General features: G+C 37.8%; 3 protein-coding genes across 5 annotated transcripts; all 3 read left to right on the top strand.

Moving 5' to 3' along the window:
- The first annotated feature begins 5,189 nt into the window (after positions 1–5,189).
- LOC108362040 (uncharacterized) lies at positions 5,190–7,016 on the top strand. The gene is made up of 2 exons (XM_017614871.1): positions 5,190–6,656; positions 6,699–7,016. The coding sequence occupies exons 1-2, from the start codon at positions 5,340–5,342 to the stop codon at positions 6,786–6,788; spliced, it is 1,407 nt and encodes a 468-aa protein (XP_017470360.1). The 5' UTR covers positions 5,190–5,339; the 3' UTR covers positions 6,789–7,016.
- Positions 7,017–11,180: 4,164 nt separating this feature from the next.
- On the top strand, positions 11,181–13,108 carry LOC108362042 (uncharacterized). Its single transcript, XM_017614873.1, has 2 exons — positions 11,181–11,402; positions 12,536–13,108. The coding sequence occupies exons 1-2, from the start codon at positions 11,223–11,225 to the stop codon at positions 13,037–13,039; spliced, it is 684 nt and encodes a 227-aa protein (XP_017470362.1). The 5' UTR covers positions 11,181–11,222; the 3' UTR covers positions 13,040–13,108.
- A 20,311-nt stretch (positions 13,109–33,419) lies between these two features.
- On the top strand, positions 33,420–53,680 carry LOC108362039 (uncharacterized). Of its 3 annotated transcripts, XM_017614870.1 has the most exons (3): positions 33,420–33,732; positions 33,792–33,812; positions 53,194–53,680. In XM_017614870.1, exons 1-3 carry the CDS (start codon positions 33,564–33,566, stop codon positions 53,205–53,207), a joined length of 204 nt encoding a protein of 67 aa, XP_017470359.1. In that variant the 5' UTR covers positions 33,420–33,563; the 3' UTR covers positions 53,208–53,680. The 3 variants fall into 3 exon arrangements, 2 of the variants coding, with proteins under 2 accessions (XP_017470359.1, XP_017470358.1); XM_017614869.1 differs by having other exon boundaries at positions 33,420–33,812; XR_001847407.1 differs by lacking the exons at positions 33,420–33,732; positions 33,792–33,812 and adding an exon at positions 52,348–52,664.
- Positions 53,681–63,935: the final 10,255 nt, after the last annotated feature.

Here is a 63,935-nt window from a genome sequence, read left to right as displayed (position 1 = left end):
GTAACCGTTCTACCAATTTGTACCAAACTCGGTATGGTTATTGTACTTGCCACGTGTAAGCAAAACGTTGAAAATTATTGAAATCGGACTAAAATAACGGCCGATTCTCATATAACGGTAAATTTAAGAAATGCTTGAAACTTCAATATTTCGAAATTGAAGGACGCTAATTTACTCAAAATTGATACACCTCGGCTTACCATCTAGCGGAAGGTTTCGGAAGGGTGAAAAAACATATATTTAATACTTGTGCCGGGTATTTAATGTTCGGCTCCGTCCGAACTTAGACTTTCTTACTTGTTTAACTTTAACTTTGGTATTTTGGCAAGATCATGCACTACTCAGTACATATACATAGCTGGCCATGCGTAAAGCAATCCCCTTTTTAGGGTCTGACCTTAAATATGTATTGTTATTGCGAACGCTACAATAGTTTTGAATTGGCGGCGTTTAAATACATAGGGAAATGCTGATTCGCTGGGCTGTAAATTTATATGGGGTAGTAAAATTCATTTCCCTTGTGAATCACATGTCCATTAACTAACCCTTTATATGTACATATTTGTATTGCGGCATCCAAAGAATTATATTGTAGTTCTTTAACTATTAGGCGAGACCATTAACTAACCCTTCATATGTATATATTTAGGTTACGGACTAACATCACAACTGTTCCGACTTTTAGTATCAAGTCATGAGGTGCAACTCTCCTACTCCTACATTCTCCTGTGGATATTCACAAACGACAGTAGATATCGACGCCATAGTAAACATTTTCTTTTACGTACAACATATTAACCATATCTTTATTAACTATCGTACAGTGCTTATTTTTTAAACCCGGAATTAATTCATCCTTCAAGTGGTTTTGATTAATTACTCAGAATCGGTAGTTAACTACAAAATTTCAGTGCAAAAATCTATCTTAATTTTTTAGTCCGGCGAGAGTTCCCTAACCTGCAAGAGAAAACTGAAATAATCAGATTCTCTGAAACGCATATATGTTTATGGAGAGTTTAAAATACTTTACCGTTCTCTCAGTCCGTCTGCCAGGACTTCTTTTTTAAGTTTTCCAGCTTTTTAAAAATATACAAAATTGAAAATAAATTTACACTATACAGATACAAAAGCAACATTTTAGTTTGCAGATCTACCGCTGTATCGCTACCTAATTCGCACGAAAGTAGCAATGCATTGCTCGATATGAAACAAGAATAGGGACGAAAGCGAATAAATGGAACTATTTTTCATTCTCTTATGCTCCGCTGAGACGCTGCCTATCGAAATGAACGTAGCAATGCTTTGCTCAATGTAAAAATTGTAAAAGCTTTCGACGCAAATATTTAGAAAGTGGTTCAATGAATCTTAAATGTGAATAATAGAATAATATTTATGTAGATAAATAAAAATGAGCGAAAAAAATCTTTATTTCATTACATGTGGTCATTGTTATTTAGCCACAAAATCCTTGTTATAAAATACAATAGAAGTTTTATTTACTCTGTACTTACAGTATTGCAGTCAATTAAAATCACGACAACTATTTTTCATTATTTGTGCTGCTTGAAAAAGTACCTACTTGACCGTTACTTACTAAACGAGCATACATTTCTTGAGAGGTAATTTAAGAAATTTTGATAGAAGAAAATTTCTTTTTAATTTCTTGAACGTCATTTTATTTGAATTTTGCGTTTTTGTTAATGGCCTTATTCTTAAAAAATAAAGTATGTGTTTAGGCCTTAAGCCTAAATATTTCCAAAAGATAATGCACCACCCTAATGTGTCATTCGCATATGTAAATGTACATGCATACTTGTACACATGTATATATATATTATATATTCGCGCCGTTAGTTTAAGTTTCCCCCCGGATAAAGTATCTTTCGTTGAATTTCCCCTCAATGTCTTTTCTTTGTCCGCCGGTTCGAACGAAAATCACGGCTTTAGATGTGTCACTTTTTCATCGGGAGACCAAGGAGAAAGAACTGCAGCTACCAGGCCACATTAGTTTCTGGTAAAACCATTGTAAACCAACATATATACACCAATTCAAAATACTTGGACAATTAATAAAACCATTAAACTAAAATGAGTTTTATTTGTCTTTTTTTCCTCATTTTTCAAACCTCATTGTGACCACTTTGCGCACCAAACTTGAGCCGTACTGCGTCACATTGACGTTTTTATTGGTCCTTAGGAGCCGTTAGCCAACATACAGTCCACATTAGAAGAAAAAGCGAACCCAAAAAGTAATTGAGCCACTTCTACGAAAAATTTGGTCACATCAAGCTGCACATAACAGCGATCCTGCTACAGCCACAGCCACACTTATTCGTGCTACGAACCAGCAAAACACTGATAGCATCACCGTCCAACAAGCAGTTTCACCAGCTACTAGGAAACTAAGGTACGTGGTTACAAATTCAAGTGCACTAAAAAAATTACCAGATATAACCTCTAAGTGAATGCAAGCGAGTTGAAGTGATTTGTGAAAAAAAAAACAGTTGAACTTGTGCAAATAACCGCAGTGAATAGTGTCCATCGACATTAACAGTTCGTAATTGCTGTACCGTGCATCACAGTGAGCGGTGGCATATATGTAACTTAAATATCAAAGTGCAGCACACATTGCTTTCCGGCTCACTACATATTGCAAAAATTTTTTGGTATTTTGCCACTTGCCACATTCGATTTGCTACTCGAGTTAACAAAGCGCCGGTAAATTTCAATATCAATTTCGTTGTGCTTAAGCAATTTAATTCGTGCAGCACATTTCTTAAATTTGCATTACACTGATTCACTGTATTTGAGGTCACATAACCTCAAATTTTAATTTCCTTCACACTTTTTTTCACAAAAATCACTTCACCACGATGAATTTAGTCCATTTGCGAAATATTTGCTGGTAAACATTGAAATCAAGTCCATTTGGATAAGTTTTGCCGACGTTGCGTTGTGTGTATACTCGAATTTGTGCATACAGATATGTTTATACATATATACATACATATATATATATACCTTCGTCGGCAGTGTTGGGTGGCGAGTAGCACATACACATATATATACATACATATGCTTATCACTTTTCTGAAAAAATAAAAAAGATTATCGATTTTCTGAAAGAGATATCAATTTTAAATCGTAGTGTTTTCTTGACTGCTTCTGGGTTCTGGCTCGTAGAGTTTAAACAATCTACGTTGGTACTCTTATACTCTTTTCGACAATTTGGCAAAAGTTTCGCTTGTGCATTTATACATATACGACAGTTTGGAATATACACGGTCTATTCCTACTTATAGTGAACATACTTGTTTCGAAAACTACAACAAATTTTAATTCGTAAAGAGTAATCAGAAGATCAATTACCGAAATGGAAACCTTTATTCGTTTGGCAGAATCTGTAATCGAATTTGAATCAGATTACAGTGGCACACCAGCCGCAGAGCAAAACAAACACGGCCTTGCAATAAGCAAGACGAACTAAAGGCTTTGTGGGAAAAGACCAAAGTAGCTTATGACGCGATCATAAATAAAGAAGGAATTTCTAAAGATGACATTAAAATAATTAGACGGAAACATAAGGGCTCGTTTTCCAGCTATGTCAAATGCATGTCGGCAATGGCTAGTCAGTCTGAGACGCTTGTAAATGCAGAGAAGGATGTACAAGATCAGTCGGTTCGTGAACACAATATTCACCTCCCTCCGTGTGATACAGATGTGTTCAAGGGCGACTATCTGTCATGGCCATCGTTCCGTGACATGTTTACAGCCATATACATCCTAAACAAGCCTGAATCAGAAGACTCAAGGGGAAGCCAAAGACATAGTAAGAAAATGTCCACTCACCAATGAAGGTTTTCAAACGGCCTGGAATAACCTGTGTGAGAGATATGAAAATAAGCGTATCCTCATAAATACGCAACTAAAAATTCTTTTCAACATAATTTCCATAGATAATGAGTGTGGTAGCTGACAGAAGAAGTTACAGCGCGATATAATTAATTGTTTATCAGCGCTCAAGAGCCATAACATTGACATCTCGAATTGGGATGCAATTATTGTATATCTATGCTCAACTAAACTTCCCGACTGTACGCTGGCTCTATGAGAACAAACCATAGATCACAAGAAAGATTTACCAAAGTGGGAAGACATGGACAAGTTCCTATCGAATAGGTTTCAAACCTTGGAAACCATGTCAGGCATAAAGGGCACAAAGTCTGTAAAAGCGTCAAAGCCGCAAAACACCAGACATCCCTCAGAAGCCCCCACAAAAAGACTTGGCGCGTTCCAAACCAGCGTAACCAAGTACACATCTAAAATGTGCCAAACAAATGAGCACAAATTACGCCGCTGTTCCCGTTTCCTAAAGCTAACGCCAACTGAAAGGATCGAGTTTTTAAAGAGCAACAATGCTTGCCTGAATTGTCTGAGTTCTGGACATACTGTGTCAAGATGCACAAGCCCTTTCAATTGCGGCACGTGTCACTCGCGACATCATACGCTCCTGCACACCCAGACAATTCCGCCAAAGGCAACACCGCCTCAAACGCCACCGAGCTCTGCCAAAGATGTTGCCTCAACCTCGCAACAAGCTGCAGCAAGGCGTAACTTCAATAAAACTAACTCCGGTAAAAGCAAAAACGTTAAGTCTAATTATGCAAATATGAACTCAGGTGTACTTTTAGGAACGGCTCGTGTAAATATACGTCTCAATGGTACAGATTTTTCAGCACGAGCACTCATTGATTCTGGTTCTGAGTGTTCCTTTATAACAGAACGACTCAAACGCAGAATCAACCTGCCATCTAAGAAGATGTATGCCAAAGTTTCAGGCATCACAAATTCAACTTCTGCTCAGGTCAAGGAGACATGCAACATAGAACTACGGTCCCCTGTTGACTCACTGTTTAGTCTACATGCAACAGTGCTCGTGCTGACAAAATTAACTGGAAATCTTCCATCCTGCCGTATCAGCGCTATGACTATGCAGGCATTTCCAGATCTGATTTTAGCAAATAAAAGGTTCTTCGTTAACGAAGAAGTAGACCTAGTACTTGGTGGAGACATTTATCCCCAAATTATTTTGTGCGGCTTGAAGAAAAATGTTCTCAGTACACTTCTTGCCCAAGAAACCGTGTTCGATTCGATTCTAACCGGTTGCACAGAAGCACCAAATCCAACAAACAACATAGTTTCTTATCATAGCGAAGTTGCCTTGGATAAACAACTAACAGCTTTCTGGGAACTAGAAGATATACCGAAAAACAAAAATTTAAACGAAGACGACAAGTATTGTGAAGAGCTTTATCGGAAAACGACTGAGAGAAACCCAGATGGAAAATATGCAGGAATTTCCAGCAAACATTTGCCTAGACCCCTCTCTTAAAAAAGCATGCTCTCAGTTCTTCCGGAATGAGACACGGCTTAGAAAGGATCCCGTCCTGCAAAAAGAGTATAATAGGATACTAACAGAATATGAATCACTGGGACACATGTCCAGAATAAATGCTAGCATTTCAGCAGACTCTTCCGATAACTACTTTCTACCCCATCACGCTGTGATAAAGGCGGAAAGCACCTCTACAAAAGTTCGGGTCGTCTTTAATGCCTCAAGCCAGACGGCTAATGGTACAAGTTTAAATGACGTACTTTACCCAGGTCCAGTACTCCAAGCAGATCTTCCAATATTAATACTCCGCTGGAGATTATATAGGTACGTTTTTAATAGCGACATCGAGAAGATGTACCGCCAAATTTGGGTGAATAACAACCATACCAAATACCAGCGAATAGTTTATCGTACAAACCCGAACGAACCTGTAAGTCTATATGAATTAAAGACTGTCACTTTCGGGATTAATAGCGCACCTTACCTCGCGATAAGGACACTTCTGCAATTAGCTGACGATGTAGAGAGTTCTTTCCCAATAGCATCTAACACTCTACGAAAGTGCATGTATGTGGATGACGTGTTAGCTGGAGGACATAGCGTCGACTCTACCATTAAAGCAAGAGATGAAATCTCAGAAGTGTTACGATCAGCTGGTTTTCCACTACGGAAATGCACCTCAAATTGTCAGGAAATTCTAAAGGACATCCCAAAAACGGACCTTCTTAGCGAAGACTTCTTAGCATTCGAAGACACCAGCACGGTTAAGGCTCTGGGCATAAGATGGAATGCCCATACGGATTTATTTTATTTTATGGCCAGACCATTGGAGGAGCACAACACTATTACGAAAAGGGCGATACTGTCAGCTATCGCCAAGCTTTTCGATCCGCTGGGATGGCTCGCGCCAATAGTCATCGTAGCCAAAATACTCATGCAAAGTATTTGGCTAGAAGGCACAGACTGGGATGACACTGTGTCTGCTACTATTTTAGAACGTTGGCAGCATTTTACAAGACATTACCACGAAATAGATAATATCAGAATATCTCGATGGGTATACTTCTCACCTGGAGACACCATAGAGATACATGGTTTCTGCGACGCATCAGAAAAAGCATATGCGGCTACGGCATATATGCGTGTCAAAAGAGATGACAAAATTTTGGTCAATCTACTTTTGGCAAAAACCAGAGTAGCCCCCGTCAAAACTATATCGCTACCACGACTGGAGCTTTGCGGAGCAGTACTGCTCGCAGAAATCATAGAATCTATNTTTTGCGGAGCAGTGCTCCTCGCAGAAATCATAGAATCTATAATCAACAACCTCAACCTAGGACCAGTGAAGACACATCTATGGACGGACTCGACCATCGTACTCGCATGGATATGAAAGCCGTCTTGTTCTTGGTCAACCTTCGTCGCCCACCGAACTACGAAAATCGTAGAAAAAGTAGGGGAGAAGGACTGGCTACACGTAGACTCGGCCTCAAATCCAGCCGATTTGGCTAGCAGAGGACTACCTGCGTCAGAATTGGTCAACAATTCTTTGTGGTGGCAGGGACCTTCTTGGCTGCAAGAAGACAACTCCAAGTGGCCCGCTCAAGGAACAGACTATCATACAGAAGTCGAAGAAAAAAGAGCACACACTTATGCGCCAACAAGAGCGGATGATATCGATATTCTTGCCGTTTTTCCGATCTACCGAGTGCTTTGAGAGTTTTATCATATGTTATGAGATTTTATCGAAGAACTCATTCTAAAACAAAAGCTTCAATTCAGGAAAGTTCTTGTTTAATTTCATCTAATGAAATTAAAACAACGGCACAGATCCTGATAAAAATCTACCAGAAGCATTATTATGGTGAAGAATACGCAAACTTGAAGTCTAAAAAACCAATCGATGCAAAGAGTGAAATCCTTCCGCTTAATCCGTTCATCGATAAACATGACATCATCAGAGNCCGGAGGTCGCCTTGGAGCATCTCAGGACTTAGCATACAACGAACGCCACCCAAGCATTATTCCGTATAACAGCAGGTTGTCCCGCCTTATTGTATCGTTTATTCACAAGGTCTCCTTGCATGGAGAGAATCAACTGATGCTACGCCTCATCCGTACCCAATACTGGATTCCCAAAGTCAAGAACTTGATCAGGTCCACTATCCATAATTGTAAGACATGTATTATCTTTAAAAAACGGTCACAAACTCAACTTATGGGAACTCTTCCTCCGGAACGCACTACATTTACTCGCGCTTTCACCAATACGGGGGTAGACTTTACTGGACCTTTTGATGTTAAAAGTTACCGCGGCAGAGGTTGTCGAGTTTCTAAAGGGTATGTCTGTTTATTTGTTTGTTTCACGACAAAAGCGATTCACTTAGAAGCTACTAGTGATCTTAGTACCCCATCTTTTCTAGCGGCGTTCGCACGGTTCGTGGCTAGAAGAGGATGTCCGAGAAATATCTACTCCGACAACGGCACTAACTTTGTCGGAGCCTCACGATCCTTACGATCTGAGTTTATAGCTTTTCTGTCTGAAACTCGAGATAAAACTATCTCGAAATACGATCATCAAATGCTGACGTGGCATTTTATACCCGCTGCAGCGCCTCACATGGGAGGACTGTGGGAAGCGGGCGTAAAGAGCTTCAAAAGCCACTTTAGAAAAATTGCGTCCGCCCACAAATACACCTTTGAAGAGCTTAGTACTCTTTTATGCCGTATTGAGGCATGCCTCAATTCACGGCCACTGAGTCCCTCTTCAAATAACCCTACTGACCTGGAGCCGCTTACTCCAGGCCATTTTCTCATNTAAAACAAAAGCTTCAATTCAGGAAAGTTCTTGTTTAATTTCATCTAATGAAATTAAAACAACGGCACAGATCCTGATAAAAATCTACCAGAAGCATTATTATGGTGAAGAATACGCAAACTTGAAGTCTAAAAAACCAATCGATGCGAAGAGTGAAATCCTTCCGCTTAATCCGTTCATCGATAAACATGACATCATCAGAGCCGGAGGTCGCCTTGGAGCATCCCAGGACTTAGCATACAATGAACGCCACCCGAGCATTATCCCGTATAACAGCAGGTTGTCCCGCCTTATTGTATCGTTTATTCACAAGGTCTCCTTGCATGGAGAGAATCAACTGATGCTACGCCTCATCCGTACCCAATACTGGATTCCCAAAGTCAAGAACTTGATCAGGTCCACTATCCATAATTGTAAGACATGCATTATCTTTAAAAAACGGTCACAAACTCAACTTATGGGAACTCTTCCTCCGGAACGCACTACATTTACTCGCGCTTTCACCAATACGGGGGTAGACTTTACTGGACCTTTTGATGTTAAAAGTTACCGCGGCAGAGGTTGTCGAGTTTCTAAAGGGTATGTCTGTTTATTTGTTTGTTTCACGACAAAAGCGATTCACTTAGAAGCTACTAGTGATCTTAGTACCCCATCTTTTCTAGCGGCGTTCGCACGGTTCGTGGCTAGAAGAGGATGTCCGAGAAATATCTACTCCGACAACGGCACTAACTTTGTCGGAGCCTCACGATCCTTACGATCTGAATTTAAAGCTTTTCTGTCTGAAACCCGAGAAAAAACTATCTCGAAATACAATCATCAAATGCTGACGTGGCATTTTATACCCGCTGCAGCGCCTCACATGGGAGGACTGTGGGAAGCGGGCGTAAAGAGCTTCAAAAGCCACTTTAGAAAAATTGAGTCCGCCCACAAATACACCTTTAAAGAGCTTAGTACTATTTTATGCCGTATTGAGGCGTGCCTCAATTCACGGCCTCTGAGTCCCTCTTCAAATAACCCTACTGACCTGGAGCCGCTTACTCCAGGCCATTTTCTCATCGGTGGACATCTTCTAGCCCCACCAGAATTAGACGTTAATGAAACTCCTGCCTCCATAGTGAATCGGTGGCAAAAACTCAAAGCACTGAATCAAACTTTCTGTAGGCGATGGAAAACAGAGTACCTAACCGAACTTCAAAAACGCATTAAGTGGAAGCATCCCAAAGAAAATATCAAACCTGGTGATCTGGTNACTTCAAAAATGCATTAAGTGGAAACATCCCAAGGAAAATATCAAACCTGGTGATCTGGTCGTCATCAAGGAAGACAACTTAACCCCCACTGAATGGAGGTTAGGACGAGTTGTCAACGTACACCCTGGTGCCGACAGCAGAGTACGAGTACTGGACATCTTGACGGAGAAAGGTCAAGTCACAAGACCACTGGTGAAGTTGGTTTTACTCCCGCCATACAACGATGGAAACTCGGAGCCCGCAACCACCTCGTAAACCAATTTTCATCATTATATCCCACTTCCTTTTTCCACGCGATTCCACTTCCTTATATTAGGAGGGATCCCACGACTAAGAGAGTTCTTGTTTTTCGTTTATTTTCTTCTAATAATTAAGAAAAAAATTCGGTGATGGTTCTGACCCGGATTTCCCCGAGTTGATCTGGTTACAAATAAACGACCGTCAACAGATCTTAACCCAAAATACCCATAAATTGCAGAGCAGTTAACTGCTTCATATAAAAAATGAATCACAAACAGTGAAAACCTAGCAAGTTCCGTGAAAATATATTCAAAATGCAAACTTTTCTTTAACTTGCTGGAATGATAATTATAATTTTAAAACTCACAGATTTCTGGTTCCGTTCTAATTTTTGTTGCCAGAGTCGTCAGGCTGCTTCTCATTGTAGTCGTTTCAGCCGCATGGTTTCTTTATTCGCGCCCCCCTTAATAAAATACAAATGAATTAGTTTCAAACTGTTGGATATAAAAATAAAAAATAAAAAAAATGGGAGAATTAGTATATTGTTACCAAAGCAAAGGAGCTTCTATCAAACCGATCCCACGAACCACTATGATGGCCTTGCTGCTAGAAAGTATCAGGATTGAAAGGTGCTTATAATAGCGACACAAATCCAATCATTGTTTCCTTTCCCCATTAATTCCACACTACAGGAGGTGCTGGGCTTGTTCAATTGGCAATCACCAACGCAGTACTGCGTGCATAACCACAGCATCACGCTCGATGTGAATTTCTACCAGCGTTGTACCAGTTAAGCTGTCGCAGCGTTCGTGCAAATTTTCGGCAGCGTTACCGTGGTACCGCTTTACTATGTTCTTCGAACGGCCACACAAACTTATGCATATATATATACCTTTGTATATAAACAAAACCAAAAGAAACTAGAGCTCTAGATACCCGGGTATCGAGCAATGCGAGTAGCTCGATACTCGCTCGAAACTCGTTCATTGCTCAACTGCTCAAATGTTTGTTCAAAATTTTCGAGTTTTTGAACGATTTCATAAACAAAAGAAAATTTGTAAATTGTATTTGTCAGCAGCTGCTTTCTAAAGCAGAATATACACAAGCAGACTTGTCTGTACTACATGTCAAGTATGACATACCGTCGCATCGTGTATAGGCGGGTGTGCACACCAAATTCTAGGTCTGCATACATGTATGAAGAAAATTGAAATTTTCCAATTTTTCTGCTCGTTGGTGCGACAGGTATGAACGTTTATAGTAAACAATGCAGACAGAACCTCATACTTGAATAGATTTTTATGCGGAAGTTTGTGTGAGCACCGTGGCTATAATTGATAACGAGTTTTGGCGTGATTTTATTGAAGCCTTTAGGGGGGAAAAAGTGTTATGGGAGATAAAACACGACAATTACAAAAATAAATTAAAGGTTGTCCAAAGTTGGGAAATACTTTTACAAAAATATAAGGAATTAGATCCACATGCCACGATTGACATCGTAAAAAAACGCATTAATGGCATGCGGAACTGCTATAGACGGGAACTTTCAAAAATAAAAAAATCGACGAGGTGTGGTGCCGGCGGAGATGACATCTACAAACTAACGCTTTGGTATTTTTACCAATTAGACTTTTTACGTGACCAGGAAACGCAAACACCGGTTATTAGTACATTGGAGGAGAATGATTTTGATAATGAGGTGTGTAATATTTAATCGAGTAAACAAACACATAGATTATGGTAATAATAAGTATAGAAGGTTAACAATGGAGATATAGACAAAGACAACGACGCAGTTAAGGGCAACGTAAAACAGAAGATTTAAGATTTCAGATGAGGATGTAAAGGAAGAGGAAGAAGAAAATGGACGCACATTTAGGTTTTTATTTAGAACTGGCCAATACCAATAAGCTATTTACGTGACATATTTTAAGCAAATCGGATTTTTTAAATAGGTCAGTCCACGGCCCAGCTACTGGAAAACCGTACCCTAAATGTTAATCCAAACCGTTCAGCCATTTCTGCGTAATTCAGTAACAACTAACCAAAGACAAATTTTTCCGATTGATTAAATAACTACTATATATTTATTATTATAGTTATTAGATATTATAAAATTTTACTCTGCCATGGGACTGATCCAACTGTGTTAAAATAATGTTTGTATTTATTGCGAACGCTTTTCGCTACATTTGTTGCATTTCCCCCTTGAAGAGGTCTTAGGTTTGTAAGTTCACAAGCACTTTGCCGAGGAGCGTATTGTATTTCACTTGGGGTAACATTTTCAACATCGACGCCGTCATTCATATGTTGCAGCCTATTTTTCCGTGTTAAAAAATTATGGATATAACAACAGGCCAAAACTATTTTCGATACTTTATGAGGGCTTAAGTTCATTCTGTTTGCCAGAATACGAAAGCGGCTGCATAAAATGCCAAACGCATTTTCCACTACCCGTCTAGCTCTCGATAATCTGTAATTGAAAATAGTTTCCTCGGCGCTTAGTTGGGTACGACTAAATGGCTTTATTAGATTCTCCATAAGTGGGAATGCATCATCTCCTATAGAACAAATGGAAATTCCTCTCACTCATAGGGAAACTTGCTGGGTGGGGAATAAACCGTTCATTGTCGTCATATTTTTGCTTAAATTTGCTTTGGCCGAATATTCCTGCATCAGACGCTCTTCCGTTTGCACCAACTTCAACGGATATGAACTCATAATTTGCATTAACAATTGCCATCAAAACAATGGAGTAAAATTTTTTGTAGTTGTAATAATATGAGCCCGTTCCTGGAATTAAACTAATTTTAGTCTTCTCTTTATTTTTAGGTTGAATCTCAAAGAACTCGAAAGCGTAAAAAGTCTGACAATAACTCAGAGTTTCTCGAAAAGGCCATACAGCATCTGGATCAAGCCAAGAACTCAAATAGGGAACGCGATGATGCTGACGTGTTTGCTGAATCTTGGGCAATTTTATTTAGAAAATTGTCAGCGGAGCAGCAAATATACGCAAAACGAGGTATTGAAGAGATCCTAGTACATGGACAGTTGGGAAACCTTCATATGAATTCTGTACAAATAACCGTCTCTCAAAGAAATCCAAGGACCTATACAATATCCCGCGCCTCGACTCCATGTTCATCGTCGTCTATTCCCGACCCTTTTCCTACAGTTTACACACAAGCACCGCAATTACTTATTTCAAGGCGCACTATGCCACGAAATGAATACTCGCAGTCCGGGTTTGCAGAATCACCAGAATTTATTCACTCAAATAATTCTGGGTCAGCGCAATCTTTTGATGAACTATTTTCGGACGCTCAATACCAGTGACTTTTCATTATTTTAATTTTAATTGTTATTAATTTTATAATTAAATAAACGTTTATTAATAAACTAGCTTAATGCCGCAGGGTTTCACCCCACGTTAAACAAACAGTTCTTTTGTGTTCTTCACAGTACATTTTGTATGTGCCGAAGCTGGTTCATTGGCCTTATAAAACCATAATGAAGCAAATTTTTCAATATGAAGGGTCATCGTCTGGGGGAACGTACTAGACAACAAGGCCCTCAGGGTTAAGCAGCTGGAATCTGCATGGCCGGTTAGCTGGCAAGACAGGGAACCCTTGAGGAAGTGGTGGGTGCTCCCCTGACTTCTTGTGGTCTATTTGTGGATAGATTACCTGAATGTATTCGTCCAATGTTTTTATTATGGCTTCACAAGTTTCTAATACAATACGACTTAAACTGTGTGGAGATATTGCTGTTAAAAATTTNTATGGCTTCACAAGTTTCTAATACAATACGACTTAAACTGTGTGAAGATATTGCTGTTAAAAATTTGAAATCTTCGAAGCTTTCGTCGGATGACAAAAATCTAAGAGTAGCCGAAAGCCGTTCATGGGGCGTAATTGCATCTCTCATGAAAGTATCTCTTTTTTTATTAAAGGCTCCACCATCAACAGGAGTTCTTGATAGTTTGCATTGTTCATGCGAACAAAATTTTTAAATTTTTTGATAGATTTTGTTTCCAATTCCTTAAGGAGTGGTACGTGTGAATATTTTGCGCGTTTTTTTATAAAAGTTTTCGCACCAAAAGCGTTGTTTTCGCCTTTTTTCCTTCTTTTTCTTATCATTTTCAGCGCACACAGAAATTACAAGCAGGGCTATAATTTGATTTTTTGATGTCATGAGGTTCACTCACTTCAACGATTTCAACGAAATGATGTTTGAACAACATAGGTGTATACTGAACTGGCATGCGACCAAGTATGCATACAAGTCTGATTGTGTATATTCTGCTTAATCCAGGTTAAATAAATTATATTATTAAATACCAATGTAACAATCTTTGCATTATATATCAATAATTTGAAAAATTTAAAAAGTTGCTACCAAAAATGTCAATATAATAAAAAAACATTGCTCAAATTACTCGAGCTCATGCTCGAAAATTTTCGAGTAATGAGCATTGAACAAGTGTGCGAGTCCTCGCTGCTCATATACCCGGGCTGTTTGAAAATGTGCGAACAAAATCGAGAGCTCTAAAAGAAACCACAAACATGTCTATCAGGTTGTATATCTACCTATTAACGCAAACAGAAATGGGTATATGAGATACTACAATAAATGCTGTAAATACTTAGTTTAGTTTGTCCAATCACACAGTTCAGTTTCGCAATAGCACTTCACCCTTTCATGACGGCGTTGACGCTGTAGTTCCACGGGTTTGCGTGTCATCGTTTTACTAGATTTGCGTTCATGCAGCGTTGACTGGGTAGCACTGTGCCAAGTCAATAGTAAAAAAAGCGAATCGGCCAATAAAGACCAGATGTAACTGAACGCAGCAAGTGCATCGATATGTGGGCATGTAGAAGCCTTTACTTTCAGTGGAGGCCTTGACACAATTCGCCTGCTAATTGTCATAATAATCGTACTACTACGCTTCGCTTTAATACGAATATATTTGCAATCGTATCAAAAGTTAGCTTATGATAAAATCATGGACATACGCAATGAAGCCGGTCGCATTATGAATGCGGAATATCAGAAAGATTTCCACGTGGTCATCTTGCAATTCACCGCACCACTCTTGCTTTGCTTGTAGGTTAAGTTGATGTATAAAAGTTTAGGCGAATATACTTGCTCTGAGATATTGCGCATATTGAATTAGTGAGTTCTAATTGCATTTCCGTCTGTCATACATGCAGAGTAGCTATTAATATAGCATAATACTGCATAATAGCGAGGTTAGGGGCGTTACGCCAAGTGTAGCTCAAAGGTGCATATATGTAGGCAATAGTGCTTTGGCCACTTTCGGGTTTCTTTGGGGTTCTGGTACTCCAGCCGAGTCCCGATATGGTCACCAAATGCCAGCGCCCGAGGACAGATGTAGGCTTATGTATTTTTATCTGAAAAGGAAAATTTATATTAATTAGAATTCATATTAACTTAAATTTTTTACACTTTCTTACCTGGTTGCGTGCGTAGAACCTCATGCATTAAGAAAATTCCAATGGTGTGAATGAATTCTTTTCATTGATATGTATCCATACCAGGGTTCGGACTACTCAAACAACGGGAGTAAAAAACAAACTTTCGTAGTAGTAGATTTTCATGCTTCATCTTTTTTACGCAGTCATGATGACGCAAAAATTGGAGTATTTCATAAGAGGATCTAGTAGCAATCTTTTACGTAAACCGAAAATAGTTAATTGAAATTTTGGTTCAGTTTGTACATGAAGTCGGAATAGTTAAACAAGTTCATTTACGTTATATTGTCTAACTTCATTAAAATCCTCCTCATCCGAACTTAGTTTTTTGACTCAAATTAGAATTTTATTTCTGGAGTAAAAAGCTAACAAAACGGACTAAAGTAGTAGATCGCCAACCTTTTTCAACTCTTACCAAACCCATTTCGGAACTGAGTTGAGTCTGAATACTGGCTTAAACGTTCACTTATTCATACGTTCCATATTGAAAAAAAGGAAAAAAACCAGCTGGTGGATATACCATCGCACCATGTGGTCATTCATTGTTAAAGCGCCAGCTAGTATAAAATAATACTCACCCATAAAGCAAAATGCATTGTCATGTTGAGACATTAGTGCATTATATATTTCACATATTTTAAGGAAAAAGTCAAAGGAAAATGTGATAGTTTATTGTCACATGCCAGCTTAAATTAATCAATTCTGCTGCATCCGTGCTACCCTGCATGTGTGGCCGGAAATCACATCCAGTGACGCTAAAACTGTCTCTCTTCTTGCTGGCAGGGAAGTTGTAGGGTGTCGAGAAGAACAAATCTTCAACAATCGTCGATTAATAATCTACACGGGTTCAATAAATTAATTGAATTACTATTCGATTAATATCAGTAAAGTGAGTAGATTTTTCATTTTTTTTAAATTGGCAATTTTTTAATCTAATAAATGCAAACTTGCTGTTTTTAAGTATAAATAAAACTTACCTATGTCCATGCATTCCTTCTCAATGGAATGCATGGCATTTGTGCGATCCACTTTTCATTATTTTGTGGGTCGCTTGGCGTAACGCCCCTTATACATAATTTACACGAGCCAGTTTGCGCCGTACGAATCATAAACCCCATTTAGACAAACCAAACTGTTGATATGCATTAGCGAAATAGTTATGCCCCTAATTTAATTAGCCAAGGTCGATACACTCGCCACCCAACAACCCATATCAAGCGTAAAAATCGAACCAACGAACAGTATCGACACAATTTCAGATGAAACGATGTCTCAATTTGCCGCAATGAGGAAAAGGGCCGAACAGCGCACCCTTCGCTATCCGCAACCATGCCGCCTATGCGACGCAAATCATCCGATAAGGCTTTGCCCTTTATATCGTGCGAAATCGCCAGAGGAAAGATTGCGTGAGGCCTTACTAGGACGCTACTGCGCTAATTGCCTCGCGATGAATCACGAATTAAAAGACTGCGTGAGCGAAGGCAGATGTAAACGATGTAGCGAAAAGCACCACTCGACACTACATTTCTAGGATGAACCCAGCACATCGAAAAAGTCATGGGCCCAACAGGAGGAGGAGGAAGAAAAAAATTCCGATGGTGTGATCTCGCTACTTGCGTCCGATTCTGGAACGGAAACGCGGCCTTTCCGTCCAGATACCGAAAAAGGTGCACTTTCAGGCGATGCAGCGGAGACTCGGCCTCTCCGCGCATTCGCAGAATGGGGATCGGAAACTAGGCCTTTCCGACCCCTGTCGCAGCACGGGTGGAACCGGTTACGTGGAGCGGAAACCAGGCCTTTCCGCCTGCGTAATCTCAAACGCAAGGATAAAGTATCTTTCGTTGAATTTCCCCTCAACGTCTTTTCTTTGTCCGGCGGTTCGAACGAAAATCACGGCTTTAGATTTGGCACTTTTTCATCCGGAGACCAAGGAGAAAGAACTGCAGCTACCAGGCCACATTAGTTTCAGGTAAAACCATTGTAAACCAACATATATACATCAATTCAAAATACTTGGACAATTAATAAAACGAGTTTAATTGGTCTTTTTTTCCTCATTTTTCAAACCTCATTGTGACCACTTTGCGCACCAAACTTGAGCCGCACTGCGTCACATTGACTTTTTTAGTATGTTTAAAGCACGGTAGAAAAAAGAAGGTAGTTTCACTTAATGACATTGGCAGCCATGTTAGCCATTTGACTTTTGCTGGGATTTTGTCGTTTTCATCAAAATCTAGCTACCAGATTGAAAATTATAATATAATTTTTTTCTGAAATAAACTATACATAGCAAAAAACAAAATAATTTTATAAAATAATAAAAAGAAAAATGAGTTACTCATTTGGAAGCTGCAAAAATACAAAATACCACTTCCAGGAAGACGGTACAAATGTTTTTAAATTTCCAGCGCTTCCTTTTGTGAATTCGATATTTAAATCTAAAGTTAAAGGACAACGAAACTAATACGAAAATAATAAGATCAGAAAAATTACATCTTGATGGCTTTGTTGAATTTATTAAATAAAATCGTTTAATAATGTTAACGCAACATATATACACATAGATTAATTTCCAGTTTGGGGTTGGGGTGAGAAATACCATCCTACTTACGTATACCATTGTCCATTGTATTTCGAAGTTAAATTGCATTATATTTATGTACATATTTTCAATAAATATGTATATCATGTACTAGACTTGTTTGGTTTCGTCTAAGAAGACTAAAATATTTACACTTAATAACTATGAAAAAATCCCCATCCCGAAACTTGCTATTTATTTTTAAATATTAATAAATTTGCAACATGAACAAATTATGCAGCTTCAAAACACCCAGTATTCATCAAAAAGTTGTTTACTGAAACTACCTTAATTTTTAACATGGTTTAAACAGCTTTATAGATTGATGTTTTCAATTTATAAACCTTTTTAAAGCTACTTTGTATGAATATTTTGTACGAATATGGCTGTAAGTTTTAGGTAAAAATATTTATTCATAGAATAGTAAATATATTACGATTACTTTTATTCCGATGCTCAATTTGTCACTCCCGCCACAATTTAAGTTGAAACTTAAAAACTATAATTACAAAATAAGAAAGTAAAACCGTGCTAAATATATGCATACATACATAATTAGCAGAAAAACTACGATACGAACAAGTAGTACCTGCTTTTTCGTTCGTGCTCTCCACTTATGTCAAAGGCGCATATTCATAGTCATATTTAGTACTCAACTAAGTCGAAACTATTCTAAGTCACAACTAAAGCTATTCATAGTCGCCTTAGTCAACTTTTCTGCCTAAGTACCAACTTAAAATTTTGTTTCGGCTGCAGCTGCAACTAAGTCGTAACTAGGACGAAGTATTTTATCAAATTAAGGGAAAACAGACGAAATATGTAAAAATTAAGTTGGTAGAGGGTGATTTTGGTAATATTGAATAATCTCCAATTAAAATTTACAAAGATCGATCCATTTTATTCGGAAGATGAAATTAAATGCGTATTACAATTCGAATAAAGCTAAATCACAAATTTATAATTGGAATAACTTAGACAAATTCTCAAATAATAAGTCAGTTTCACGCTAGTTCTTTTAAAGTAAATTTGTGCATAACATTTAGATATCTACTATTTGTACGTTTCACAGCATGCTTTCGATAAACATCGACTTCACATCACTGCGGTAGTTCTGGCTATTTCACACAATTAACAAGAAAATGATACCTTATTCTTTTGCATAATCATGCAATGAAAATAAAAATTACATAAACGGATGATCAAACTTCACATTATTTAACAAAAATGTAATTTTTCCAAAATATCGTAAAGAAAAATCGATACATTTTCACACTCATTTTGCTATATCGTAAACTAAGTCGAAACTACTTAGTAGAAGTCTGAAATGCGACTATGAATAGAAGTAAATTTAAGTTGCAACTTTGTTAGTTTCGATTTAGTTGCTGGACTATGAATACGCGCCAAAGAGTTTAAATTTGAAAAACATAATTCATTTGTATTAAAAATGTTTCAGATTTATACCTAGGGCTTTATAATCAAGCAATTTTTAAACTCTTATTTGCTAAAAAAAAGTTCCTTGCACTTAATTTCCATACAACTTTTTTTCTACGTTTGCTTCACAGCGCAACTGCTCAAATGGCGTAAGTGGCTTGCAAGCAAATGAGCTCTTGCGTTTGTTCACAAGCCTTTTAGATTCATAATTGTAAGCGAAACGAATCCAGTGAGCAATATGAATTGGAGCTCATAAGCCGGCAAGGGCAGCAGCGTTGCCAGGTTGACGTTTTTAACGTCATTTGAACGTTTTTTGTATCCTGTTGACGTTTGGACTTTTTGTGTAAAATTGTAATTTTCTCTATGTACAATATATTCAATGTATAGCGTACTATTTGCTTGTAGAGTACATAAGTACTTACGCTCACACTTTCGGCAAATTTGTTACTAAGGGCCGGTTACTCAATGTCTGGTTAACACTAATCTCCGGTAAAATATCGTTATCGACGTTACCGACTCCATGTTATATGCATGGAGCCGAACACGTCGATAATGATGTTTAAACGGAGTGTGATGTGGAATTTTCCACATCATGATTTTTACACGGGCGTACCTGTACTGCCGCATTCCACGCACTCACACTGCGAACTGAGGAGCCCTAGCGCTCCGCCGGTTCTATTGCCGGCCAACGCCCGGCCTGTGGCTTATGATGTTGACTCCAACACAATTTCAGCGCTGCAGCTCTGCTGCAGTGTATCCCGCGGAGCCCTGGTGCTCCGCCGACTCTGTCGTCGGCCAACGCTGGTAGTCAGCAAACCTCCGTCCAAAATATATTAAAATTAAACTCGACTGCTCGATTTAAGTAACGCGCAAATAATGCCGCTCAATTTATTTTCATTTTATCTCCTGAACATAGCTGCTATCAAATACAACAGGGTTCCTTTTTAATATCGTAAATTCTTAGATGTAACATAATACATTGGGCGTATTCATATAAGGTGATTTGTAGGGTTGCAACAACGTATGCTTGATCGCATTACATCACCCTCCTTTGGAAAAAGAAGAATTTGGCAACGTGATCAATTTTGCCACATTCTTCTTGCCCAAAATTTATAATCAGAATTAAATTGTTTTGAAGGAACGAATTTAAGAAATGCTTAAGGGATATTCCTCCCTCTTTCATTCGTTCGTTCAAATCAATTTAAGTTTTGGTAAATATTAGATATTTAAATAAAAGCTATTGTATTTACTTAATTATTACTTATTTTATTTATTAAAAGTTATTTAATTGGCAAAGTATCGTATTTGTAAAATAAAATTGAGTAATTATTTTCGTAAATAACTTATGAGGCTATTTGATTGAATTTTACATAAATACATATTAATTGCTTAAGAAAAATGGAATTAAATTTTTTTTGTTTTAATATTTGTATTTAGATTTTCTGAGTTATATTTTTAACAATGTATGAAAAATGCTTTCGGTTTAATAAATTCATTTAGTATTTTGAAAAAAAAATCTTATATTATAATTTTGTGGAAAAATATATTGTAAACACTTATAATAGTTAGTTTTGTTTGTTTGTTTTTTCTTTTGAGCTAGATTTCATATTGAAAATTTGTACATTTCAGATTATTATTTTTTTGTTTTGTACATTTTTGTTTTTGTTTATAAGGTAATAAAGTGAAAGTAATTATACATACGTATATACATATAGAAGAAAAATTTTTATTTTTTTTTTTATTTTATTTTATGAATTCTATTTTTGTGTACTGTTTTTTCTTTGTTTTTCGCTTCATCAAAAATTGTGACGTTTACACCGTCAATTTTTGTTATAACGTATGGCCCTTGGTATATGTTTTCATGCTTATTGCGTGGTTCTTTTTGAACAAGAACCCTGTCGTTAACGCTAATTGATAACGGACGCGCCGTTTTATCATATATTAGTTTGTTTCGAATTTTGTGTTTATTAATTAATTCTTTAACGATTTTGTGCGACTTTTGCATGCGATATTTAACTTCTTTCGCGTAATTTTCTACATTATAAATCGGGTCAATTTTATCTTTTTTCAAATCTTGAGGCACTGTTGCCTTTTTCCCAAATATTAATTCAAATGGGGAAAATTTATTATCGAAAACTGTGTTAGTTGTTGTGTTGTGTAAAAATGTAAAATATTTTAAATAAACATCCCAATCGGAAAATGTTTCATTTAAATATGCTCGTAAATATTCATTAAAAACTCTGTGGTTACGTTCGATAGTACCCACAGTTTCATGATGGTGTGCGGTTGAAAAATCGTGTTTAACCTTTAAAAGTTTGGTTAATTCAGTGAAAATTTCATTTTTAAATTCGGTGCCTAAGTCTGATTTAATGGAATTCATTACACCGTAAGTTAAGACAAAACTTTCGAAAATGGCAGATGCAATCGTTTTAGCGCTTTTATCTGGTACAGCTACTGTTACTAAATACTTTGTTAAATCGCATATAATGGTAATTGCGAACCTATTACCACTACTCGACTCTGGTAGGGGTCCTAATGTGTCGATTACAATAATATCAAATGGTTTGCAAGGTGTTGGCGTTAAAACAAGATTTTCCTTGTTTTTAGGTTTAACCTTGTTTAATAAACATTTTGAACAATTTTTAACAAACTTGGATACATCACGGGTCATATTTTTCCAGTGATATTTTGTACGTAATTTTGCATAAAGTTTTTTAATTCCACAGTGTCCGCCTGTTATAGGGTCATTATGGTAAATGGTCATTAATTTTAACTTTTTATCGTCGTCAGTTACTGTTTCTACCGGTTCTGTTAAGATAATTTGTAAAAATTTTAAAATATTGTTACCGCTGGTTTTTAAATTTGAAATAGAGAAATTATTGAAAAATATATCATCTTTTGGCCATTCTACTTGCTTAATATTGCGATTGCCGGCTTCAGCATCAAGCCTCAAAAGTAACTCGTCTAAACAAGTTGTTTCGTTAACATTCGCAAAATTAAGTAATTCTTGTTTTTTGTGTTTTAAATGTGCACATATTTGAATATTTGAAATTTTGTTATCTTTATCGTAGCGAAAATGCGTTACTATTCGCGGTATATTTTTAGAAAAATTATATGAAAATTTATCGTAAACTTGTACTGTAGGGTTGTCCGTGTAGTTGTTTTCGTTTTGTAAATCTATTGTTTTTGTCATTGATCGCGTTTTCATAGCTAAAACATGTTTTCTAGAGTCTTTTAGTTCAATGGTAATGCGTGAAAGTGCGTCTGCTCCAACGTTTGCTTTGCCTTTTATGTACTCAATAGTGAAGTCGTATTCTGACAGTTCTAGGCGTATTCTAGCAAGTTTTGAAGATGGGTCCTTCATGTTAAAAAGATAAACTAAGGGTCGATGGTCAGACTTCACCTTAAAGTGAGTGCCGTAAACATAGGGTCGAAACTGCTTAATCGCGAAATATATAGCTAAAAGTTCAAGTTCTATGATTGGTTTATTTTGTTCTGCTTTGTTAAAAGATTTAGAAGCGAAACATATTGGTAAGTCGTTGCCATTATGATTTTGGCTTAATATAGCACCGCACCCGTTTTTAGAAGCATCCACAGTTATTAAAAATTCTTTAGTAAAATCAGGATATTGCAAAAGTTTAGGAGACATTAGGGCTGATTTTAAGTGTTGAAATGCAGTTTCACAAGCGCTGTCCCATAAGAATTTGACATTTTTTCGACTCAGTCTATTTAAAGGTGCTGCCAGCAACGCAAAGTTAGGTATGAAGCGTCTATAATAATTTTCAAACGCAACGAATCGACGAACAGCGTCTTTATCTGAAGGTTTTGTATACTTTTTTATTGCGTTAATTTTTGAATCGTCTGGCAGCAGTCCCTTTTCTGAGCACTTGTGCCCTAAAAATGTTACCTCAGAACGAAGAAAATTGCATTTTGTGGGGTTTAGCTTGAGATTAAACTTTCTGCAAGTTTCGAACACTTTAGCTAGATTTTTTAAATGGTGAGTCTCACTACAACCTATAACTATGACGTCATCAACGTATAAAAAAGCTTGATTTGGAGAAATGCCTGAAAAGGCTATTGACATCATTCGAGAAAAAGAATTCGGTGCTACATTTAAACCGAATGGTAAAACTTTCCAGCGAAAGGCTCCCTTGTCAGTGCTGAAGGATGTTATATCTCGCGAGTTTTTATGCAATGGAATTTGATGGAAACCAGAAAACAGATCTAAAGTCGAAAAGTATTTTGCTCGACCAAGGTTGTCTAATATGTCGTCCACACGTGCTAGTGGAAATTTGTCAGCGATAAGCTTTTTATTAACCGCCCTAAAGTCAACGCACATGCGGTACGATTTTTGGCCGGATGGATCTTTTTTTGGTACTAAAATTAATGGACTGTTATAATTAGAGGAGCTTGGTTCGATTAAGTCATTTCGCAGTAAAGTATCGACTTGTCTATTTATTTCTTCGCGTTGTGAGTACGGCAATCGATAGTTTTTGATATAAACGGGAGTCTTGTCATTCAGTCGAAGTTTCTGTTCGTAAAAGTTGTTGAGTGTCATACGGTCTGTTTTTAAGGCAAATACATCGGCGTATTGTAAACATAATTCAAGCAATTTGTTTTTAGCATATTTTGGCATTTGTTTTTGTAAAATTGACTTTAGTTCCTCTAAACGTTTTGTCTCTTGGGAAGTTTCGTTTATTTTGTAGACATTATAGTTACTTATATCCTCAGCTTTGATGTTATAGTTACGAACGTATTTTACCTCGTCCGTAGTATTTATTACTTTTAAAATTGGATTTGTTGTGTCAACGACACATTTTGATGTAAAAACACCAGAGCAAAGCTCGTGAGAGTCTACGAAAACAGGGTTTTTGGAATTAGTCAATTTAAATAAACGAAAAACTTCACATCTTGGAGGAATGACTAAAGTGTCGGTATTTGAACCGTGTACAATTGCTATTTTAGTGCTTTCTGTCCCGATGCCGATAGTTATACTGTCATTTGCGTAGTTAATAATACATCTGTTCGTCTTTAAAAAGTCCTTGCCTAGTATGCCGTCAGAAGGTATATTAAAACTGTCATCTACAACGTGAAGAGTATGCGGAATAAAAAAACCTGATACAACCAAGTTTGTACTTACAGTTCCCAATGTTGTAACCGTTTCAGTTGTTACACCAGTGATGTTTATGGTATTGCTACTGTTAATTGCTGAATTTCTTGCTAAACTGGAAATCTTGATTAAAGAGATGTCTGCTTGTGAATCTACGAGAAACGAGCATAATTTGTAAGAATCGGTACAATTTAATTCAATAAAATCTGAATAATTAAGGTTCAAGCAGTAAATTGATTTTTCAGGGGTAACTACGTTTAATTGCTTAGCTCCTGCTCCCCCAGTGTTCGCTCCTGAGGGGCATCGGCGTTTAAAAATCGAACATTAGAAGTGTTTCTAGAATTTGAACGAGAAGAGTTGTTTCTGTTGCTTGCCGAACGATTGCTTGTGCTATTTCTGTAATTATTTTGTCTATTGTTAAAATTGTTACTTCTATTGTAATTATTTTGATTATTATTGTGCCTTGTGTTATTGCCATTATTGTGCCTATTTGTATTGCCGTTATTAAATCTGAAACTATTGTTGTGATAGCCATAGTTGTTATGCCCTCTAAAACCTCCTCGAAAACTATTTGGTCTATTTGCCCGTGACCTAAAAGATAACACCTGCCGCTCTTTGACTTCATTATTGTGTTCTACAATCATTTTTGCGACTACATCTTTCGAATCCGTAAAAGTGGTTGATGCTAAAATAGATTTTACTAGTTCTGAACGACTGTTCAGTCTGCAAACATTTACTGTCTGCTCTACCGCTAACTCATGGGCTTTTGCTTGAGTCATACCCTCAATAATTAAAGATCGCTCTAATGCGTCAGATAATTCCTCTACTCGCTTCGCAAAATCGGCATAGTTGTTATTAGTAATATGTAATGACGCGATTTTGCCAGAGACAACTTTGGAATTATCTGGTTTGATTCTGCTGCGTAGCGCAACCTTTATTTGATCCACTGAAATTATTTGACTGGGTAAAACCTCACGCGCTTTGCCTTCGAGTTTAGACTTTAAAAATGCTATAAATGTTGTAGTTAAACTTTCATCCGATAATTCTTCAATTAAGTTTATTTTGTCAATGAATGAGTCGAGCGATAGGGGGTCACCACTATAGTTTTCTCGGATTATAGACGCACATAGGCTAATAAATGATTTCTTTTGCTCAGGTGTTGCCATCTTTATTTCGTTTGTATATTCAGTAAAATTTATATTCGGTGAACTAATCGTTACGCAAGGCGTTTCTTCAATTTGTAAAAAATCTTTAAATGAAGGCAAAGAACAACTTTTTTTAACGGTGAAAACTTCTGGTGTGCCAGCTGAACAAGCGTCAGCAAAGTCGTCGTCGGAATCTACTTCAGGATTTAAAATATCTTCTTTTATAAGAGCTGAAAAATCTTCGGGTACTAAAACTTTACACCCAATTTTTTGAAAACACTGAAGTAGTTTTTCTCTGCACCGCGGTAAACTTTTAATTATAGAAGCTGGCTTGTTTCCTTGTTGTTCCGAATTTTTTACTTGAATTAAAATATCGTTGTAAGTTTCGATTAAAGATTTCTTATATTCGTCAACTTTTTCCCGATTTGTTGAAAGTGGACGGCTTTGAAGAACACGCTTGGTAACTTTTGAAAATTTTGCTTGTAAATCTTTGAATACAAGTTCGACATCTGACATCTGGCACACACGCAAAGCAAAAGATCTATAAAAACTATCGAACTATTGTATTTTTGAAAAAAAAAGTTATTTGAATAAAGTTGTAATATTCGAAGTTTGGCTACCACGGCATAGAAAACTGAGGAAAACGTTTATTGATAATTATAATCGTTGAAATATTTTACCATATTTCAAACGAAATTCTAAAAGTTGTAGTATAAAAGCACGGCAATGCACAGGCGAAAATTCGTATGAAATTTTTATCGAATATTTGAAAAAAAAAATCTGACTCTTGCCTAATGTTGCAAAGAATTGAAGAAAAATTTTAGTGAAAACTTTAAATTGTTGAAGTTACGTTTAAAAAAATATTAATATTTGTACATCACTGTACCACTGAAGCTGAAATTCCATAAGAAAAAACAGTAACATATACATATGTAAATGTGTGTATTATTCAATCAGTAAAATTTTAAAGTGTTGAATATAATCTTAGAAATTTATGTATATAATATAAATGCAAGTAATATAAATGTATATATGTAGTACAAGAAAAGTACAGTAGGTCTTTAAAATTTATGTATGTAATATAAATGCAAGTAATATGAATGTATGTATGTAATACAAGAAAAGTACAGTAGGTCTTTAAAATTTTGTTTGAGAATACAATCTAAAGTTTCAGAAAATATTTTAGTAAAATGTTTAGCAAAGTTTTAAAGGAATATAATGTAAAGTTTTTAAATTTATTGCAGAATGTTTGAATTTAAGAAAAAAATTATGGTGGTGTTTCACATATGAATAGTACCTCATACCCCAAAGCTGCAAACTGCTACTCGCTGCCGTTGCTGACGATGTTGTTGTTGTCCCCTCTGTAGAAGCTCAGATGTTGTTGTCGCTACGCTGATATCGCGCCTTGGCTTAGCGATACATGGATTTGTATTTGGCGTCAGGTGGCGTGGTGTTATATGCCGCTGTAACTGAGTTACAGTTAAGTGGCTTTGCAAGTGGCGTGGTTTTGTACGCCGTTAGGTAACGGGAGTTATTGTTCAGTGTCAAAGTGGCGTGGTTTTATGTACAGTTATATGTACATATGTATGTACATATGTATGTACATATACTGGTTATTACGGTGCAGTTGCGGCTTGTCGTAACTTTGGTACAGCACCTTCAACAAATTTTAGCTTTATTGCGGTTGTTTAGTACTGTACTCATTTCCGCAATTTCATGCAATTGTTCGATTAAGTTTCACCACACACCAACGCTATTTGTTTTTTGTTGTAGATTTTAAAATGTTTTGTTTTTTTTAAAATTTGGTACCACCGCTTTTTTTTTGATTTTATTTTTTTTTATTTATTTTTTTTGTTTTCCGCCTTCACTGCCAGCCATTAACTTTTTGTGCAAAAGTTTCGTTTTCTTTTTTTTTTTTAAATTTGGTTTTTTTGGTTTATTTGAAAATTTGGTACCACCGCTTTTTTTGATTTTTGAAATGTTTTTATATTTTTTTGTACTTTTTTTTAGTTTTTTTTGCAATAATTTTTAATTAATTGTTTATAACCGCCACCGCATTATTTTTTAATTTTAATTTTTATTTTTATTTTTTTTTTTTTTATAAGTTCATTTTCATTTGTATTTTTTTTGCATACATATGTATGTATGCATACTATGTATGTATACGTTTTTTGTGAAATTTTTAGAAAGTTTTTTTTTTTTTGTTTTTTTTGAATGTTTTTTTTTGCAATAATTTGTGCTTTAGTAGCTGTAAACACCACCGATACTGTTTTTTGTAGAAATCAATTTAAATTCATTTTATTTTATTTAAAATTTTATTTTTTTTTTATTAGTGTATAAATATTATTTCTTTATGCCCTTTTTTTATGCCCGCGGGCCGCCATTGCGCCAGGCTGGGCCACGGTCGCCATGTGATGTGGAATTTTCCACATCATGATTTTTACACGGGCGTACCTGTACTGCCGCATTCCACGCACTCACACTGCGAACTGAGGAGCCCTAGCGCTCCGCCGGTTCTATTGCCGGCCAACGCCCGGCCTGTGGCTTATGATGTTGACTCCAACACAATTTCAGCGCTGCAGCTCTGCTGCAGTGTATCCCGCGGAGCCCTGGTGCTCCGCCGACTCTATCGTCGGCCAACGCTGGTAGTCAGCAAACCTCCGTCAAAAATATATTAAAATTAAACTCGACTGCTCGATTTAAGTAACGCGCAAATAATGCCGCTCAATTTATTTTCATTTTATCTCCTGAACTTAGCTGCTATCAAATACAACAGGGTTCCTTTTTAATATCGTAAATTCTTAGATGTAACATAATACATTGGGCGAATTCATATAAGGTGATTTGTAGGGTTGCAACAATGTATGCTTGATCGCATTACAGGAGATTAGTGTTAATCAGACATTGAGTAACCGGCCCTAAATCTTGTAAGTAGAACTGATTTTGAATTATTTTCTTAATAAAGCTTTACAAGCTTTGTTCTTTGCAGCAGGTGCCTCAAAAGATATTTATTCTTTGAACACATATGACTTAATTCTTTGACTAAGGATCCCGCGTTCAAATGCTGGTTGTGTAAGCACTTGAGGTTACAAGGCTTATTACAATGTTTGCAATTGCCTATTAAAAGCCAAATCAGGAAGAGCTGATCTATTGCAACACGCGCGCTCGCAAAAGCAGTATGTTGCTTCATAATAATAATAATAATAGACTGGCGCTTACACATATGTTAGTGTTTGGCCGAGCTTCTCCTCCGATTTGTGGCGTGCGCCTTGATGTTGTCACACCAAATGACGCGACTTACAGTTTGACGCCGACTCCGAACGGCGATTGTATTTTTATGATAAGCTGTTTTTCATGGCAGAAATACACTCGGAGGTTTGCCATTGCCTGCCGAGGGACGACCGCTGTTAAGAAAAAACCTTTTTTCTATATTTTTGCGATGTTGCTTTGACCAGTGTTTGAACCCAGGTGCTGAGAAGTGGAAGCGCGCACTGCTTACCACTACACCACAGCGGCACAGTTCCTTCATAGCAGAACGTAATTTCGCATTTTCTACAACCGACCACCTAACCAAATGTCTAAAAGAAAAAAAATATTAAAAATCAACGCGATTCTTTAGCAAGTTAAAGTTTGCACATTAGTGCCCTTGAATTTAATGGGCTATCAAACTGCATACTCAAAAATATTCTAAAAAATCTGAATAAAAACATGAAAATCTAGGTGAAACTTTGCAGATTTTTTATAATTTTTGCTCAAAGTTTGAAATGTGGATTTATATTGGGTTAGTTACACAAAAATAAACATTAAATAAACAAAAGAAAAACAGCCAAAATCGATCAAAATTTTGATGACTTAATCTGCTGTATGTATAAAATAATTTTTATATTAATGATCTCAAACCAGTTTACAATAGTGGTTTTCACCAAATTGTTGTCAACAGTCGTTGCTTGAGCTCATCTGCTGTTTTGCCAGAGTGCCACTTGCTCACTTTGGCTGATACCACTAATGAATTTTAAATGTGTTCTGTCGAAGTGACATTTTAATATACCTTACGTATCTTTGTATACAATAAAAGTTTAATAAGAACAATTCTGTGTGCATACATGGAAAAGACGTTTTTGGGTAGGAAATGACGTTTTTTCAGACCAAGAGGGACGTTTTCTCATGCCGAAAACCTGGCAACACTGATGGGCAGAGACTTAGCAGGTGATAAAAGAGCGTAAGCATCGCGTGTACGTATACAAGCGAGAGCGTAACGATGAGAACGCGCCAGCATGCAAAATGACTTGCATACACTAACACATTCTCACTTTTAGCTCACGCTTGTTTGTGGTAGTGCCCACTTCTGCTCATAAGCAGTGTCGCCTCTTGAAAATATTTTTAGGTACCAAAACGCCTACCAAATCAGTTTCCAAACTACCAAACTTTGTTCATCATTAAAACGAGATTTCTCGAGTTTGCGAGATTTTTAGCTACACAAATTAGCAGTAAAAATTAAAACTGCACGTAATATTGTTTACAGTATTGGTTAATTATTCACACCAATCTTTCAGATTAAACAAAAGAAATTCCGGCCTTTAAGTAAAATAATTAAGTTATTGTATAAAAAACTTTTGTAAAATAAGTAAATATTTTTGAGATTGATTGAATTCATATCAAAAAATTTTTTTTTGTGTATGAATAAACAAAGGCCGACATTTTATGCATTTCAATAAAGAAATCGAAGTTTGATTCAGTTTGCATATACTCACCCTTTTTTATTACCAATACACTCACACTTTGCAAATTGCCTATCACCAACTTTTCTTTCAAGACAATAGGAAATTTCTCGTTAATTTCAACAGCTAATCGGTCATAGCTTTGGGAAGTGAGTTTTTCTTTGCAGAAAATTGTCTGTTTAATAAAATGAAGAACAAAATAAAGAAATCTTTACGTGTAAGCAAAGTGAAAGCAGGGTTTTGAACGTGTAAACTTAAATTAAGCAAACAAATTTTAAAGTTCAATTTGATTGTATTTTCAAAACAATTTTGCCTACCAAAAGCTTCATCAAACCAACCAAGCTACCAGCGGAGAATGATTGTACCAATTTTGGTACAATTGGACCAAAACGGCAACGCTGCTCATAAGCCAAACACTTGTGATTACGCGCTCAACACAAGCTCACTATCTCAAAAGCCGGCGCTCTCTTCTTCATAACAATAAGTGAGCGCCATTCACACTTGCTTACTCTCCGTGATTATTTCGCTTGCTTCACACTTAGTTTCTCACAAGCAGCTCAACGTTGTGTTTTATTCATTCAGTGCAGGAGTCTGGTGTGTAGCCACTGTAACTGTTGCGATGCACCTTCTGAACGCGATGTTGTGTACTTCTGATCAACTGAACAGTTGCGTGTTAGATGATCGTAATATTTTTCTGATCATTTGAGGCAACATGTTGGTGTGTACCTCTGAGAGTTGAATTTCACAGCTAAAGTATCAAGCCGTTCCGAAGACGCATAACGATCACTGAGCAACGGTTGCGCTCAACTGCTGCGCCTTCTGAACCTACCCATTGTTATCAATTGACGGTTTCTATGCTCACATCTGTGGTCTGCCAAATTGTATCGACCATTATAATATATTTGCTTTAATATCGTAGTTGGGGTTAATATGACAATAAACACAAAGGCCTACCACCAAAAGAAAAAAAATTCACCTTTATTTCACATATATATGTTGGTGTGCCTTGCTAGTTGTATAGTTTTCTAACGATTGCGGTAGATGGCGCTCATCTTGACAGCTGTGCTCTACTTAGAGATGAAAAGTCACATTTTGCAACCGGTACTTTATTCGAAAAAATGTGCCTACGTATATATATGTGCATAAAGAGCAAATATGGGTGCATACATTTTCATATTAGGCCAAGAAAAGTAAAAGATAATGCGTTAAAACAGGATTTTATGCGCCTAAATTGCAAAAAATATGCTTAAACTGCATGCTTGTACCGAAAGCACTTTCAACTTAAGTATGTAGGCTTAAAGTGGGTATAATTGTACTAATTTTTTCATCACTGGTTACACTGCAGTGGCATACTTAGGGCCGGTTGCTCAAAGCCTGGTTGACACCAATCACCAGTTAACATCGTTATCGACGTTTTCGACTCCATATATATAACACGGTGTCGGTAACGTCGATAACGATGTTTAATCGGGGATTAGTGCCAACCAGGCTTTGAGCAACCGGCCCTTAACAATTTCCTGATTGACATAAATGTCATTCAATAAATCACCACGAGGCTGTAAGTAGTGTAATTTGGAATACTTTAATATATTCCAATTCTCCTTATTATACCCGAGCGCACTTGTGCACAAGGGTATATTAATTTTGTTCAAATAACGGTTGTTTGTAACAGCCAAAACGAATCGAGAGAGATATAGACAAATGTATACATAAATGATCAGAATGAAAAGAGAAATCGATTAAGCCATGTCTGTCTGTCGGTCCGTCTGTCCGTCTGTCCGTCCGTCCGTGTACACGATAACTCAAACAAAAATTGAGATATCTCAACGCAATTTGGTGTGTAGGTTTCCGTTAATCCAAGGTAGGTTGGTATTGAAAATAGGCGAAATCGGACTGTTATCACGCCCACTTCCCATATAACGGTAATTTCCAGAAATACGAAAACTGCGATATTTTAGTAACTACTGAAGATAATTCACTCAAAACTGATATTTACTAAAATTAGACGAAAAATAAGAATATTTTAAATTTTTGGAAAATGGGCGTAGCCACGCCCACTTATGGTTACATGTGTGTATCTTGTTAACCGCTGCACCAATTTCTTCCAAGGTTGGCGCAGCTGTTGGCCTTGGTACAGCATACTAAATGGCCGAAAATTTAAAAAATCGGACAATAACCACGCCTACATCCCATATAACGGTCGTTTAGAGAAATACAAAATCTTCGATAAATCAGTAAATATTAAAGGTAATTTATTCAAAATTGATGCTTGCAACAGTTCTTTACCAAGAAATACGTCTATGGTAAAATTTTGGAAAATGTGCGTGGCACCGCCCACTTATAATCACATATATGTATATCGGTAACTGTTCTACCAATTTGTACCAAATTCGGTATTTTTATTGTGCTTGCCACATAAAAGCAAAACGTTGAAAATTATTGAAATCGGACTGAAATTACGGCCGCTTTTCATATAACGGTAAATTTCAGAAATGCTTGAAACTGCGATATTTCGAAATTTAAGCACGCTAATTTACTAAAAATTGATACACCCCTGCTTACCATGTAGCGGTAGCCTTCGGAAAGGTGAAAAACCATTTAATTAATACTTGCGCCGGGTATTTAATGTTCGGCTCCGCCCGAACTTAGACTTTCTTACTTGTTTTTAATCAAATTTCTATTACTTAGCCTGTTCCCGTACTTCACGATTTGCAGGTTTTACAGGAACAGCTCTTTTCGCCTTTAATAAACCTTATGTGAACGTGGCGTACGGGAACGACTTTGGACTAAATCCTGCGAAACCTGCAAATCGTAGACGTTCTGGAACGCAGTAACTCTTCACAGATTGTTCGGTTTCCCTGTTCAATTTAGAAATGAGCACAATGGATTTTCATTCTGATAAAATAGAGCCTTGACTAGAAAAGATAAACAGTCCCAACCAATAAATGCAGCAACATAAAGCAGTGTTTGCATTGTTCAACTTTGCGTTCAACATTTGCGTTCAACTCAACGCAGGGTTGCACGAAAAAAAAAGTTGAATGGCTAAATGTTGGCTGGCGACCAACTTTGTTGAAAGCAATTAGTTGGAAGGCCATTCAACCAAAAGTTGGATGCAAAGAAGAACAAGAAAACACCTTTTTATGGCGAATATTTTGATGTTTTTTCATATTTTGATATTTTTAGCCATTCAACTTTTTTTGAACCCAAAGTTGAACAATGCAAACACACTTTAAGCGGCTGGGAAGAATATTAAACAAATATGTATACTTTGTGTACGCCAATACATCGCCGCTTCGTAGAAGAGAGAATACTTTTCCTTTGCGTATTCTTGGCTTCAAAATCTTGATCAAATATCACATTAAGCGCTTACAGGAAATGGAATGACGGCAAGTCGAATCATTGAATTGAAAAATGTTAGTGGTGAGGAGTTGGAAGAATTCCTCACACTCCTATCTATATCCGCAATACTCAACTTATCGTCTCATACTACTTTTTTTGTTACGTCACGTGAATATCATGAACTCCTCCCACGCTCCCACATCGAAGAAGGTATTTGCTACACATTTAATGTAAACGCCACAGATCTTTACCGCGAATATTCCTTTCAGTGTCATCGAATAGTTCGAAAGGTAAGTAATACTAAGGCGTCTACTTAAGTGGTCCTTGAAAGCCGGCTATAACAGCGGCATCAAATCGTATCTGGCAAGCGTTTATGGATGTTGCCTAACAAAGCTTTTCGTCAAATGGTTGACTACGCTTGCTGGAGCCCTAACGCAAGGTTTCACAGTATCTCCTTCACCTCTCCTGATGATATGACACTAGGTTTGAATCGGTTTGGGTGTACCGATGGGCACGGTGCTCATAGCAGCGAAGTCACATATGACCACCACATTTTTAGGTATTGCTGAATTGAATTATATAAAAGTATATACATTTTTTGTACATCTGTATGTATGCCCAAGAGAATTCCGTGCTCGAATATTAAGCATATGTTAAGTAAATTGACCACATTTAATTTAAAATTTTCGATTCCACGTATCTTGGATGTAGTCGTTGGGACAGTAAGTAACTATTTTCTTATGACAATGCTGAAGATATATTATTGAGCGAATTTGGTGAGGGCTTTATGGAATCTCATTACTTATGTATGTATGTAGCAGAACTATGCTGCGATCGAAAACAATAAATGGCGCTTACCAATAGGGCATTCGCACGAGGCGATTTTACAGGCAACAAAAGTTGAATACGGAGTTGAATGAGAAGTTGAAAGTGATAAAGTTGCTATCCCTATTCAGACGAGGCGATTTTCAATTCAACACGAATAGTTATTTACATTATTTAAAATGAATTTAAATCGCAAAATTTTATCAATTGGCGTAAATTTGGTAAGCCAAGCGTTGGTAGAAGTGCTTTTAGCGAAGCTGAAAGATAAAATAAGAGTAAAAAGTAGAAAAGAAGAAAAAGTATGTATACAGAACAGTGTTGGCATTTTTGGTATAATTGTACTTGTTTGATACAATTTCATTTACAATATACTTTCCTACTACGCAGTACTTTTTAGTACAATTTTGTAATCAATACTAAATATATATAGCTCTGAAAATTCACAGCAAGAAATTTTTTGTATTCTCTTTTGTTGTTTTGTTTTGAAAAATGGCTTGAACGAACCAGTATAATATAGCCTAGGCAAATTTTTAAAGAAACTTTTCGATACTAAGTTTTATTAAAACAAAATGTCGAAGTCAGCTTCATATAGAAACAAAGCCTTCGTTAGTTTTAAGAAGAGATTTTCTTAAATATAATACCTTTACGGCACTCACATATTGACAAGATTTTACTATTTATTTTATTATTCTTTAATTTTAATTATCTGTTTATAAAATATAATGTATTCTTTAAGAAAAACTGTATAAACCCAAGATTAAATCTTTGCGAAACAGCCAAAAGACAACATACTTTCGTAAAAATTTTAAAGTAGCTGGGACATACTGTTGAACTTGGCAATTTTTTTTGTCGACGATGTCAGCTGTCAGAAAATTAGCAACACCTTCATCAAAGAAATCTTAAAAAACTTAGTTATATTAAAATTTAATGGGCTAAAAACCGCACACTCAAAATAAATCTAGGAAATCGAATTAAAAAGTTCGAAATTTTTACGAAAGTGTTGTTAGTTTTTTTTAATGTTGCACAAAGTTTGAACCTTGGATTTGTACGGCTTTTCTTAAAATATAAACAGTATTTAAAAAAAATAATTAAAATTGAATAATAATAAGATAAATGGTCAAATCTTGTCGCAAAGTTTTGATAAGCACTTGAAGTGCTATTAAAATGTAAAATTTTAGTACTGAATCCAAAGGAAAATGTCTCTTTTATCCATAAATAATAACTTAAATATGCTTTTTGTTAAGATGTATACCTGAAAATGTGTACATACATATTTGCGTTAAATGCAGTACATGTGCGCGTGGAATCAATTTGTAAAAGTGTAAAATACGTAAACGTATGTACATAAACAATAAAACTTTCTCATGAATACCATAAAATCATTGGTCTTGAAGGGAATATACTGAGAAAATATATGAGCGAATTAAAAAGTATGTACAATTTATAGCCGAAAAGTACATTTTTTGTATAGATTTCGTACTGAAGGAACAATTTTATTTTCCAACACTGATACAGAATGTAAACAAACACAGGGTTGCAAGGAAAAAAAGTTGAACGAGCTCAAAGTTGGCTGGCGACCAACTTTGTTGAAAGCGATTAGTTGAAAGGCCGTTCGAACGAGGCGATTTTTACTTTCAACTAAAAGTTGCCTGAAAAATCGCCTCGTGCGAAAGCCCTACAAAGCATCTGAACCAAAAAAAAAAAATACAAGAAGAGTCGTCTTAATCTATGATGCAATAATGCAAGGTGTTATCGGTTGGCAGCTCGTAGAGCTGCAAATATATCGATGTCAGTATCGATACTCGATAATGTTTTTTTTGCAGACATCGATATTTTTTCGATACCGATATAGAATGAAAAATCATTGGGAATACTGCAAGGCGTATTTAACAAGGTGGTGTTGGCCGTATATAAGTAAAAAATTACACTAACAAATTATACGCTGATGTCCATACTGTCATTGGTATGAATTACAACAAACACATCATTTTGACGTAATGGCCTCCGCGGCGAAAAACCCAGCTGTCGCCCCAACACCACCTTGTTTAATACACCTTGGAATACTGTGATAATATCACTCTATGATTTGAGTGTGAGTCACTGTGTTCGTATGGAAAAGTAGCTTATGTCGAATGGCTGGCTTTAGTATACTGCGGCATTCCCTTTATTCTTTACAGATATACACATGTTGTTTCAATGCATTACGCATATAACGGGTGATTTTTTAAGAGCTTGATAACTTTTTTTTTAAAAAAAACGCATAAAATTTGCAAAATCTCATCGGTTCTTTATTTGAAACGTTAGATTGGTCCATGACATTTACTTTTTGAAGATAATTTCATTTAAATGTTGACCGCGGCTGCGTCTTAGGTGGTCCATTCGGAAAGTCCAATTTTGGGCAACTTTTTCGAGCATTTCGGCCGGAATAGCCCGAATTTCTTCGGAAATGTTGTCTTCCAAAGCTGGAATAGTTGCTGGCTTATTTCTGTAGACTTTAGACTTGACGTAGCCCCACAAAAAATAGTCTAAAGGCGTCAAATCGCATGATCTTGGTGGCCAACTTACCGGTCCATTTCTTGAGATGAATTGTTCTCCGAAGTTTTCCCTCAAAATGGCCATAGAATCGCGAGCTGTGTGGCATGTAGCGCCATCTTGTTGAAACCACATGTCAACCAAGTTCAGTTCTTCCATTTTTGGCAACNAAGCAAATTTTGTTTGGAAAAAAATATGAAATTGTATATTTTTCCCCCAAATGGGGATAAATTTCTTCCTGTTTTTCTTCTTATTTACTTAGCAAAGGCTGTGTCAGATCGGGCTGTCACAACTGATACCACCTTGTATTATGCAGCGTTTTTGCTGCATTTAAAATGCAACATTTAGCACTTTCGAACATATGTTTTCGAAGGACGTTCATGCCATCGCATTGAGCAAATGAACATTTACGCGGGTTCGAAATCGTATGCTTTTGACAAACAGCCGTATTCCAGTCGCTTATTCAGATACGTATCTATTAAGATCAATTCTCACGCTGAAGATAATGTGCAAAAACCCTACTGAAAAGGAAAAAATAAATTTTTAACCAAAAATTCAATACAAAAACTTGAATTGTTTTAACCATAACCGAACATTTGTTTATGTATATATTCATTTGTCGGTGCTGTCAACTAAGATTTCCTCATTTAATCAGGAAACAAAACAAACAGAGTTGATCACAGATTGGTCCAGATTTCTATCAGCATCACATCGATGTTGAATTTGCTTAACTTTTCTTTATCCAAATAATGTAAAATAATAAATGAAATCTCGATCGGCGATTACTGAAACGCAGCTAGCCACTGTAAACTCGAAAAAGCAATGTTGCCACTTTCTCTCATTAAACTATGTTCGAATCGTGGAAATTTTGGAAGATCACAGGGTTGCTTTTAGCATTTAGATTCTTAATGCAAAAATTTAGTTGCATTTAGTTGCATTTAGGTGACGAATATTGTATGGATAAATGTACATTTAGAGAAGCATTTAGAGCTTAATGCGCTGAATGTGCTTTTACGCGTAAGCAAAAACAGCCCAATATTGCATCATGGTCTTAATCTGGAAAATTTACAGATGCATTTCATTTCGGTGAAAGCATTAAACCGTAAATTCAGATCATATTTAAAAGTTATATAAGGAAGGAATTGGCTAACTTTTAGTACTGCCTAGCATACAAGTATGCAAGTATGCATGCATGCCCATCTATTTAGCACATTTATTTCACAGAAATAAATGGTACTAATCTTAGTTGATTATCGGAATATTTATTGATTTAAAATCTACTATTTTTTACACTTTTACAAAATTGCGTGTTATCGCTTACGATGTCCTCCAGAGAAGAAGGAAAAACGCAGAGCAAAAAAGAATGTCAAAAAATGAAGATCGAGAAAAAGAGTTTGCTAGCTTGAAGGGTTGCCAGAGCCTATGTGTAAAGTTCAGAGTGGCCACATTACTCCCCCTTTAGACGAGTTCGAAGTCGTTCAGTCTAGTGGGATCATGATTCAATAATACAAGGTTCGATAAACTGACAGTTGTCTCTCTCGCACCGCTCCCTTAGCAGTGGCACCGTGTTGCTTCTTTGCAAATTTACATGGAAACAGTGTAGCTTTGGTGTGAAATAAAAGTATAAGCTTTTGTGCAATATGTTTATTTGTATATGCATATGAAGCATATTTAACTGATGAAAACATAAGCATTGGATGTTTACATCAATCTCATAGTAGTCTTATTTTAATTTTGAGTCATTTTGCAGTTTTTATACGGCTAAATAGCATCTAAATTACGTAATTAACGTAGATATATCAATACTACGTTCAACATTTCGTTTAAAATGCCAGATTTCCTGCAAATAGATTGGAATTTACGAAAGGAATTTCACTACTAACTGCCTACTTTGCGTACTTTTCTACTACCATTTTCGAAACAAGGGATTGCATTCTTGCCCTTTCTCTGTCCTTCGTAAATGCAACCTTTTGTAAGGGAGTGTCAAACCGCAGCTGTCAATAATTATCTAACCTTGTATTATTGAATCATGTAGTGGGATGATGAACTCGTCGACCGGATCCGGTTTCCCTTAAAACTGATTGTTGAACGTGTTGGTTTGTGATGTCTTCATCGTTGTTGATAAGGTATGCCGGCATCAATCGATCAACCGATACATTTGTTTTCCTCCCGTCAACGAAGATCTCGTAGAATTTGCTACTTCTATTTAAAATTTCATAAGGACCATCGTATGGTCTGCTTACTGATGATTTTATCGAGTCATTTCGAATAAGAGCATGTGTGCATTTAAAGAGCTCTTGTGGAACAAATACACTCTTATTCACATGCCATGCTGTAGGATGTGGACGTAGGTGCCTCATAGCCTCTCGTAATTGGTTAACTACTTCTGTTTCCGTAATGTATGTGGGCACTCCGAAACGCGCGATCCAGTGAAACACTAGTGCATCCACAATTGACTTAATTGTCACGTCCGGAATCGGGATGGCTTCAGGCCATCGCTTGAACCGGTCAATGATGGTAAGACAGTACCTCTGTCCTTAAAAAGATGTGAAGGGGCCAACAATATCAATGTTTATATGGGTGAAACGTTTGTCCGGGAACGCGCAAGGTTATGTATAGATAACATCACTTGATTTCGAAAAGCCTTTGATACGAATGGCCGAATATTTTTTGTAGATTCATCACAATATAATAGTTTGTTGGTCTCCGGTACCGGAAACTGTTTGAGAGACAATGAATGAAATTTTACCTTAATAGCAATTTTGTAGAACAGCCTTGAGCTCTTCGTCCTTTGTTTGGTCGTCTGGTAAGGCGCTGAAATCTAAGAGACGGTGCAAGTTGAACTGATTCAAAGCGTGAAAGAAGATCAGCTGTGACATTAGATGGACCCTCAACGTGTCTAATGTCGGTGGTAGTATGACTAATAGCGTCGAGTTGTCGAGCTTGGTGACACGAAGCTTCTCCAGCTTTTGCCGGAACGCGTACGTCAAGGGTTTATGGTCGGTGTATATGTGGCTATTTCGACCCTCCAACATGTACCGAAGGTATTGAACAGCCATAAAAATGGCAGTTAATTCGCGGTCATAAGTACTGTACCGGACCTGTGCTTTGTCGAATTTCCGCGAGAAATACCCCTGGGGTGGAATATCGCCATTGACAATCTGGTGTAAAACTGCACCGGCAGTGTGCGAAACTTGTTGCATTCACTAATTGGCGTTTACATTATGCGAACGCGTCCATGGGTTTTGAATTCCACTGGATCTTGGAATTGTGGTCCTTTTTTTACCTGGTGTCATGGCGAACAGGGAATTTGCGTATCGATTGCTTTCGGAATAAACCGCCGATAAAAATTTATCATGGCCAAGAATCGCTTTAATTCTTTTACAGTATTTGGCAATTTGAAATTTTTTAATGGCTGCTACCCGCTCCTTAATCGGCATAATTCCTTTGTCTGAAATTTCATGACCCAGAAAGACCAGTTTACTCTTTTCGAATTCACATTTTGAAATACTGATCTTCAGGTTGTATGCACGTAACCGTTCGAACAATAAGCGTAAGTGTTTTTGGTGTTCACTTAGGGCCGTTTACTCAATATGTGGTTAACACTAATCTCCGTTTAAACATCATTATCGACGTGTTCGGCTCCATGCATATAACATGGAGTCGGTAACGTCGATAACGATGTTTTACCGGAGATTAGTGTTAACCAGACATTGAGTAACCGGCCCTTAAATCGTTAGAGGCGACGCAGATGTTATCGACATAGGCGACTACGAAATCTAAGCCCCGCACAACCTGGAAAATTAGACGTGGAAACATTTGCGCCGCATTGCGCAGGCCAAACGTCATGAATGGGAATTCATACAGTCCGAAAGGAGTTGTTATTGCAGTCTTCTGAATGTCCTCGGGATGAACGGGAGCCTGGTGGAAGGCCTTTTGTAAATCAACCTTCGAAAAAACTGATTTGCCGCAAAGGATTGAAGTAAAATCCTGCAGAAACGGGAGCGGATATCTATCAGGAATAGTGATCGCGTTTAGTTCGCGATAGTTCCCGCAAAGCCTCCATGTTCCGTTTGATTTTGGAATCATGTGCATCGGACTCGCCCAGCAACTGGATGATGGTCGGCAGCTTGAAGTTTTTCAGGCGACAGTCGCCTTGGGCGCGAAAATATAGGCTGGTCGGATGTTTCGATATGGTGGGTGATATAAAATTCGGCGAAGTTGCCTGGCTTTTGTTGAGAAGTGAGGGGTAATGGCAACGAAGCGTTAAACGATTTAATTAGCATACCTGGTATGTTTGAGGGTTCGCAATTTGCTTGTAGATTCGTTGAATTATCTATAAGACGTTTGCATTTAACGTCGATTAATAATCCGTAATGTTTCATAAAATCAGCACCTAAGATGCACGTGTTTACGTCGGCGATCAGAAATTTATATTCGAAGCGGCGGTGTAGTCCAAGGTTGAGCTTGAGTATCGTTTCCCCAAATACTTTAATTTCTGTTCCATTAGCTGCGTAAAGGCGCATGTTGGTTGTGTTGACTTTCGCGAATTTGAAGGCTTGTGGGAGCACAGAAACGTCGATTAGAATTTTAATGTTGTTGCATGTGTCGGCGATTTTGAGAAGGTTAATTGAAGCTGTGTGATGGCGTTTGTTAAGAGCAGCTTCAACGGGTTCTGTGTGTCCTTGCTTCTTAGGCATGTTCCAAAAGCAGCAAGGTTTGCGACAGCTTCGAACATCGTTACCATATGTAAGATGATACCAGCAAATTTCTCTACCTGTTTTGGCACACTGAGACTTTCGTGGAAGATTTCGTACACGGTTTCGTACTGAATCGTGGTTGACGGTGTAATTATTGAGCTTTTGAGGCAGTTGCGCTACTCCGAGCTGTAACGTTTCAAGTGCTGATTTGTTTTCGCTGCTGTTTTTATATCTAGCTACCGTTCATAGGTGCGAATCTGAATAACAACTTTCACCGAGGTTTAGTGATTCCACGATGTCGTCCGCAATGTTGGCTTTTCTTATTATTTTATGCTCTGATGCGATAATTGTAGCTCGTGCTTGAGCTGGTAATCGAGCTGTCAAAAGATCAATAAGGATATTTTCGCCGAGAGATTGTCCAGCAACGCATTTCATTTCGCAAAGCCATTGACTCGGCTTTAAGTCGCCGAGCGGCATCTCGGATACAACTTTTTGTAAACGACGTTGCTGGCTTTCTGCAAAATGCTGAATTAGCTTTTCTTTGAAATTATCGTATTTATTTTGTTGGGGTAATTCGCTGATTATATTTTGTAGCTCCATCAATTTTCAAGGTGGAACTTGCGCCATTACCATATTATATTTTTTCAAGTCGGATATAATGCCTGAGGCCGCAAACCATAACTCTAACGACATCAAGTACGATTCGATGTGAGTATCGGCCATACTTGGTGGATTAATCTTTGGGATTACAAAAGTTGCTCCCACGTGTTGTTCGTCGTTAGAAATATGCGTAGCAAGGCCTCCGGAGTGGTGGTTTTGGCTGCCATTGGCGGAATCTTTACCTTCCATATTCGCTCAAGTCGGGGTCACCAATTTAGCAGATTTAACTCACAGAAATAAATGGTACTAATCGTAGTTGATTATCGGAATATTTATTGATTTAAAATCTACTATTTTTTACACTTTTACAAAATTGCGTGTTATCGCTTACGATGTCCTCCAGAGAAGAAGGAAAAACGCAGAGCAAAAAAGAATGTCAAAAAATGAAGATCGAGAAAAAGAGTTTGCTAGCTCGAATGGTTGCCAGAGCCTATGTGTAAAGTTCAGAGTGGCCACATTTATACATATATATGTAAATGCATACGTCTGTCCCTCTAAATATACATAACTATTCCTAAAAGATATTGTTTCTGAGAAACATCATTCTCCATCTTATTCTTGGGTAATATTTTTGTATTTTGGCAAAGTAAATTAGAATTAGGTGCTGCAATAGCAAACGTGTTTTTATTATTGCCCCAGTTGTTGATGCTGCTGCAATTGCATGTGACGTCGGCGACGATACACAGCAATTGTCAGAGTAATTGGGGTAGAGGTGTAGGGCCATCATGGGTTCGCTAAGCGCTTGTCAATGATCAATGCAAACCCTTAAGTACTATTCAGATAGCAATTCAATTGCATTATTTTCATTTGCTGACAAGTATTGGATACCACAGTATACAGTAAACCAACCATTGACAATAAGCTTATTTGAGAACTAATACATGAAATATTGTGCATATATAGGATTTTTTTGTCATTAACCCATAAGCAACGACTGGTGCAAAAGTACCCACAAATATTTGTTGATATATTTGACATGTAAATTTGAACAGCGAAATTCTTAAAAATAAATAATAATACAAAAATACTGTTATTGACAGCTTTCGCCAAAATTGAATACTAACCTAAATTATACCAAAGGCAACTTCGGCCCTGACTTTCGTTGAAATATCTAAATTTTGTTCGAGTTAACATGTTTACAAAGAGACACGGCTGAACCAATTCAACTCGTCATTCTGAATATTTTGATAAATATGTACGTATGTATATGTACATAAATTTTATATGGTGTACAAACTGGCTCACTTATCTGCATAAACCGTCTTTATTGGCATTAATAATAATAATAATAGATTGGTGCTTACACATATGTTAGTGTTTGGCCGAGCTTCTCCTCCGACTTGTGGCGCGCGCCTTGATGTTGTCACACAAAGCGGAGGGACCTACAGTTTTACGCCGACTCCGAACGGCGATTGTAGTTTTATGAGAAGCTGTTTTTCATGGCAGAAATACACTCGGAGGTTTGCCATTGCCTGCCGAGGGACGACCGCTGTTAAGAAAAAAACCTTTTTCCATATTTTTTGGGATGTTGCTTTGACCAGGGCTTAAACCCAGGTGCTGATGTATGAAAGCGCGCACTGCTTACCACTACACCATAGTGGCCATTGCATTAACTCGTGCATTATCTCCTTGCAAATGAGAATAAGCGGCTGGACAAATACATACGAATTTCGTGCATTTGCTCGAACGTGGAGATATAATTTTGTGTACATATTTCATTAAAGCTATTAAGGTATCTACTATAAGAGTGGTATATTTGAAAATGAGAGAGTTCTACCTTTAAGCTAAGTAAGTACTTGTTCTACCCCCTAAATTTTCCAAAGTCAGCCCACCATTATTCACTGAAACTTGTATTCGGAACACGGTATGACTTACGTAGGAACTGCATATCGAAATGATTGTAGCAAGTTGTTGAATGGTCATTCGACTGGTTCGCGAAAATAAGTTTTAATTATAAAGGGTGACAACAAAAGTTTAACTTACTTATTTCGCTAGTAGATTGAAGATAAAGGTTCTCTTGGTGTTCTTGCACCCTTCTTGAGAAAATAATTTTGTTGCACGTAGGAGTGTAGATGCAGTGGACTACATGTTGGTTTGCGGCAAGTAGTGGAATCCTTTGTTCTAAAGAAGTGGAATTTGTTAGTTTTGTAGTAGGATCTTGCTCCCTGTTTGTTTTGAATTGTGGTATTGTTGCTCTGTACTGCGGCATTGCGTATGGGGCTTAATTGTTGAGGTTGTTTTTTTTCGCAACCACTTTCGCACTCTCTGGGTCGTGTAGGAAAGGGTGATTGGTGGTGTTTTTGCGAATTGTTCGGAGTTTACGTTCGTACCACCATGATTGTTTCTTAGGTCCCAAAGAATGGTATATGAAGACTTGCCGTGGTTTTGGCGTTTGTATACGAAAATTTTTCCCTTTCCTGAATATTTTGGTGTTTGGGGGTCCATCTGAGGGCGTAAGTCGCCTACCTTCTGAGTTAATTAAATTTGGCTCAGAATATATCGGCCCCTGCCGAATGTTTTTAACCTTGGTCTAGTGTGTAGTAAATGTTGAAACTTTGCTGAAAAATGAACGTTTTCTATTGGTTGGATTCAGTGTTTGCGCGCAACCAGTTAGAATCCAACCGAATATGGTCTCTTGGGCAAGAAACGTATTTAGCGCATTCTTCTGTATGCCGCTTAAAATTATTTGTGGGTAAATATCTCCTCCGGTTGATGAACGAGCTCTCAGAGCCAGAGTCAATTAGTGCTCTAGCTGGAAAACTAACGCCTTTGTAGTGGATATTGACAAGGGCAGTTTCTAATAACATACCTTTATTTGTATTTGCGTGACATGAGGTAACATTGTTAGTCTGGGAATTATTTTCTCTTTCAGCCTGTTCTGACGTTGAAGCCAGGTCATCTTCGGGGTTCGGAAATTCCCTATGAGCAGTTGGTTTTTGCTGAGCTGCTTGAATGTGGAGCATCGTGTGATGCCTTAAATGGCACGTGCCGCAACTATATGGACTAGTGCATCTTGATACTGTATGTTCAGCTGATAAGCAGTTCAGGCAGTAGATATTGTGCTTAACGTAATCGACTTTTTCAATAGTGCCCAGTCTGTGGAATCGTTTGCAATTTCGTAGTATGTGCTCATTACTTTCGCATATTTTGCATAAAAATATTGTTAGTTGGTTTAAAGGTGATTTAGGGAAAGGTCGTATGTTTTCCGGCTTATATTCTTTACGTATTTTTCCCTCCTTTAGTCCAGAAACGGTTTCAAGCGTCTGAAACCTGTTGGATAAAAACCTATCCATGTCTTTCCCTTTAGGAAATTTCTGTTTTATTCTCTATGGTCTGTTCCCATAGCGCTAATGTATGTTCTGGTAGTTCAGTCGAACAAAGATACGTTAGAATTGCATCCCAATTAGAAATGTCAATATTATGACATTGGAGTGACGAGATGCAGTTATTTATGTATTATGGCCTAAGCTCCTCTTGCTGTATTGCAAGGGTGTGCTTATTTTGCTCTTCGAATGGTGTACTGCGGTAATCGTATTCGAATTCAGTTATAAAGTCTGCTAATCTTATGAAGGTTTCCATTTTAGAGCGGGTATTTTAAATTTGATTTGGTTAGAATTTAAACGATAATTCCAAATATCTCGTGAATCCCGATAGAAATCTGAAAGCATGTATTAAAAGAGAGCTTAAGTAGTCACACTAGACTAGCAGCCACACCAAACAAGCCCAATATTGAAGTAATTTAGACAAGAGATTTCGCGTTTAAACGTTTCTACATATATATATGCCACTAATGCTTTATTTGTTTCAGCAAACTACACAGTTATAGTTTTCTAATGTGTTTTAATTACTCCTCGCCAACCAACTTATAGAAAAAGTTATGTGAAACTTCACAAACAATAAAATAATTTACGATCGTTTGTATTTTAATTTGCGAAAGTGATTTTATGCTAACAAAAAACGGCGAAAAAGGACCAATGTTTATTGCGGAGACACGTCACATGGAATGGAGTGCTCGCCGTAAATTATTATGGAAAGAAAAAGTCAAGGTTTCGAATTATTAATAATTAATAAGTGGTCCTTGATCTTTATTTGGTATTTAAATGCTTGGGTACAACGTTATAATGCGTGCTTGATGCTCTTACCATGATAAAAACATAGCAAGGTATAACCGTTCTCTCAATTTGTCGGCCATGATTTTTTTTTGAAGTTTGCCAACATTTTAAAATCATATAAAAGTGAAAATAAGAAATTGAAATTGTTCGAAATTGTTGTTGCTTGAGATTGAAAATGAAAATGTGTGTGTGAGTTTGTGAGTAAATTTAAAAATTAAATTGTTTGGAAACGTCAAGAATCTTAAAAGTGACTCTCAGCGGTTCTACCTTACTATATTTTTATCATGGCTCTTACCATGGCTCTTACCATGATAAAAATATAGTAAGGTAGAACCGCTGAGAGTCACTTTTAAAATTCTTGACGTTTCCAAACAATTTAATTTTTAAATTTACTCACAAACTCACACACACATTTTCATTTTCAATCTCAAGCAACAACAATTTCGAACAATTTCAATTTTTTGTTTTCATTTTTATATGATTTTAAAATGTTGGCAAACTTCAAAAAAAAATCATGGCCGACAAATTGAGAGAACGGTTATACCTTGCTATGTTTTTATCATGGCTCTTACCTCAGTGTGGCGTGGTAGCTGATAGGGACACGATATCGAACCGAAAGTATCGATATGGTACTCATTTAAAGTATCGCTTTAAAAATATCGGGTACCCATTAATATCGGAATAAAAAGACTCGATATTCCAAATATCGATACCAAAATCCAAAAAATTTATCTGAATATAGGTTTCGCATATAGGCCGCTACACCCCAGGTTAAAAGTGCGCAACCCTTGAAAATGAAAAACAGCTTCCCATAAAATACAATCGCCATTCAGAGTCGACATAAAACTGGAGGCACCCCCTTTGTGTTGACTTAAACATTAATTACCGTTTAAAAATGTTCGTATTTAAATCAAGTGAAAAGTCTTAACCAAATGGATTTTTCCATTATACATACACTACGTACATATAATGGAAATATTCAATTCAAATACTCCCGTATTAAAATGAACATTTTTCACTACACGGATGGCGTTTTGCACGTCTCGGATGCTTTTTAATATGTAATTAAGAAGGTATACATATGTATACAAAGCATGCACAACGGTGACAACACATACACACATACATGGTATGACATAATGCACTAATCGCGCGCTGTGCTGTTGATTCAAACTCAACATTTGAAAACACCTTTACATGTATGGCTGTAGCTGAGTGTGCAAAGACGCTTGATAAAATTAGTTGCGGCCAAGAGGGTCCGGGTTCAACTCCCATCAGAGGGATAATACAATTAATTATACAGTTATAATTAAATAAATCAAGCTTTCTTTGCTATGCAAAATATTGGAGGAAGCCCCTCTGTAACCACCTAAGCGATTTTGGCCGAGTTCAACAAAGCATGACAGTCGTATCTCTTCTGTGCCAACTGTTGCCTCTGCTACCATCAGCGGGTTCCGTGGATACTTTCAGAGTTGGAGCGTCGCACTCCATTCCAATGGTCGGTTTCACACTGGAACATTTCTGCCAGCAAAAACTCTGTTTGTAGGCAAGGGCAGTGCGGTGGGGTTAAGTTTCTCAAAAAGCTGTTCCAGCTTCTACCCGCATTAAAGTGGCAGTTCTGCTGCAGCGCACTACCCCATGCACAACTACGAAAATGCCACTTCGCAAATTCCAAGCGGAAAAGTTACAAGCCCACTGTTATGGGTTACTGTTCGCCGCACAAAATATAAATACTTTATTCTTCGGCGTATAGCGCACACAGCAGCTTGCCAGAAATTTCACCATCTAATAATTTTTCTGGAGCGTACGGCAACGCTAAAGTTTCAGTGAAGGTCTGACTTTTTGACGATAGCTGTGTTTCCTTGTGGATAGTTGTCGCTGATTGTCACCAGTTCCCGTAGGTTTGTTTGGTTACTTTTTTTTTTGTTAATAGAAGCTTTCCAGCGGAGGCTAGTGATAGTCGGGACAATTGTCTGTGACTGCCCGTCTTCACCGGATGGAGTGTATATCTTGACACATATGTTAGAATATAGGGAGTAATACATATCAGGGCTTTTATCTTGGCATCTATTGAGTAACTTGGTAGGTTATCAGCTACGTTTTCCTTTTCACGAAAACTTTCGGACGGCAACCTTATCCATATTTTGACATACGGCCTGTGCAACAAGCCAAACACGCTCGTGCGAAAGCTCTATTTTTGTGTGTTACTGAAATTGTCAAAATTTACATCTATTTTATAAATCGCAAGTAATGTACGTTTTTTGTGGTTTTTATCAGCTTCCATTTTCATTTTCACTCTTTATTACCGCCAACAATACTATGCGTAGATAATATTTACAAACTGTCAAATTTTACTTAGCCCCATGAGCTTGGTAAAATTTTGACGAGAAAGCTCAAATTTTTATCCTGATCCGTCAAAATTTCCTTTTTTTATCAAACAGCACGGCCCATAAAAGCAAAACTTGAGCTGTTTCCCATTTAACCACTTATCATTATGTACTTTGATGTCAAATAGCCCATTTCCTAAATTTAATTTTTTTTTGCGATTTAGGCAGTCTTCGTACGGTTCGTATAGCTTTAGACGCGTATAGATTTTTTTTGCAGCAACGATTCCTCTACGACTCAAGATCTGCACACGAAGGAACTTCAAAGCGTCAAAGTATCAAGCAAAAAATGTTAAGAGATGCAAAATTATTATTCCTTTAATTAACTTTCAGCAATTTTTCTATTATTTGCACAAATTTTATTGTTTTACTAGCAAATACCCTGCGTGCTTCGCGATGCCTCGTAAGTAATTTTGCATCAAAGGTAAGGAGAAACCGTTTTGAAACTCAAATGGGAAAATCTCTTCAGGGGAAGAATTTTGCCTTTATTAGTATCCATAATTCATATGGGCGGCCATTGTAACCCTAGTACATATGTATGTACATATAATGTGTGGTAATCGATTGGTGATAATAACAAAATTTAAGAGCTATCTTCACAAATCAGCGCGTATCAGTTCAGTATTATAGCCAATCAGCATCGATCAGTGATACCAATTCACACACATTCGTAGTGTGTCGTCCGGTACTTTCACTAAAATGAAGTTCACTGAAACCAGATGACTTATTTTACTAATGATCAGTTGTCAATTATTGCCAAATTATATAATTCTGAATAATTCCGTACCAACTCGATTAATTTCACCTCCATATTGAACAAAATTTGCAATAGAATACCGTCAGCTCGTCAGGGAAAGACAAAAACAAATCTTTGCCGAGTTAACTACACTCTAAAAAATGTTTGTTTAAATTTAAGCATATTAAAAAAGGTAACCAGTTTAATCACTTAATGTATGCAAATTTGCACACCGTGTTAATCAATTTAAATACTGCTTTTTTACTTTTACTGACCATATGTGTGGCGTAGAACAAATCTGAAATTTGTTTGTTGAGTTCTAAACGCTCAAGGCTAAATTCACGGCGCGTAGTTAACTTAGAATCTTCAGTTAACTACAGGTTTTCAGTACAGCACTGTGAATTTTGCCCTTAAGGCCGTTAATTTAACTATTTTAAAGTATAGTTAAATCATTACTTAAAACTTAAATAAAAAAATTTCTATCGAAATTTCTTAGTGTTCACAACTACACAGTTTACAGATGAAGTGTTTAAAATTTGCTGTAAAAGTTTTTTTTGCTTAAATTAACGCATATTAAGAGAGGTTACCAGTTTCCTCTCCTAATGTGTGCTAATTTAGATACCGTGTTAATAAAATTAAACACTGGCTGTTTACTTTTACATACCAAATTGGTCACGTAGAGCAAAATGACACATAAAATGTACTTAATTTTTATTTTTAGTAGGGAATGTATTTTTGCGTTAAAAACGTTGGCAATTTTAAACACTTTATGTGTATATTTTAAAAAGTCTCATGTTCAAAAATCCAGTCCAGTCTTGAACATCTTATGTTTAATTAAAGTATTAAGTTGATCAACAATACCACGCATTGCTAGACCGTTTGCCCTTCACGCGTTTGTGTTTAGAGAGCATCAACAAACCACATACATATTTCTCTCTATTACACAGATTTGAAAATTAACACTTTTCAGTAGCAGTTTTACTAGCAATTTTTAGAGTGTAAAAAAAATTGCGGAACGAATACTGAAGCAGCACTGACGCTAAAAAACGGCAATGTGCCGGACGGTCTGAAAAACTCTATTTGGGACTGGGGCAACGATATTATATTTTTCACTGACACTGATAGGTACGGCACGGATATGTGTAGATATACTTTTATTGTAAAAATCCACTTTTAAATTGATTTGAGGTCGATAAATAAACGCAGATCTAATTCCGATTGCAGGCATCGTTTCTATTCGCGCCGCCGCTGTTATTCTCCGTTTACCGGCCATTGCCCTTGCGGCTCTCGTTTGTCTTGACAAATTTATTTTACCTTTAGGCATTTTTAAATACTTCGCACTGTTCTGTTATTTTAAAGATTTTTTTGCATTTAGTAACGAAACTCCACTTTGTATAAGCCAAAAAACTCAGCTTTTAACGCACTTGCTAATTTATTAACTTCGCGAAAACAATGTGCCGAATTCCCATGAAGCACAAGAAAGAGACACACATATGTACATCATTGATTTGCTGTTGTTTGTGCATGCCACTACAGCGTTGGAAAAATGGGATTCGGCTAGACAGAGGCAGGATTCCCATAAAAAAACAGGGCTAAATTACTTTACCTTATCAATTCTAATTTGAACATACTTATGTACATATGTATGCATGTATTAAAATCTAATGGGATTGATTGAATGTTGATCTGTTGAACTAGCATTGTTGAGTTGTGTTTTGTGCAGAATTCGCATGAAGCGAGACAGACATTTCTTTGTGTTATTTATTCTTAATGCTACTGCAGCGATGTAAAATTGGGTTTTTGCTACGCAGCGGCAACTTTTTTTACGAACTTCATCTTTATGAAATAAAGGAAAAGCTGAAGATCAATGTATATACATATACCACATCAAGAAGCTTACAGTGAGCATGAGCTGATATCGCAGCAAGCAGCATTTTGAAGTAAGAAAAACAAAAACAGTTGCCAAACGAAATGCACGATGTACAGTGTTTCTTTGTTTTGAACGTAGCGCTGCTTGTACATACATAAATTTCGCTTTGGGTGCAGCGCTACATGCCTGAAGCTGGCGCTGTGCTAGCTGAGTATAAGAAGATAAGAGAATAGAGAGAAATATGTATGTGGTTTGTTGATGCTCTCTAAACACAAACGCGTGAAGGGCAAACGGTCTAGCAATGCGTGGTATTGTTGATCAACTTAATACTTTAATTAAACATTCTTATTATTAAAATTTCATTTTAAAAATACCACTGTGTCCTATTGCGGTAGAAATAGGTAATTTTAAAACCTGAATCATAGAAATCGACCCAGTACATCGGCTGTTTTGCTCTCACGTTTTTTTGGGCTTTAATTTTATATATAGTATAGATAGGTTTTTTTTTTATGAACTGCATGCACGCACACGTAAAATTGTAAACAAACTTCTTCTTCTTTCTCTTTTCTAAGCGTACGTACACCTAGCTACAACCACTGCTGTAGGCCAAGCGATTCGCAGCTAGCTTGCTTTGACGAATTCGTGAAGTTGACGACTCGTATACAGCCCTCCATTTAAATGCACGTGTGCGGCGTCAAAGCGTACAAATTTCGTATGTAGCATCTAATACGCGTCTAAAGCTATACGACCCGTGTGCAGACTGCCTAAGTCCGGCAAAAGTACGTTTCCAAGCCATCTGATAGAACGCTCATCTATCATCGAAATGATAGTTGGTCAGCTATAACTGTATCCTCCAGTGAAGAAGCAAAGCTATTGATGGGCTGCTCACCGGGGTCATGGTAAAGGAAAGCTTCGAACATTCTTTTTTGACATTCCTCCTTGCACTGTGGCAAATTCCAGTTGGAAGAGTAACGGAACTAGTCCAAATGACGCAGCGTCCGTTATTCTTCCAAATGGAATACCTAATTTCCCGCAGTGCAAGGATACAAAAACCTGCTGGCAACTCCGCAATCGGCCATTGATTGTTTTGACATAGACATGAAAGTGCCACTAGAGGTGTTAATTATAATAAAGTTGCAGTGACGATCGGCGCGCAGAAACATTTTAAATCGTGAAAATTTAAAGAGAAAATAAAATAAAAATAAAAAGTTTAAATAAGTGAAGCCGGGCGGTAAAGGCGTGCATGGGTATTTCGCGATTAAACGCGGTAAAATAACAAACGGAGAAGCGTAGCAGTCTAAATTAAGCAAAGGGAAAACTCAGGTGAGTAGAAATAGGGCTATCGCAATAGCTAATTGAAATTCGTGGTCCTGCGTGCAGTTCCCTGGGAATTGCGCACGTGCCCCAAGTATTTTCTTTCCTTATATTTAAAATTTAAAATCATGAATAACTTGGTGTTTCCTACCTCAAAAAATATTAAATTTACAAGTGCGAATAGTGGTTTTGTTTTTCGCAACCAATTGGTAAAAGTTAAGTCCTTATACATATAAATCTAGAAGAAGTCGTTAAAGTATTGGTTCCTATCATTTAATTTGATGGCTAAGTGAATGCAATATAAGTATAAAGTGCAAATTCGTCAAAGGTAATTTTTTGAAGTAATTCTGTTGCGCCTTGACGGGTTAAATCGTTACCTCACAAGAAAATTCAAGCGATTGCTACCTTAAACTTGTAACATGTGCATTACTTAAAACTAGAACTAGGACTTAGTACATTTAACTCCATTCTTTAAAAAGTGCTCTATGAAGGTGAAAAAAAAGGAATTTAATTTAAATAATATTTGAATGTATTTCAGGGGTGGCGATCTGAAGCGAGTTTCCCTGAGGTAAACCGAGCAACAACGGGCGGGTCACATCGCGGTCATACGCAACCGCACAGGGCAACAACAACAATGGCCGGCGTAACAACAGCCGCAGCGTTTTACAGCCGCCAAGCAACAACAACAACAACGGGCGGCAACTACAAATCCCGACCCCAGAGTGGTCACATCGCGGTCATACGCAACCGCACGAGGCAACAACAACAACGGCCGGCTTAACAACAGCCGCAGCGTCTTACAACCGCCAAGCAACAACAACGAGCGGCAACTACAACGACCCCGACCCCAGAGTGGTCACATCGCGATCATACGCAACCGCACGAGGCAACAACAACAACGGCCGGCTTAACAACAGCCAAGCAACAACAATAACAACGGGCGGCAACTACAAATCCCGACCCCAGAGTGGTCACATCGCGGTCATACGCAACCGCACGGGGCAACAAAAACAACGGCCGGCTTAACAACAGCCAAGCAACAACAATAACAACGGGCGGCAACTACAAATCCCGACCCCAGAGTGGTCACATCGCGGTCATACGCAACCGCACGGGGCAACAAAAACAACGGCAGGCTTAACAACAGCCGCAGCGTCTTACAACCGCCAAGCAACAACAACGGGCGGCAACTACAACGACCCCGACCCCAGAGTGGTCACATCGCGGTCATATGCAACCGCACGAGGCAACAACAACAACGGCCGGCTTAACAACAACCGCAGCGTCTTACAACCGCCAAGCAACAACAACAACAACGGGCGGCAACTACAAACCCCGACCCCAGAGTGGTCACATCGCGGTCATACGCAACCGCACGGGGCAACAAAAACAACGGCAGGCTTAACAACAGCCGCAGCGTCTTACAACCGCCAAGCAACAACAACGGGCGGCAACTACAACGACCCCGACCCCAGAGTGGTCACATCGCGGTCATATGCAACCGCACGAGGCAACAACAACAACGGCCGGCTTAACAACAACCGCAGCGTCTTACAACCGCCAAGCAACAACAACAACAACGGGCGGCAACTGCAACGACCCCGACCCCAGAGTGGTTATATCGCGGTCATTCGCAACCGCACGGGGCAACAACAACAACGGCCGGCTTAACAAAAGCCGCAGCGTCTTACAACCGCCAAGCAACAACAACAACAACGGGCGGTAACTACAACGATCATGACCCCAGAGTGGTCACATCGCGGAATTTTCAACCGCACAGAGCATCAACAACAGCAGGCCCCCACAAAGACCTGCTGCAACAAAGGGTGAGTCCTTTGGGCCTATATAGTAGAAACTACTACATATTTCTATATGCATACTAACTAAGGGAAGAAATTTATAAGAAAAAAATAAAATTACAAATATGTCAAACAAATACCTACCTTGTTAAAAAAAAAGATAAACTTAAATAAGCTTAGATGCATATGTGGATGCGTATATGCTCATATATGTACATTTGTACATATATATGCATGTATGTACATTAGGGTGGTCCAAAATAATAAAGTCGGAATTTTAATGCCGCCATCCCCTAGGATTGTTCTGAACCGAAAATAAATATACCCCTATTTTTTTATTTTGAAATCAAAATATTTAGGGACTGCTCACAGCGCTCAAAGTTTTCCATGTTTTTTATATGGGGAAAAACCAATTTTCGTAAAAATGGCATAAAACTCTTGAAAATCAATATTTTTCAATCGTAAAACTGTGGAGTGCAATGGGGTATAGTCGTTGCGCTGGGTATGTAGTTACAGTTGCATGGCTATACTCAATCCCGACTCTTGCGTCCTCGTTCGCGCACTCTGGGCAACGTGAGCAACCCATGTGCGAGATGCGGTAACCAATCCGAGTGGAGCCTTGGGTCACGGCAGAAAGAGAGGGAGCTTCGGTGGGGCCACTCTGACTTATTCGGTTTAAGGGCTCACTGAAGTCTGCAGCGTCTGTTCACCAGTAGGTGCGGCTGCAAGCGGGTGTCTGCTTGGAGCAAGCGGCTCGCTATATAAACGTGTATTTGGTTGCGAAACCACCCCCGTCCCAGCAATGGGTTGTGCGCTGGGCTTGGGACCCGCCACGTAAAAACCACTTCCAGTGAAGAAGCAAGGCAAAGCCTCGGATGAGACCCCCCCTTATGATGACGACCACGGCAAATGTTTAAAGGACTACGATTTGAGGGCATGCACCTGGAATGTCCGGACCCTTAATGGGGAAGGTGCCTCTGCCCGGCTGGTTGATGTCCTCGTAAGGACAAAAGCTGACATCACCGCCATCCAAGAAATGCGTTGGACGGGGCAAGGCAAACAATGTCTGGGGCCTTGCGACGTCTACTACAGCTGCCATGTAAAGGAGCGCAAATTCGGAGTTGGATTTGTGGTGGGAGAGAGACTCCGTCGCCGAGTACTGTCGTTCACCCCGGTGGACGAGCGTCTAGCCACAATCCGCATCAAAGCGAGATTCTTCAACATCTCGCTCATCTGCGCCCATGCCCCGACGGAAGAGAAGGATGAGGCATCCAAGGATCTCTTCTATGAGCGCTTGGAGCGCACGTACGAGCGCTGCCCCCGTCATGATATCAAAATCGTGCTTGGCGACTTCAATGCCAGGGTGGGCAAAGAAGGGATCTTTGGAACCACCGTCGGAAAATTCAGCCTCCACGACGAAACGTCCGACAACGGATTGAGGCTGATCGACTTCGCCGGGGCCCGAAACATGGTAGTATGCAGTACTAGGTTCAAGCATAAAAAGATCCATCAAGCTACGTGGCTGTCTCCGGATCGAAAAACGAGAAACCAAATCGATCATGTTGTGATAGACGGAAGGCACGCTTCCAGTGTTTTAGACGTACGCACACTCCGAGGCCCAAACATCGACTCGGACCACTATCTTGTTGCAGCCAAGATACGCACCCGCCTCTGTGCAGCAAAAAATGTGCGCCCAAATATGCAAGGAAAGCTTAACGTCGAAAAGCTGCAATCACAACAGACAGCCAGCGCTTTCGCTACTCGACTCTCACACCTGCTCTCAGAGAGCACTCTTCAACAAACCGACATATGCGAGCAGTGGAACCACATTTCCCGCTCATTAAGTACCGCCGCCGAAGAAGTAGTCGGATTTCAGCGAGCCCGAAAGAACAACTGGTACGATGAGGAGTGTCAGGAAGCTGCAGAGAAAAAAGATGCCGCCTACAGGGCCACGCTGCGATCGGGCGCAACGCGCGCTATGTGGGACCGCTATAGGGATCTGAAGAGGGAAGCGAGACGTATTTGCCGCAACAAGAAGAGAGAGGCAGAAATACGTGAGTGCGAAGAGCTTGAAATGCTGGCCGACAGGAGGAATGCCCGAAAATTTTACCAGAGAGTTAGGCGACTTACGGAAGGTTTAAAGACCGGGGCGCACTCCTGTAAGAACAATAATGGCGACCTAGTAACTGATGTCCAGAGCGTACTTAAATTATGGAGGGAACACTTTTCCGCCCTACTAAATGGTAGCAGCACAGAAAGTTGTGGAGAAGAAGAACCCGAGCCCGCAGTCGATGATGACGGAGTCGACGTTCCACCGCCTGACTATGACGAGGTACGTATAGCAATAACGCGGCTGAAAAACAACAAAGCCGCTGGAGCTGACAGCCTGCCAGCTGAGCTATTCAAGTACGGCGGCGAGGAGTTGATAAGGTGCATGCATCAACTCTTGTGCAGAATATGGTCAGATGAACGCATGCCCGACGACTGGAATTTAAGTGTGCTCTGCCCAATCCACAAGAAAGGTGACCCCGCCATTCGCGCCAACTACCGCGGGATCAGCCTTCTAAGCATAGGTTACAAGGTCTTATCGAGCGTATTGTGTGAAAGACTGAAGCCCACCGTCAATGAACTGATTGGGCCTTATCAGTGTGGCTTTAGACCTGGCAAATCCACCATAGACCAGGTATTCACAATACGCCAAATCTTGGAAAAGACCCGCGAGAAAAGGATCGACACTCACCACCTATTTGTCGACTTTAAAGCCGCTTTTGACAGCACTAAAAGGAGTTGCCTATACGCCGCTATGTCTGAATTTGGCATCCCCTCAAAACTCATACGGCTGTGTAAAATGACGTTGAGCAATACCACCAGCTCCGTCAGAATTGGAAAAGACCTCTCCGAGCCGTTCGCCACAAAACGGGGTTTCAGACAGGGCGACTCCCTTTCATGTGACTTCTTTAATCTGATGTTGGAGAAGATAATAAGAGCTGCAGAACTGAACCGCTCAGGAACAATTTACTACAAGAGCGTGCAATTGCTGGCTTATGCCGATGACATCGACATCATCGGTAACAAAAACCGCGAAGTCTGTTCTGCCTTCTCCAAGTTGGATAGGGAAGCAAAGCGCATGGGTCTGGTGGTAAACGAGGACAAGACGAAGTATCTCCTGTCATCAAACAAACAGTCAGCACATTCGCGCCTTGGCACCCACGTCACTGTTGACAGTTACAATTTCGAGAAAGTAGAGAATTTCGTTTACTTGGGAACCAGCATTAACACCGATAATAATGTCAGCATTGAAATCCAACGTAGAATCACTCTTGCCAACAAGTGCTACTTTGGACTGAGTAGGCAATTCAGGAGTAAAGTCCTCTCTCGACGTACGAAAACCACGCTCTATAAGTCACTCATCATGCCCGTGCTGGTATATGGCGCAGAAGCATGGACAATGACAACATCCGATGAGGCGGCTCTTGGAGTGTTTGAGAGAAAGATTTTGCGGAAGATTTACGGGCCTTTACGCGTTGGCGACGGCGAGTACCGCAGACGATGGAACGATGAGCTGTATGAGCTTTACAACGATATGGACATAGTGCAGCGAATTAAAATACAGCGGCTCCGCTGGCTTGGTCATGTCGTTCGAATGGACACCGACGCTCCAGCTCTGAAAGTATTCAACTCGGAACCCGCTGGTGGTAGCAGAGGAAGAGGGAGGCCCCCACTGCGATGGAAAGATCAGGTGGAGAAGGACTTGGCTTCACTTGGCGTTTCCAATTGGCGTCAGTTGGCACAGAGGAGAATCGACTGGCGTGCTTTGCTGAACTCGGCCAAAATCGCTTAGGCGGTTACAGCGCCAAAAAAGAAGAAGAAGAAGAAAACTGTGGTTCTCTTCAGGAGACTTCAAATATTGATATCCAATTGTTTATTTAACCATTTTTTATGATTAAATATTTTTATAAAATATAGTCACCATGAAAAAATTGTTGAAGGAACGATTGGGTATTATTACCGGGAATCTCCTGAAGATAAGCAAAGTTTCCCGATCGAAAAATATTGATTTTCAAGAATTCTACACTATTTCTACGAAAAGTTGTTTTTTCCCCATATAAAATACATTGAAAACTTTGAGCGCTTTGAGCACACCCTAATTTTTTTTTATTTCAAAATAAAAAAATAGGGGCATAATTTTTTTTGGTATAGAACAATCGTAGGGGCTGACGGCATTAAAAATGCGACCTTATTTTTTTACATACATTTTTGGACCACTTTAATGTACATATATATGAATATACGCAAGGGAAAGTAGGTTCGGAAAATTAGTAATACGGTTGCGTTTAATTTAACTTAATAAGTGCGTTTAATTTAAATAATAATGCATGTGGGCAGAAGAATACTTAATTATAAAGTTTTCTTTACATTAACATAATTTACCAACAAATTGTAAAAGCAAGTACCTACTTACAAAAAAAATTATAATAATAACAAAATGAGAATATAGGGACAAGGAGTATTTGAAATGGATTACAATTATAAACGGGAAAAGGAATTTTTTTTGGCAGATCAAAATAATTAAAGGAAAATAACTTTATAATAAGTAAATTTAAAGAATCTTAAATTCGGTAGGTAACCATAAATAAAAGGGAATTTAGATGAGGGAAATTGAGAAAAAAATCAAATAAAAGTAAATTAAGTTAAATCAAATAAACAACAATCCATTACAATTTAAATAATACACTTCTAAATAAATAAAAGGTCGACCGCTGTGGTGTAGTGGTAAGCAGTGCGCGCTTTCACACATCAGCACCTGGGTTCAAGCCCAGGTCAAAGCAACATCCAAAAAAATATAGAAAACGGTTTTTTCTTAACAGCGGTCGTCCCTCGGCAGGCAATGGCAAACCTCCGAGTGTATTTCTGCCATGAAAAACAGCTTCTCATAAAAATACAATCGCCGTTCGGAGTCGGCGTAAAGCTGTAGGTCCCTCCGCTTTGTGTGACAACATCAAGGCGCACGCCGCAAGTCGGAGGAGAAGCTCGGCCAAACACTAACATATGTGTAAGCGCCAAACAATTATTATTATTATTATATTAAATAAATAAAAGAAATAATAACAATTTGTTTTTACTAAATAAAACGAAGAGTCTACAAATAAAATAACCGAATATACATTAACATAAAATAATCTTATCACGGAAATTCATCTATAATAATTAAAAAACAAAAAAAAATAATAATAACAATAATAAACATCAAAATTATAACAAAAGCCCCAACAAAATATGAAATAATATAACACTATAAATGATTAACTAAAATAGGTTACTATAAAACAAAAACAACAACCTACGGTCACAGATAGGTATATTATTAACGTTTAAGCGTTAATTTCCTACCTGACGTACCTTAAAAATACTTACCTGAATTACCAACCCGACTTACTTACCTGCTAGTAACTTAATTTAAATTCTTTTAGAATGACTTACTTTAGTCTACTTACCTGCTACTAACAATACATTTGCTTTTTGTTAAATCAATACACCCAACTTACCTTGACTTACCTTAATTTTCTTGATTTTTTTCAACATAAACTTACTTACCCTAGTCTTAAGGAGACTTACCCCCTACCTAGTTATTTAAGAACACATACTTTTTTTTGATGTTAGGATTTAGATTTTAGTTAGCTTTTAGAAAATAGTTTTAAGAAAATGAATTGTCAAAAATTTATAAATATAAATGGGAATGTTGACTTTTCTTCCTAATTAAGAAGGCATATAGGGACTTTATACTGAAACTTAAACGCAATTATTAAGTTAAATTAAACGAAACCGTATTACTAATTTTCCGAGCCTAGTTTCTCTTTCGTATATTCATATATATGTACCAGGGTTGTTGCGAATATTCGCATTCGCAACCGCGGAACTTCCGCATAAATTTTGACATTCGCATTCGCTTTCGCATTCGCAATAATCAATGCGGAGCTTTTGCGCATGCGAATATTGTGCACGTGCCTCAAAAATTATATCAAAACACATTGAGCGCATAGAATGGTACAACAAAATGGATTTGATGGCTTATGGTACCGACAGCGGTGAGTAATTAATTGTGACTGTCTGCAACTAGGAAAAGCCAAGCTCAGCTAACTAATAAAAAAAAACTAATTACAAGCTATTCATTACAGGTGAACCTTTCCAAAAGGTCACCCAGGAATTAAGCAAATCTGAGACCTTTATTGTCCATGATTCCAATAATTGAAACTATTATAACGGAGTACCTTTTTAACAAAATAAAAAGATTTTGAACTAATTCTGCTGGCAGCCACGACTTTCAAAACAGGATTTTCTTCGAAATTTTCATTCCTACAAAATAACAATTTATTAGCCATATCCACCTATTCACAACGACGCGACGCTATAAGCATACATTTTTCAAACCAGTCACAGAAGATAGGATTAAAAATGAATTACAAAAACTAAAATCGAAAAACGCTGATGACGTTACAAGTTCTCTAAATTCTGAAACAACCAAAAGAATTGGTTATCCAAATTGGAACACAACGGTGTTTAAACAGAGATCTTGCCATGATGTTATACTAGGTTCACATATAAGTAGATTATCCTCATTTTCGAGCTCAACACCCTAATCTGTAATTATAACAAGAGATTAGCCATATAAAATTCGTCCCTTGTTAATCTGTAATTATAAAATAATCTCAGATTAAACCGATAACTTTTCGGTGTCCATCCTAGTTTTATCGATTGTTTTTGCAAAAAAGAGGAGAAATGCCAAATGTAAAAGTACACAAAAATGTACGCTAGCTAAGAAAATAGGTTTGTAAAGGTATCTTTAATAAAATGTTTAGTTAAAATATATTTATATTGCTTATTATAGCATAAAAACGTGATCACGGTGGCACAGAGAAGAAACATAACTTTTCCTTGAGATGTGAGAATAACAAGCACAACAAATTTGACGGCTAATAATCTGAGATTTGCCTGTGTAAACGGGGTGATTAAAAAACGAGCTTTGATTGGGATAATATTGATATGGGAACATAGTTTTACGCTCACTGTTATATTGCAGGTCCGTTCCAATTTTTAATAAAACTTTTTCAATTTGGCTACGAGATAGCCGAAATTTTTCTACTACACCAATATCTCAACTGTAGTTGATTGGTTCTTTTATGGCACGCCTTTTATTATTTTCAGATTTTCCTCCTCTAAAAAATTTAACATGTAGTTCGAATCGAATTATTTTTTGTGTCAATATTTTATCGAATCGCTTGTTAAAGCACTGATAAATTCATTCAGACAAAGGGCCGGTTAACACTAATCTGCGGTTAAACATCGTTATCGACGTCTTCGACTCCATGCATACAACAGGGAGTCGGTAACGTCCATAACGATGTTTAACCCGTAGTTAGTGTTAACCAGACTAAATAAATGCAACTTATCACTGGTATGAGAGGTAAAATTATTTTTAGCAAAATAATGCTAAAGTGATAAATAAAAGTTGTTGGTGCAACGAAATGCTAATAAATTTTGATAATTTGCATAATGCATATAAATCATCCGCTAAAATGTTTATTCTAAGCATTTAAAATTTTGGTGCAACGCTTATCTATGATTTTGAGTGATATTTTACTTATCAATACTTATTTGAGTGTTTTTTCATGTTGATGGAACACAAAACTTTGCGCAAGTTCGATAATTTGCTAAATGCTGATGATAGATAATTCATTGGTGCAATAGGGCTCAGGTAACTGCATGTGCGCTGTTACTACATGCACACTCGTAATGTCGATAGCAGAGGGTAGATTACCAAAGGGGGTTTTGTAAAGTGGTAGGTACTTCATCTTTGGTTCGTCTTCAAAGTACCAGAAACGTTATGCCATATTCAAACCAATTCCCGCTTGTTCCATAAAGTCTGCCACTATGAGAGTTCGTTTCATTGTAGCATTTGGTAAACAGATCATACTAATTTTTTCGGTTTCTGTTGCCGATAGTAACGTCACAAATGGTGGACAGTACTTTTTGAGTAGTAGTGGTGCCATCTGCCAAGGTAACGTCTGTCTTACGTCTTGGAAGACACACCCTTTGGTGGTCAAAATTCTCTTAAGTTTGTACTGCCTACACTGGTTTTCGCTCCAGAGTAGAGCTGGAAAATAATCGATGTGTGGGAACATCGATGCTTTCAAAGCGAAACATCGATGTACTATCGATGTTTCCTCATAGGGCTTTCGCACGTGGCGATTTTTCAGGCAACTTTTAGTTGAAAGCAAAAATAGCCTCGTCCGAACAGCCTTTCAAATAATAGCTTTCAACAAAGTTGGTCGCCAGCCATCAAGATCAAGATCAAGATCAAGATGAAGATGAAGATGAAGATGAAGATGAAGATGAAGATGAAGATGAAGATGAAGATGAAGATGAAGATGAAGATGAAGATGAAGATGAAGATGANACTAAATAAATGCAACTTATCACTGGTATGAGAGGTAAAATTATTTTTAGCAAAATAATGCTAAAGTGATAAATAAAAGTTGTTGGTGCAACGAAATGCTAATAAATTTTGATAATTTGCATAATGCATATAAATCATCCGCTAAAATGTTTATTCTAAGCATTTAAAATTTTGGTGCAACGCTTATCTATGATTTTGAGTGATATTTTACTTATCAATACTTATTTGAGTGTTTTTTCATGTTGATGGAACACAAAACTTTGCGCAAGTTCGATAATTTGCTAAATGCTGATGATAGATAATTCATTGGTGCAATAGGGCTCAGGTAACTGCATGTGCGCTGTTACTACATGCACACTCGTAATGTCGATAGCAGAGGGTAGATTACCAAAGGGGGTTTTGTAAAGTGGTAGGTACTTCATCTTTGGTTCGTCTTCAAAGTACCAGAAACGTTATGCCATATTCAAACCAATTCCCGCTTGTTCCATAAAGTCTGCCACTATGAGAGTTCGTTTCATTGTAGCATTTGGTAAACAGATCATACTAATTTTTTCGGTTTCTGTTGCCGATAGTAACGTCACAAATGGTGGACAGTACTTTTTGAGTAGTAGTGGTGCCATCTGCCAAGGTAACGTCTGTCTTACGTCTTGGAAGACACACCCTTTGGTGGTCAAAATTCTCTTAAGTTTGTACTGCCTACACTGGTTTTCGCTCCAGAGTAGAGCTGGAAAATAATCGATGTGTGGGAACATCGATGCTTTCAAAGCGAAACATCGATGTACTATCGATGTTTCCTCATAGGGCTTTCGCACGTGGCGATTTTTCAGGCAACTTTTAGTTGAAAGCAAAAATAGCCTCGTCCGAACAGCCTTTCAAATAATAGCTTTCAACAAAGTTGGTCGCCAGCCATCAAGATCAAGATCAAGATCAAGATGAAGATGAAGATGAAGATGAAGATGAAGATGAAGATGAAGATGAAGATGAAGATGAAGATGAAGATGAAGATGAAGATGAAGATGAAGATGA

Source organism: Rhagoletis zephyria, unplaced genomic scaffold, assembly GCF_001687245.7.
Source record: "Rhagoletis zephyria isolate East Lansing unplaced genomic scaffold, Rhagoletis_zephyria_1.1 Rzeph_scaffold_00914, whole genome shotgun sequence".
Classification (NCBI taxonomy): domain Eukaryota; kingdom Metazoa; phylum Arthropoda; class Insecta; order Diptera; family Tephritidae; genus Rhagoletis; species Rhagoletis zephyria.
Note: the sequence above shows the minus strand (reverse complement) of the source record. Positions and strands in the feature narration are given on the sequence as shown.

Excerpts from the sequence above, each read along its gene's own strand:
- LOC108362039 (XM_017614869.1), top strand. The coding sequence starts at position 33,564 with ATGACGGCAAGTCGAATCATTGAATTGAAAAATGTTAGTGGTGAGGAG. Across the intron at positions 33,813-53,193 it reads GTCATCGAATAGTTCGAAAG|GGGTGGCGATCTGAAGCGAG; the intron begins GTAAGTAATACT and ends AATGTATTTCAG.
- LOC108362040 (XM_017614871.1), top strand. The coding sequence starts at position 5,340 with ATGGAAAATATGCAGGAATTTCCAGCAAACATTTGCCTAGACCCCTCT. Across the intron at positions 6,657-6,698 it reads GAGCAGTACTGCTCGCAGAA|ATCATAGAATCTATAATCAA; the intron begins ATCATAGAATCT and ends CTCCTCGCAGAA.
- LOC108362042 (XM_017614873.1), top strand. The coding sequence starts at position 11,223 with ATGCGGAACTGCTATAGACGGGAACTTTCAAAAATAAAAAAATCGACG. Across the intron at positions 11,403-12,535 it reads AGAATGATTTTGATAATGAG|GTTGAATCTCAAAGAACTCG; the intron begins GTGTGTAATATT and ends CTTTATTTTTAG.